Raw genomic sequence first — 60,948 nt, forward strand, 5'->3', positions numbered from 1 at the left:
CTGCTCTGTTTTGCTTGGATTAGCAACGAATATCGAGCATATAGCTTCAATTGCGGCCAAGAGAGAAAGTGGTCCGAGCTGCAAACAGGCCACACAACTTCCAACGCAATCACAATTTGCAAAAGAGAAAAGAAGGAGGGGAGAAGAAAGGGGTCGTTGTTACCAAGAGAGAAAATTTGGACCGCTCAGGATAATTAGGTGGGAATTTAATGGTGGGCCAAATTTGCAATGTAACCAAGCCAGTGGACCCAGTTTTGACACGTCATTTTTTCATCTTGTCATCCACTAGTGACTGTTTTTTTTTATGTGGTGTAAAGGATGTACAGTGAGTTTTTTTTCTTTTCAAGACTAGAGCTAACTATGCTGTCTTTGTCTTTAACTGTTGCCAGGGAGAGTGGAGCTATCCGAAAACTAGCACACTAATCAAAGCCATATGACCGGCTCAAAGTAAAGTCTGTGTGGAGCGAACAGATGCTAAGTGTCCCTCAGCTTAGCTTCAAGTCTAGCACTCCCCCCTCTCACACACACATACACAGTGTTTCCACTTTGATCAGGGAGTAGCTCATGAATCAGCTTTAGGTTCAGTTTGTTATTTCATTAAACCGGTGGTGCAGATTCTCTTTTCTAATAAGACCATGAGGCTGTGGGATCAAATAACTGAATAAGACAAATGTCACAAGTAAGATGCAGCGTTTCAGACTGCCTCAGTAGCAATTACTGCCTCTAAAAGTCTAGGCTCACACAGATCTCCACATGAAACCCTGAACAGGTGATAGAAATAAAGCAAAGAACTGGAGGATATTTCTCAGACTAAACTCTCCTTCTCTGTCTGGTACAAAGACAGAAAGAGAAAGCGGCGGGCATTCCTTTCTCAATTTCCCCAAATAAACAGTGTGCAGATGAAAAGTGGGAACATAAACAGGCCGGAGAACCTCGGATGTGCTCCCCTAACTCTGAAAATGTGCCTCTCGAGTCTGAAACAATATTTAGTGAGAGAGAGAGCTGACTCGACACGAAGTGAGTCAGCCAGCAGCACTGGGAACACAGCACAGATGGTAGTGGAAGGTTTTGTCTTTCTGTCTTTTATCACATTAATTTCTGCATAGTTTGTTTTATCTCCTTTAGGACTACCAAGAGTCCAACATATCAACAAATATACTCAGTTTAGACACATGTGACAAAGAAAAGCAGCAAATACTCACGTTTTAGAAGATTAATCATGAATGTTTGGCCAATATTTAAAGAATAGCTGCCAATTAATGTTCTTTTAATCGAGCTTTTAGGGACTAGTAACCCACCATTGGATGCAAACATTTTTCCAATAGGGGGTAACGGAATCGCCACCGTTACAGACTTCATTTAAGGTACCACCAATGATGGGCCAATCAATATTAAATACAGTTTTATTGTTAATGTTATAATGAAATTCAGTGTTTCCGCTATCAGTTACCAGCATGCATGAACTCAGGGTGGGCTGCCAATTCTACCATGTTGTTTGGTTTGGTTTATGGAACAAATCCAAAAACCTGAGAAACTAAATTTTGAATATGTCTGCCCCCACCATATGCAAACTACAAATGTATGAAACAGACTATAGTATCTGGAATGAGAGGATATGTTAATTCTACCAAAAGAATAAACAAAACAGAATGATGCACAACGATTAAGAATGCAACTATGATAGAAATAAACCTGCAGATTTCTGCAAAATCGGCTGATCAAATTACTAATTTCTGCTGTTCATTGAGGAGCCACATATTTGCCTCATGTGTACACACACACACAAGTCCCACATACAATCACTTCATCAGAGAGTTAAGTCAGAGAAAATGCAAGTTAGCTTTAACTTTATGGAGGTATAATTCATCAAATCCCTCTAAAATGATACATTCATTATAGATTAAGGTCTAGAGTTTTGTTGCAGAATTACTGCACTTGTTTTCCATCAATCAGAAGACCGCTCTTCACTTATGTACCTGATGTCGGCCACATCATCCCTTCACCGGTTTCTACACACACACGCACACGCACGCACACACACTGACTGCCTTGTCATCAGCCAATGAGGAGATTCCAGCCATAACTAATAGCTCTTGAGGAGAAGAGCCAATCCAAACATAGATTTTAGGAAGAATACCATAAAATTACAATAGGGCAACTTTAGGTCCATATATGCATACCATGACCTTTTAGTACCAGAATTAAAAAGCTAAAAGACCAAACAAGAGCGACGTTCAAAGTCTGCAGAAATATTTTAGTAAATTAGTATTTGGAGTTGAGAGCAGCGTCCTGCCAGCATTATGTCATGACCGTTTCCCTCCAGAGTTGTGCATGAAAACGCAGAGAGTGAGGCCGGGCTCGCTGACCTACCTTCCCCGTGTCCCCTTGCAGAAGTTTCCGCTGTGAGTCTGTCCTCTGTCCTCCGCAGCGGAGCGGAGAGGAGAGGAGGCGGCGCCGGCGGGTGTCTGAGGAGACTCAACTTCTTCCACTTCCAGCACCAGCACCAAAGAGCCACAGTTTGATGTCGACTCACCCACACTCAGATTATTAAACTTCCGGTTACAGTTTAACAAAATAAATGTCGCATCTCTAAAAGGTTTTTGGGTCAAATAAAGAGTTGCATTGAGGGTATTTGATCAGATTGTATCGTAAAATAACTTTATTATAAACTGCAACATCCCTGATTGTCAATGTGTGTTTTGCTGCTCTTTCCATTTCTCATATTAGGCTACAAATATTACATTTATTTACTTATTTATAGAACATGGGTGTATCACTGATGCACAAAAACACTGACCTGTGTTACATGTTACATTTTTAAATAGCCACATATCTTCTCACCTATAATATCAATTAACAAACTGTGATTCTTCGGTTTTATTGTCATTTGTTTGTTTATTTCACCGGCTGCACCATACATCATATATAATTTCTTCTTGCACATGCAAGTGCCCACTCACATGATGAGCCCAGGTGGGAGTCAATGAAGACACAGAATATCTGCAATACTGACCACAGTAATTGCAACAATGAGATGTTACCTAAATGTTTTTAATAAAGGAGGATTCGCATGCTTTGTCCTTTCAAGTGACATTACTTTTCTTAAACAATATTTAGTTGTTTCTTTTTTTGAAGTACTATGTGAGGGAATGACATACTCTGATGAACTTTTTAAAATAAAATGAAAAGTAAAAAAGAGAAATTTAAGTTTAGTTAATTCCATAGTTAATGCTAAAGGTTATCATAATAACAGTATGTCATTATTCAATTATATTATTTCTACCTTTATTATTAGCCATACATCCATTGTATAATCAAAAATATTGATGGCACCAACTCAAACCACATGTATGTTTGCCAAATTCTTTCAAGGGAATCATTTAAAAAAATATATTTTGCTTTCTTGATTGAAAGTAAAAGTAAAAAACAGAGACGTACAATCAAAGTGCTCAATTTCTTTTGTCAAAACATACAAATGGTTCCTACTCTTATTTTTAAGTCATAACTTTTTGATAAGTTAGCAGGGAAACAGTTTAGCAGAGACATTAACTGACAGTATTTGTATCATTAAGATCACTGTCTGGCTGAAACTCACCACTGAAACGTCAGTAAAAGTTGCTTCTTTTATTTTGAAGGCCCACATTTTGCTGTCCGGTTTGCTCTATCTGCTGTTGTCTGACTTGATTCACAGGGATCCTGCTGATTGGCTGCATGATCTGCGACTCCGAGGAAGCAGCTGTGAGGTGGGGGTTTTGTGAGGTATTGGGGGGGAGTTACTATAGTATCTCTGTTATTTGTACCGTGGTTATTGCACAGGTGTTGTGTGTGCATGTGTAATGGCTATTCTGTAATAAAAAGTGCAACACCCAAACATAGAAATGAGGTCAGATAGAAGTTTTTTAATGTCACTGTGTACCACAAACTCACAGTAAGTTAAGTGTAAAAACAACATGTGTGTTTCATGCTGTTAGGTAGCGTTTGTTACCTTTGGACAGAACCATGCTAACTGTTGTTTCCACTGTGCATGCTAAGATAAGCTAACCATAAGCCAAAGCTTCATATGTACAGGAATAGTTTGAAATTATGGGAAATACACATATTTACTTTCTGGCAAACAGTTAGAAGAGGAGCAAATACCACTCTCAGCCATCGTCATCTAACTCAGCAAGAAAGTGAATAAATATAAAATATCGTATATATAAATACATTTTCCAAAATATTAAACTATTCCTAAGAGCTCAAAAGTAGACCTTGATAGGTGACAAACTGAATTCAGAATCCTGTATGCATTTATGGATTTGTGTGTGTGTGTGTGTGTGTGTGTGTATGTGTGTGTGTGTGTGTGTGTGTGTGTGTGTGTGTGTGTGTGTGTGTGTGTGTGTCTATGTGCTGTCTCTAACCCCCACTTGTTCACAGCACCTTACTCTGCTGTCAGATCAACAGATATATCTTTGTCTCTGAAGCTACAACATCGCACTTCTTAGCGGTAAAGCAGTGAAACGTATCGTAAGTAGGTTTTATTCTTACTGTATATCTAATTTAACAGCATACATGCTTTGTATTTGTAGATTATGTTAAAACTGGGCCTGAGGATACATTGTATTGAAGTAATGCAATACATCAAGAAAAAACATACATTACAGTTTGAAATCTAATTTGTTAATCATATATTTTTCTCTCTTAAATGCCACATGAAAGTTTAATAGCAGCTGTTGGCAGTGTTCAAAGTGTGTTTTGACATTTTTTATATCATTTGTCCTTACAGAAAACGTGCAGTAATTGAATTCAAATTGAATCTGTAAACCTACAATAATCTATAATATTTATAATCTTGTTTATTTTATGAATTAGCAAAACATCTCCAGATTGGTGTTTTTGTATTTCCACAGCTGTGGCTGAGCAAAGAAGTGTGTGTGCTCCACAGTCGGGTTGAGGCGTTGTTGCTTTGGCTTACAAAAGTAGAGATTACATGTGCAAAAATATAAATAGCTGCTTTCTTTGTTCCTTGGAATAGAAAACCAAAAATGGTTAAAGAGCTCTGTGTGTGTGTCTTTTATCGCTTGTTACTTTTCTTAAAATTACTGGATGTATTTTTGGTTCTGGACTGAAGCATATCTGCAAAATGTTCCAGCCGCAGTCTGACGATATCGGTCTGGACGGCAGAAAGAGGGTTTTATGTACTACAGAGTGTGCTTGTTAATTCACAGTGTAAGTGTGAGAGTGTTCACAGACAATGCAAACATTACATTTAGTTTAAGATCAAACCACAATTAACACAAAAAGCCAATTTTATTAAAAGAAATGAAGCAACTGTTGAGGTGCTTGTGTTATTTTTGTCTGTAAAATAAATTATTTAGACATTACATTTTTTGGGAGTAAAATTAAACTTTTTTTGAGTGCAGATTCAAATCTCAACAGGCTCAATACATTTTGGATCTGAATCATGACAAAGGAACATATCTGTTTATTTGTATGTCATTTGTTTCCGTTGATACAGGAAGTGCTTCAGTTTGGGGAATTGCGGCCTCTGATCTGCATCTACCTACATCTTTAGTTGTTTAGTCATCACTAAAACAAAGGGCAGTTTGGGTGGAAATAATTTAATGCATTAGGGTTTATAGGACACATTATCTGTTGGTGGATGCCTACACACTCTCAAATGCTGATGTACGTATACAGAATGCTTTGAGTTACATAACAACGAGCTGACTTCCCGATAGCAACACCAAAATAATCATGACCTAAAATAACTTAAATGGCTGAATAGTTATCACTGGAATGCTCTTGTAATCTACAGAATAACAGCTTTTAGTAGTTAAAGAAGCAAATTAAATCACTGACCTCAAGGTGGTATTTACATGTATGATTCATGAGAGTAAAAAAGTTTAAATGTCTCTGCGTGAATGAGTCTCAACGCTGTTGGGGGGGCTTTGCTTTTTGTGCTTTTACTCTTTTCAAACAGACATCGAGAGGTCACTATTTACCTGACCCCTACTTGATCCTGTCAGCCTGACGTTAACGTTAGCATGCTGCTGAAGTCTTGGCATTTTTTAGATGTTTGGGTGTCAGGTTATAGTGACTAGGCAGCGTCATTGACAACATATTCTCTGTAGTATTTCTAATTTGACAGGGTTATTGATCACCATGAATTATATTTGTGTACTTCTACAATTACATGAGTATTGCACATGTTGTTTTATTTCAACAATACTTTTGGTTTTGAATTTAACACCATGTAATACAGCCTTTTACATTCATATAATATATAACACAACATAAAATTGACAAAGTGAGAAAGAAAACTCAAATCAAGAATGCTCCTCCTGTTTTAATAAATCTATAAAAATTGAGTATATTATTGCGATAGTTGCAAAATATAACAAGTACTTAGAAGAAAGATTTAAATACATTCGGCTAGTTTACATCTTATAAAGTAGGCTTTTGATGTAAACAGTCACAGGCTCAGTTAATAAGATACAGCTCAGCACTGGGTTCAGAGCCGTCTCGTGTTATCTTTCTCCACTTTTTGCTTGTGTGGTTCATAATACACAAGTCAAGTAGAATAACCATAAAAAACATCATTTAAAAACAACAGCAGCAGCTGACCAAAGGCTCCTGTAGAAGTCGGAATTTTCTTGTTGGACAACTGTCAATGTTTTGGTTGGTTTGGTCGTGTCGTAATTTACAAGCAGTGTGAGTAATATCTTGTCATGGCGTGTTCGGTTTGTTGGTTTGTAATAACATTCACTTTCTCTTTTAGCTTAAGTACGTTCGAGAAATATTACAGTGATGAATTTAGAAATTGTATCACTACTATCTTTCTTGCTCATTGTTTACTGGGAATTTAAATTATGGAAAGATTATTTATTTCTCTATATAGTATATTTGCTGAAATATACAGAAAATCCATTTTGTACATGTTGTTGGCGATTAATTGTTTAGGTTATAATCGGACAATAGTTAAAAAGGCAAATCACAGTTTCCCAGAGGTCAAGCTAAAGTCTTCACATTGATTGTTTTGATCAACCAACAGTCTAACACTGAATGATATTTAACTTATAATCATATAAAGAAAAAGGAAAGAATAAAGTCTCACATTTCTGAAGTTGGATAGAGCAAATGGTTTGCTCTATAATTGACTTAAACGTTTAATACATTATCATATAGTTGATTTTAAATTAAGTTGTCTAATCAACTAAACAGTAAATATATTGAAAGTGCAGTACAATCTGACCTTAACATAACATGATGACAAGAACCCAACATTTAGTCTCACCTAAACTGAACTATATTGATATATCCTAAAGGAACACCACACTAATAGGCGTAGGTGTAGATGGAGTTTATAAATATGTGATATCACAGCTTTTCTGTAGATGTGTGGGAAACCCTTGTGTCCACATCGTCAGCTCTGGAGGTCTTTGTTGTGGTGAGTCTTGTGTCTTGTGGCAACTTTTTGTTTCTGCTCAGTTGTCCACTGTGAATGAGGCCAAGAAACACAGGTTTGTAGCCAGGAAGTTGAGGTTTTCACTCACTTGCTTTTTTTCTTTCTACGATTTTACATTGTGTTACAATGTGAGGTGTTAAATTATAAAGTTATTGGCTCTCAAAAAAATGTTCAAGTTCCATTGAATGTGTGAGTGTGAGCTTTTCCATTTTTATATATGACTTAAACGATAAATCAATTTTCAAAATAGTTTATCTTAAACCAAGTTAAGTTAAATTATCAATACATTTTCTGTACATATTAAAATAAATCACTAATCATTTCAGCACATCACAGAATATCTTGAAACTTTAACTTCAATTAAGTAAAAAAATACCCATCAACACACTTTCCATTCACACCAAGAGCGGAAACTGATGGAGATTGTAAAAGTTAAGTCAAACGCAAAGTAAAAATTGTAATAATTGGTAGAAATGGTTTTAGCTTGAACCTTTTCCTCTTATTTCTTTGTAGTGTTATTATTATAAAATCTCAATCCTTATGACAAGCACTTCTACCAAATCAGATTATCTCCTTTTCTGCTTGTTGTGAGCTGACGTATTATTGTCAACTTTTCTTTGAACTCCAACAGGCATTTTCCGCCTGCTATCACAAAACCGCTCGACACTGCAGTCAAAACCTGCTTCATTCGAATCTTCTCTTTATGTCTTCACATAACACCTTTACTGAAGCCTGATATCAGATTCCAAACATACACATAACATTGTAGCAGTTTTAAAGATCTAGTGAGGTAAATTTCCCTCATACATTTTCCTCCCATAAAGGAAAACATACAAATTTGAGACTTTTAAGCAGAACGAATGATCTCGAACCAAAAAGCACCTGTTCAACAGAAGAACAAGATGTGGGAGAAAGGAGGCTGTGAGGGCGGACTGTAACTTCCTGTTGTGGCTTTTGTCACCAGTTTGTTAGTCTGTGAGCTTCATGCAGTTTCAACGTGTGGGTGCTTCTTGCTAAATATCCTGTCTGTGTCGAGCTGACAGTCCTGAAGAAACAAACTCTTGGTGTAATGTAGAAGAGAAGAAGAGGTGAGGTTTCAGGATGATATTTTCGTTGCTTTTTTGGAAAAACATATTGAATGTTGTCCATTTTCAAACTGTATTTCCACAGCTGTTTTGTAATTTGGTAGATGAGAAATTTGTGATTCTTGAGCAGACAGTGGGGAGGTAGGGGCTGAAATGTCAGAGGTCACACACTGTGAGTGTACTGCTCTCCCATTGGCTTCTGAACCAGAATATTCCTGAAAACCTTCAGCCTTTTTTTTTTTTTATGGAAATGTTTCATAAATGCTTTCCCTTTCTCTCTCTCTAGGTCATTTCCACCATCCAGAACCCCAAGCCAAAGTCCAGCTCATCGCTCCCAGGTCTCACCATGTCCATCGACCCGGCAGCCGAGCTGCCGTTCTACTACGGCAGCATCAGTCGCTCAGATGCCGAGCAGCACCTGAAGCTGGCCGGGATGGCCGAGGGGATGTTCTTGCTGCGACAGTGTCTCCGCAGTCTTGGAGGCTACGTCCTGTCTATTGTGTGGAACCTGGAGTTTCACCATTACCCTGTGGACAAGCAGCTTAATGGGACTTATTGCTTCACAGGGGGGAAGCCTCACTGTGGGCCTGCAGAGCTCTGTGAGTTTTACAGCAAAGACCCTGACGGGCTGGTGTGCACCCTGAGGAAACCCTGCCTGCGCTCCCCCGATACACCGATACGCCCTGGCGTGTTCGACAGCCTGAGAGAAAACATGCTGAGGGAGTACGTGAAGCAGACCTGGAACCTGGAGGTGAGGCTGGTGTTGAGTACTTCATTTTTAAAAGTAAATGAGTTTCTCGAGAGCTGCATTTAGTAATTTAGTATGTCCACTCCTCTTCATTACAGAGGGAAACATTTTACTTTTTACTCCACTTTATTCATTTGACAGGTTTAGTTTCTGTACAGATTAAGATTTTACATTAAACTCACAATAAGATATTAAAAACTCACATTGATAAAAACAATCATTCATTGTCATATTTCAGATGTCTATGAGTTGTTAGCTGTTTCACCAAAGAGACATTTCCCTTCTTAAATTCTCACAAAGTTTCTTTTTGAACAATACAAAATAATGTTTGAGACCCAAAATGGTCAAATTATCCAATATTTACAAAAAACAAAGATTAGAGAAACGTTGAAAAAGGCCTGACATAACGTGCCATCACCAAGGACCCTTGCAGTTACAGTCTCCTCTTTAACAGAATCTCCAGGGGATTTTGGAAATTGCACCTTTTCATTTGTTTTGTGTTTGTTTGTTATAGAGTTTGAGGTATGGCCCTCTGAAGCCCGACTTCAATCCAAAATCCTGTAGTTTTATGATTTTATGAGACCAGTAGCCTTTTATCACAGGTGGGCTTCTGATAAACAGCCAAACTGGCTCCAGATGCCTGTGGACTCCCACCAGGGACCAAAAGAAGCCAGACAAATCATAGCACCTCTTAGCACTGGTGGAACTGGTGGATTTACTCAAATTAGGTACTGTAGTACAATTGTGAGGTAACATTTTCTGTTTCTACTTCTACTCCACTACATTTCAAAATAACTTCTTTTTACTTCACTATATTTATTTCACCAATAGAGGTAGATTTTAATTTACAAGTTCTAGCAAATTAGCACATCATACATAAAAACATATTAAAACTTTTATTAAATACCATGCACTACTGAAGTTAAATCAATGGTTTCCATGTGTTGTTGTGTCACATTTGGATGTCCTCCATTTTCCCTCAGAATTTCTAAAGTGATTTTAATTAAAGAACTCAGATTTATTTTGTGATTTAATTGGACGATGACTAACTCCTAGGTTGGGAACCACTGGACTAAACTACTTGACAGCATATTGAAATGAGTTAACCCTTCATCAACCAACAACATTGGTTGCATTGATGCAACAGTATTAGTGATCTAATATGTAAAATGTATTTATCAAAATATATCACAGGGGCCATTTCTCTGCATATATTGAAGTACATTTTGCTAGTAAAACTTTTACATTTAAAATGTGCACCTCTTTAAAAATATATATATATATTAAAATATATTGCTGCAGGTTATCAGGTGTCCAAAGGGAAAAACTTACAGACATTGCTGAATGAAATTCTGTATTTAGGGATACCATTAGGGATACCTTGCATAGTAACTCTAAATCAATGTGTGAATTCTGCATGTGTGTTTCTTTGTCTTGGCTGTGTTTTTCTGCTCAGGGAGAATCGATGGAGCAGGCCATCATCAGTCAAGCTCCTCAGCTGGAGAAACTGATCGCCACCACAGCCCACGAGAAGATGCCCTGGTACCACGGTAAAGTCTCCAGGCAGGAAGGTGAGAGGCGGCTTTACTCTGGAGCACAACCGGACGGCAAGTTTCTGTAAGTTGCTCAAGGTGATGTTTTTGCATCTCTTTTCTTTCTTTTTTTATCAACCAAAGGTCTCCATGCGGTTTTTAAGCAACACTGTTTTTTTGTTTCTCAGAGTGAGAGACAGAGAGGAGTCGGGTACGTTTGCTCTTTCCATGGTGTACGGGAAAACAGTGTACCACTACCAGATCCTCCAAGACAAATCAGGGAAGTACTCCATGCCAGAGGGAACAAAGTTTGACACAATCTGGCAGGTTGGCCCTCCCATATGCTCTTCTCTTCTTTCATTATCTAGTGATTATGTTGAAGCTGATGGCCTTTTTATTTTTACTGAAATTAAATGTTATCTTAATCTCTCAAGCTGGTTGAGTACCTGAAGATGAAAGCTGATGGCCTGGTGGCTAATCTCGGGGAGGCGTGCATTAACGGAAAAGCTGCTTCAAGTAAGTAATTTATTTCCTTTTCTCAGTCATATCAACATTGATCATCAACAAGCTCACTGAATTTCCAGTTCATGTTTCTAGGTTATTTGTAACATTTAACCTTGATGATCTTTACACCTACTACTAAAGTTCTTGATATAAATCTATTTTACAATCTTTCAGAGACACCCAGTCTTCCTACAACAGTGAGTACCGACAACATCCTGCACTGTTTGAATCGGCATAGTTTTATACATTTATATTTGAATTTATATATTTTATATATTGAATGTAACTCTTTCAGAGGCGGCCCGCTACAAATGGATACACACCGCCACCTCAAGGTCAGTCATCTGAAGTACAACCAGTTTATACCACACATAGTTAGTTGCTCTGTTATATGCACATGCAGCAAAATAACTTTTGTTTGAGCAGCTTTTAATAGTATAAAAAGTATATGAACCAACACCACATACCACAGAAGTTAAAGACTAAGCTAGTTTGAAATGCCTGTCCCTGTCTGGGCCTTTAAATACATAAAACTGAATAAGGAAGTACAAATAAAACAGCACAAAACCCAAACAATTACAATTGGAAGTAACAATACAACCGTGTATACATACTCCATGATAAGTAAAAGTCCTGCATTCAAAATCTTATTAAAGGAGTATTATCAGCCAAAAGTACTTAGATTACTCATTATGCAGGTAAAATGGCATATGCAAGTGTTTTTCTAATTATTAAGTATCATAATATTATTGTTAGGTTATTATTTGGCATTAAGGCATTTTCACCCGATGTGATTTGCTCTCTCACAGCCCCGAAGGCGGCCAACACCATGCCTGCAGACCGCGACGTCCTGCCGATGGACTGTGGTGGATTCAACCCGTACCACAACCCGAATGAAGTGAAGAGGTTTAACATCAAGAGGAGTCAGCTGCTGATCGATGAAGTTGAGCTTGGCTCTGGGAACTTTGGCTGCGTCAAGAAAGGAGTCCTCAAGACTGATTTGTGAGGGCTAAAACATTATTAAACAAAAACTTTGTAATGAAAGTTTCACTGCTGAACCCTCAAGATGTGGTTTTGCAAGCACATGTACTGTATATACTATCTTTAAAGGTCAGAAGTTCATCCAAAATGTTTTGTTTGTGTTCTCTCAGGGGCCAGTTGGATGTGGCCATTAAAGTGCTGAAGAGTGACAACGAGAAGCTGGTGAGGGAGGAGATGATGAGGGAGGCAGAGATCATGCACCAGCTGAACAACCCCTTCATCGTCCGCATGCTGGGTCTGTGCAACGCTGAGAATCTGATGCTGGTCATGGAGATGGCCTCCGCTGGACCTCTTAACAAGTTCCTCTCCACCAATAGGTGAGTTAAGCATATGTAACGACTCTGAAGAAATGATCATGAGCAGACTTGGTACAGTTGTTTCTCTTACTTAATATCACACTTAGAAAGGAAAATACAAATCACAGTTTGTTCCCACAGGGTGTTTACCTCTTTAAATGTAGAGGTGTTTACTTATGACCCCTTTGCGGTTATTACTTAATGATATGAGGAGTCAAAAGAGTGATTTTTCATTCTCAGATTTATGCAGGACCCTAAGGAACAAATTACATTTCTAAAAGAAAAAACATTTTCTTCTTAATTTTTTGATTTTTGTGACCATCAATGTTTTTGTTCCCACAGGGACACTGTAACCGTGGAGATCATTGTCAACCTGATGCACCAGGTGTCGATGGGAATGAAGTATCTGGAGGAGAAGAACTTTGTGCACAGAGACTTAGCAGCTCGTAACGTCCTGCTGGTCAACCAACAGTTCGCCAAAATCAGTGACTTTGGGCTTTCCAAGGCCATCGGAGCAGATGACAACTATTACAAGGTGCACACAGCGTCAGATTATTTCACTGCAAGTCCAAATGACACATGTAGAACCACTAAAGGATGGAGCTGAGGGATTGTCAGTGTTGCAGCTAACAGAAAACAGATAGCGTTTCTTAAATTGATTGCTTTTCTAGGAATTACTGAGCTCCCCCTACACACTAACTAACCCAAAGTTACGACTCTGTAGAAACTAAAGTAATCACTCAATTGATTTCTTTTTCACTTGGTTACTGACCTACATCTGGAGGAGTATAGGGATCAGAAAGTCCCAGGAATCCCTGACTCCAAGGAAATAATATACAACTGAACACTTTGCTGTATAATTCAGCAAGACTTTTATTGTTTGGGAAATAGTTGCCCTACTACACAGATTTATTTTTCTTGGCAACCCCATTATCCACTTCCACCAATCGTACACTTACACATGTAATAATAATAATTATATTTATTTATATAGCACTTATAGAAACCAGTGTTACGAAGTGCTTTACAAAAAACACAACACTAAAAAGCGCATTAATGTTCGAATAACGATGATTACACTGCACTTTATTTTCAACATCTTGCTTTCAAGAACAAAGCACAGCGTAAATCAATAGTTAAGAATAAAAAATAAACCAAAATGAAAAGAGAAATTCTAAGAAAGAAACATGTGACATGTATGAACTAACATCAATATTATAAATATAAATAAATATTATATATTATATAAAAATGATAGGCCTGTTCCCAAGTGTTTAGGCAGTGTTGCCGTGTACTGACTTACTTATCGTTTAACTTATTTATAAAGTTGTTAATACAATTAGGCATGCTAATTGGCTTCTTCTGGCATTTTTTCAAAAAGTAAGATTAGCTTACATACAGTGTTTTTTATATGTATTGCTAATTTCTCCTGTTTGGAGATTACATTTGTATTTAATATGTAATAAAATGAAGGTAAACTAAACATCACCTCATTTTCTTTAATGTGGAGAAATGTTGCATAAAAAATTGGAAATGATCAAATCTTGCAGCACCCTTTACCATCCATCCATCTTAAAGCACCCAAGAGCCCTTTCCCCTTTAATTACAGTTTGTTGGCTCTGGTTATCAATGATGCAGGCTGCCTTTCATTGACATGCTGCTTATTGTCATACATGTTGTGTTGTACAGGCTCGTACTGCTGGTAAATGGCCTCTGAAGTGGTACGCTCCAGAATGTATAAATTTCCACAAATTCTCCAGTAAAAGTGACGTGTGGAGTTTTGGTATCACCATGTGGGAGGCCTTTTCCTACGGAGGGAAACCTTATAAGGTACCATGTGCAGAGCACCATCAAAGACAGCTATCAGTTGTACATATAAACTTGAATTACAACTCTTTTTGTTTCATAATTTTGTCTAGAAAATGAAAGGACCAGAGGTGATGCGCTTCCTTGACAGTGGGAAACGCATGGATTGTCCAACAGCATGTCCAGAGCGACTGTATACAGTGATGAAAGAATGCTGGATATACAAGTAAGAAAATAAGTCTGACTCTTGGGCATCTTAGTTAGTTAAGCTTTATTTAATCATGTAGTCTCACACAAACAATATTTAACCCTTGTGCATCACAATGTGTGCAGTGTCAGATTTAAAAACAAAACAGAAAAATAACTCCCACGCGCTACCTTAGACGACAAAAATGTCCCATTCCTAAAACTGCTATAAAAATACTATACTGTATATTAAGATTATTTTCCACTTTTCAATGTTTTAACCAACATCGTATTATTGTATTATTTTCTGTATGCTAAATGCTAGGGGGATTTTTCTTTTTCCACAGTCAGGGATATGTCAATGATTAGCAAAAATATTTATTTTGATGCAATGCATCCAACACTTCAGTACTCAATAACACAGCAGCATCAACCCTAGTGGAAACCAGGAAAGAAGCATGTATTTGGCCCATCGAGCAAACATGAGAAAATGGCACAATCTAGTGGAAAATAGTAAAAACTACGATTTTGAAGCAAGGGCTCTAGATTGAAAGCCTGATATAATAGAAGGCATGATTTTATGCTGTAATAGTCGTGGGATTAGAAATTGTGTGTCAATGAGTTTCAATTGGGACATTTCTGTCTGGATTTTGGCTACACAGTTCTTCCGAAATAATTTTTTTTTTTTTAAAAGCCAAAAATGTCCCTAGTGATGCACAAGGGTTAAGAAAATATTAGTCAACGGTATCAGAAGGGTTGGGGAAGATTTTTAAAGTGTACAGCACAATGTTGCTTTTTATCAAGCGAGTTAACAGTGTCATCCACAACAGAAGGACAATACTTTCCTCAGTCAGAAATAAAAACAATGCACCATATAATGTGTTGTATTTGAGATTATGTCAGTGTTGCACAGCAACGTGACCTCTTATAATCTTGTGGCGTTGCCTTCCTTTATTCACAACCTATCAAACGTCTGTTTCGGGCCCTCCTCTCTCACAGGCATGAGGAGCGACCTGACTTCAAGAAGGTTGAGGAGTCCATGAGGTCTTGCCACTATTCCATATCGAACAAGGCCAAGCCTGAGGGAGCTACAGCCACTACCGAGCCTATCAAGTAGACAGAAACAAGGCACATTCTGTCCCCGTGCTGCACAAAGCATCCTTTCAACTGGCCATTAAACATCCGAAACAAAGAGCTTTTTATGAATGGTGCACACTGACCAGCTTCAGCTACAGTACCGATATAGATAAACAGGCCTCAGTGACAATAAATGTGCATTGTAAATTGGACTTCAGTATGTCGTCCATGTAAGGAGGATTTGTGTCTCTCTGTCTCTCTGTCATGATTTGAATGTTAAGTATGACATCTTTGCATTGATGAACAAACTCATTTTATATTCTGGTATTTTGGAGTATAGTGGGGTATATAATACATGTACAATTGTTTTTTATGTCAAATAACGTGAAAGAAACTGCTAGAACTGTACACTTTAATATTATTCTTTTAACATTCCTGTAAAGTCAGTGAATAAAGGTCAGATTTTGGTTTACTTCAACCCAAGGTTTATCTGTAACATGCAGGTTTTAAGTGGTTTATAATCCCATAGGCCTACTACAAGCACTATTTTTATATTACTTTTCTAATATTTCTTATTTTACTTATTTTTAATTGTGTCTACGATATTATCATTGACCATTTGATTATTATTTTTAATGGCCAACATGTTTCAACATATGGAAAAAACTCATGGCAGATTTTGTGTAGCCTTACCTAAAATACTCTCCCCCAAAAAAAAGGCATTAGAGAAAAGATTAGCAGAGTTTGCAGAGTTGTATGGAGAAATATAGCCATTTCATGATGTTTTTGTATAGTAGCCTACTAAGTAAATAAATAATCAGTATAAATAAAAGGAGCATTAGCATTATGTGTGGGAATGCATATTAATCTTGAATAATTTAAGGACTTTAAAGCAGATATTTTATGTATTTTCCTCTAAATATTTAAAACATGATGTATTGTGGTTTATTATGACTGTGTTAGCTGTCCCCTGAGCTGCCAGGCAACAACTGAAGGGCACACGACACCGGAAGTTGATGGATTAGTCTTCAAAATAATGGCGTAGTTTTCACAGAGAACATCAGGCCTAGACATTGCATGTTGCATTCACGGGCAGTGGTGGAATGAGATCCCAGCCCTACATTTACAATAAACTTGAGTAAAAAGTAAAAAAATATGAGCAATAAAATGTTCTCAAATAGCCTAATTAATATATAAGTAAGTAAGTCAAAGGTATTGTGTTAAAACATCCTAAATGCCTTTCATTTTGGGAAATTAAATAATAAAATGACTAAAAACCCAAATTATTTTTTAAAGAAAAGTCTCAATCAATGGATGCCAATGATGTTATACTATGAAAAAAAACCCACAAAGTTCAGCAGACTGAATTTATAAATTTATAAAAGTCAATCATCATCCTATTCAGATTCATGTCTGTTATGCTGTCCTTATTTCATTATGATGCCTAAATGTTTTCTGTTTCGTCTTAATGTCATATGTTGTAAGTGTTAATTTCTACAATAAAGAGATTTAAAAATATTACATTGGTCAAAGAGGTACATTATATTGAAGGTCCTGACCGGAAGTTACCACCAACGGCTTTAGCTCGACACTGGTGTGGTGTACTTTTCGTTTCCCAGGGAGGAGTCAGACGTTAGTTTCTTTATTAAAGTGTCATGTTTATTGAATTAACAGTAATTATACATCATGTATCACGTATCCATAATGTAGTCTGTGAATGGTGTAGATGTAAAGCTATTGGTCAGATAATTTTCGATTTTTAAAAAAAGATCGTAGAAGAAGTAAACTGAACGGAACAGGAAGGCGGAACAAGTAAGTTCGTGAAAGTGTCTTTCAACTGTGCGATTTCGTCACCGTTTGATCGTCCGTCTGAGATAATGAATGTTTTCACATGGTTTCTTTTTAAGATGTGATGTTAATGTAGTATAAATAATTTCGGTTTGTCCTGTCTTGTTTGTGCTTTTAGCTGTTTTAGGAAGCAACAAGTCCGACCGAGTTAGCTTGGCGCGTCACGAATAAACTTCGTACAGTCGTCATGTGCCCTGCTGTTTAATCTCTAGGCTTTTATCCCTTAAAGTGTGCTTAAAAACGGTATGAAGTCCGCTTTATTGTGACGAGGAGGGCGCCGATATCTAGATAGAGGTAATTAATGATCATTAATGCTCTGTTATATTGGTGACAGACGGTTTAACTTGGTTTTATTGTCATTCCGCAGATTCTTGTTTTTTCACGGCGGAATTAGTGCCTGAAATAGGAAATGACTCATGTTCACTTTAGGGCGATGTTTCATCCTTAATGCAAGCTGCTGTCACTGTTGAGACTTGTCGTTTACCTGAGATGTTGAGGCAAAAGTTTATTTCAGGTTGCCACTAATGCATTTGTCCTCATCACTTTCTCACCATTTAATCCATGATGAAAGAATTATAATAAAATAAAATGTCCGGCATTTAGTGATAATCATTAGCGCTCACATTTATTTAGGTTCTTGTACCATAAAGGTATGGTTTCATCTTGACATGACCGCCATCTTTTATGCCACCTCTCAAGATAATTATGATTGATATTTTACTAAGAATTTATGTGAAGGGGTTTATACTTTGCTACATATCTGCAAGCAACTTTAGGCCCAAGACAATGCTAAAACTGGGACACAGATGCCATTGTTGTGTTAAGCCAGCTCTGACGTATTATATGTTTAATAAGCGCGAGATTGTAATAGAGCTGAAAAGATTACTTGATTAATTGATTACTAGATCTACAGAAGTATTTTTTTATAATCTATTATTCATTTAAGTCTTTTTTAAAGCTTGAATGCCAAACATTACCTAGTTCAGTCTTCTTAATTGTGAGGATTTGCTGCTTTTGTTTATGCCTTGGACTTTGTGATGGACAGTTGTCTCTATTTCCTGACATTTGAAAGACCAAATAATTAAATAATTGTTAGTTGCAGCCATAGATTGTAATAGCTTTGTAATATATTAGGAATAAGTGGCACCCTAAAACAGGCTTGACAGAAAGTATGCACTTAAGAGAACTGTACATCTATTAATCAAACTGTGTCCCTTTCTTTCTCTCCCCTCCTTTAATCATACGCAGGATCACGAGTCGAAACAAATACCAAAAGACAGTCCAAAACACAAACTCTGCACTGGTTGTTTACACAACCTTTTGACTGCCGCCATTCAAATAATAAATAATTCACCAGAAGCATTCAAACAATTCTCCTGGCGCCACCACATGCAACCATGTCCATGGCCCTGAAACAAGTCTTCAACAAAGACAGGACATTCCGGCCCAAGCGCAAGTTTGAGCCCGGGACGCAGCGCTTCGACCTGCACAAGAAGGCCCAGGCGTCTCTTAACGCTGGGCTGGACCTGAAGATGGCCGTGCAGCTGCCCCACGGTGAAGACCTCAACGATTGGGTGGCCGTCCACGTGGTCGACTTTTTCAACCGCATCAACCTCATCTACGGTACCATCAGCGACTCCTGCACCGATCAAACCTGCCCCGTCATGTCTGGTGGGCCCAGGTACGAATACCGCTGGCAGGACGAGCACAAGTACAAGAGGCCAACGGCACTGTCGGCCCCCAAATACATGAGTCTGCTCATGGATTGGATTGAGGTACAAATCAACAATGAGAACATCTTCCCCACCAATGTCGGTAAGTATTGAGATTAGTTATAGATGGTGTGTTGAGACTTTGGTTCCTTAAACTTAACAACTAGAATTAGGTCAAAGACTTTTTGGTTTTGTGTGTCTTCTGAAGGAGAGAAACGGTATCTTAGCTGTCAACATCCAAGAAATCCTCCTGATAGGGATCTTAGGAGGTTGGTTTAAATCCCTGAGTCAGGTAGTGAGCTCTGCTTGTGTGCAAACCAAGCCACCATCCATTCATAGACATGATGTTCACAGACTCTCAATGTCACAAGTAGGGCTATTACTGTCATTGTCAATTACTATGAACTATTTCAATAATTATCTGGTCCATAAAACTTCACAAAAACATTATTAGTGCCCATCCCAAATAACAATAGCTCAAAATTATTTACAACAGTCAAACTCCCAGTGGTGTTCAATAAGTAATGATTCAGATTCTCACAGTTGAGATGCTGTTACCCAGTGGTTCCAAACCTCGGTGCCGGAACCCCCCCAATGTGTCGCAAGATAAATTTGAGGCTCCACAAGATGATTACCAGAAGATGAAAATGGAAAAGAACATATTTATGCTACATATGCAACAGATGACAAGGGGTGACAAGTAAAGTTTATTTTGTGTTAAAGAGGGGTCATGAACTGGTAACGTACAAATATTATACCGTGTTTCCAATGCATGGTACGGCTCTGCTCGACTCGACTGCAGGTACTACCCCTGCTGTGACATTCGCTAAATCCTTTCATCTGCAACCAAACAGAGGAACGTCTTCGTCAATTGTACAGCGTAATTTGCGGAATGCCATTTAAAAAATAAGTACAATAAAAATACAAATCTAGGCCGCTTGAATAGAAAATTGCAATTGCTAGTATTGATGCCAGTTTGCCTATTTAAAAATGGCAGGTTTGTGCAGGACGTCCCGTGTTGTACAACTGACAATTCTCTATGACCAATCAGTGGTCTGCAGTGTTTAATTTCCACCTTCTAGTATCCGGGCTCAGCTCACTTGGAACCTTGACCGAGTTGTACCAAAAATAAAGTACCATGTACTATCTACAACTTTTACAAATTCGTTGCGATATCATGCAGTGGAAATGCAGCATTTGGTATTAAATCACTTAAATGATTCATCTTTCTTTTAATGGACAAATCATGTCAGCACTAGTCACACAAAACACCCCAAAAAAACACTTAAATGATTAACGTTTAATGAATGCAATGAAAAGTTCAAATGAGATACAGATAAAATTCTACAGAGTAAAGGAATTTGAAATCTGAAGCTACAGTTTTTAGATAACCAAAATATGTTTTAGATTAAATCTGCGAGGCCACCTTTATTAGATTACCTACTGTGTTGCACATTGCAAACACTACCAGTTAATCTTCTGCTGCTGTGGCATTCTCGGTGTCTTATTATCTCAGTCTGTAGCTGTGTGCATGCTCTTTGCTGTGGCTCAACATCTGACTAACTACAGAAACATCCAAGCAATGGATTTAAAAATAGGTCACACAATTTACATTAGGCTATAATTAGAAACGACCTCTGACACGTGTGTCCTCTGGAACAGATTCCTGAAATATTATTGAGTTAGTCAAAGCAGAAGGACATACTAAATTAATTACTTGGTGAGATCAGAGGCTTATCCCTTTGACCAAGTCCTGTTGGTTTTCCATTCATGTATGAAGTGATACTGGTTGGGTCCTTTCGCATGCTGGTATCCACCCTGAGGGCACAATAATGTTTTGCCTTCATCATGACTCGGGACACACACGTCTTTGATGAAAATGTTGTTTTTTCTCTATCAGTCAGACACAGGTAGCAGTTGTGCAAAGAAACACATTGAAATGTTCATCTCAGTTCAAATATTATGTAACCATTGCAAAAAATACATCAGTAATTAAAATGTGTTGCTTTCTGTGAAGCAAATAGCAAAAGGTCATCCTGGATTGACCGCAGTGTTGTCCCGTCTCCATCTGTTTGACCCGCAGGTACTCCCTTCCCTAAAACCTTCATGCAGGTGGCTAAGAAGATTTTGTCTCGTCTGTTCCGGGTGTTTGTCCACGTGTACATCCATCACTTTGACCGCGTGAGCCAGATGGGGGCCGAGGCTCACGTCAATACCTGCTATAAGCATTTCTATTACTTTGTCACTGAGTTCAACCTCACGGACCACAAAGAGCTGGAGCCTCTGGTGAGTCAAAGAGGGGGATACGATCAAATATGGAGCTGAATGCAAAAATAAATTAGATATTGTTTTAAAATAATGGAATTTCAAACGCTCAACCATAAAATAGTTAAAGCAACATGTTTCTGAAAACAGTAATAGGAATCACTTGTATCTTTGTTTTTATTTTTTATAATTGCAACCAAGATAAGATACTGTACTTAGAGGTACATTTAAGAGTTGATAAATAAACTTGTCAGCACCCCCTGGTAGACAAACTATGTAATTGGGGCACCGTTTCTAAATCATCTTATTACTTATCTGCCGACATACAATAGACGGCAATAATGATGTATTCCTGATAAGCTAATATAGTCAGTCAATCGTAAAGTAGTGGGTTTCCTGTATTTAGTGATTTTTAGTTAAAAGAGTATACTCGTGGGGAATTACAGCATGAGATCATTTCCTCTTGCGATAATTTTAAGACTTAACTAATCAAAGCAAACACTGTACTTGTAGATCGGTAGGACTAAAACATTTTAGCAATTTTCGAACGTCAATCATTTACGAAACAGGATGCATTTGAGATCTGTAAGCAGCAAGACTTGCAAAAATCACAAATGGGACCCTACAACATTTTTGTTTTCAGGATCTAGAAATCATTATTTTACATAAAATGATTTTGAAAGACATTAATCAGTCAGGTAATGCACTGTGTGTGCTGATTGTTAGTTGATTGTTAATAACCACTCCACCCTCTGTGGGAGACTATAAGTTCTGTGTGTGTTTGCCATGTCTCATGCTGTAACAAAGGACTGTGTGACCAAACGTTTAGACAATAAGCTGGATGTTTGCGATGGAGATTAGTAGGGCTGCACCAAATAGTTTGAAGCTTCATTCATAACGTTGACATTCAAATTCTACATCAACATTCGAATGCTGCACAGCATTATTATTTTTTTATGTCATTCATTCTGTTTAAGCCCGCCATTAGTGCATATTTGCAGTCTTCCAACTCTGTGTCCTGTGTGCCTTGTGTCTGCAGAAAGAGATGACCTCTCGGATGTGTCACTGAGGGGACACAACTGACCGGTTGACACACACCGGACGAACACATCCGTCCATCTAGAAGACTGCAGAACTAAAAGAAGAAACAAATTTAAAAAAGAGTCTATTTTTATATTTAAGTACTGTAATCTATTTTAGCCACATACTGTAGGTTTAAACCTTGTCAGATGAGGAGTTTTGTTCCTTTTTAAAAACGTTTTCACACATTTTATCAGCGCACAGTATTAAGAAGTGTATGTTTGTGTTGATGTTTTTCTATTTTATTTGAATCTCAATCATTCCAGGATGCTTTTGTCTTTCTGTCTGTTTAAAATGATCTAAAATTAGTATGATTTCTTACTGTACATCTGTAAAATCACTATGTTTTATCAAAATGATTCTCTACTCTGTTATAAATTGAATTTGGTAATCAGTATTTAAATGAACACTGACTGGGTATCCTTTTGGAAGCATATAGTACTGGGCTACGGCCATTTTATGTCAGTTTTACCTCTCACATCTGAATCAATGCAGTAATTTAGTATGTTTTCAGGCCGAGAGTATTCTGTACAAATGTTACAATGAGAAAATACATTTTTTTTCTGTTTCTGAGAGTATTTCTTTTATATGTTGAAAACCTTTCAGGCATTTAAATACATTTGGGGCTTGGTAAGGTTTATATAAAAGTTATACACACATTTATAAATGAACCAATAATGCAGTAATGCACTGCTGGTGACTCAGGCATTATCAAGTCTGTGTCATTGCACGCCTCGGGTCACCAGGCTTGTTCTCAGATGTCCAACCTGCAGGGATGTTTGTTGCAGATACTCTTGGCAGCTGAAAGTCACACGAGACTCGAACCTCAAATGCCATAACCCTGCTGACTAAATGTAAAACTGTCCACTGGGTGGCATCAGACACCAGAACCTGTTAGGAGTCAGAAAATAACTAATCCTACAGTTTAATGTTGTAGGCTTTATGCCTCTTCATGACAATAACTGGCCCCAGTTATTGTCATGAAGAGGGGAAGTGGGTCCTTTCTAGACCTGATTCGATTAAGATGGTTATGTAAGAAACAGGCCAGATTGTCCTGTGATGAATACACAGAGTTTTTGTTTTGAATGAGCTGGTCGGCAAAAGTCATGAATAGGCTTGAAAACAACAGCGTTGGTCCGGTTTAGAAGCAGTTATCAGTCATAATGGTTTGGATTATGTAAACAGTGAGATGCAATCTTGCACACAGGAAACACCCATATGTAAACACAAGTACTAGATATAATTACAAACGCCTAAAACTTGTGATATTGTAAAACATAAGGAAGTAAAATACAAACAAATGCAGTGGAGTAAAAAATAAAATAATTCCCTCTCAAAATGTAGTGGAGTCGAATTATAAAGTGGCAATAAATGGAAGTAGTCAAGTAAATTTCCTCAAAATTGTTTCTTTAGTACAGCACTTGAGCAAATATACTTTGTTACATTCACCACTGTCTATCCGTATATTCACAGCTGAAATATATTATTTTTACTTTTCCTCCTTCATTCAAGATTTATTATTCAAAATAAATCTTAATAAACCAACATGATGTAACTATCTGCTCAATACCATCAACCACTGAAATGACCTCATTGCCTGCAGAAACCTGATCCTCACAGGATTGTCCCGCCTCTCGGCGGAGTCACTTCCTCCTGAACTCACTACTGTACTCTGGCCGCATGTGTTACGTCTGTACCCGCCTTTTGCTCTTCGCTCCCTCTGCCGTGTTTTTCTCGTCTGGAATGTACCAGACTGCCTCTGACGGGGTTGAAGAGATGAAGGAAAGAAGCCAAGAATAAAGGGGATGGATTTCCGGCTGCAGCCAATCAGACAGGAGCTTATCCAGTTCTGTGAGGGTTTACACAGCAGTGTGTGCCCTGTTGTTTTGATGCGATGGTGTGATTACACGAGGTGAAACGGGTTTGGAAGATAATGTGACTCGGCAAATGTTGGAATTGCACACACCCTAACGGTTTTGTGGCTTGTGAGTCTGTCTCCTAGCGCAGAGCTGTAGCTAGTATAGGGATGAAAAGTGTTCATGAAACACAAGCTATTTGATGGTGTCACCTGATGTCTGACGTTTAACAGGCCAAACGATAAATTGAGAAAATAAACTTCTAATTAATAAACACTGAAAATAATTGTTGGTTGCAGTCCTAATTGTCACAATGCTCCACTATAAGACAATACAACCAATGTGTAGCATTTTCTTTTTCTAATGCCTCATGTTTACATAAAAAATCACAACATGTCCATGTCTCTGTTGTCTTACACCATTGCACCAGTGATGATTAATTACATGTAAACCTTAAACTTTTTAATTTGTGAAACAAACACTAGAACCCAGCCCAAAAGATTCTTGGCAATTACTAAACATTTCAGTTGTGTGCTGACTAGTAACAGACTGTAGTTGTTGTATTACCCAATCTGCAAGTGCAAAAAAAAAGGAAAAGAATACAACAGGTTTTCCTGGAACACAGTTGGAACAAAACAAATGCTGTTGCCAAATCCTTATTAACACTTTATGTGTTAAAGGAGTTTGGCTGAATATTGGATTCATGTCAGTGCTTCAGTATGTCGTCTTTCTGCTGTAATACTTAAGGCATATAAGTTTTACCAGAGGTTATGTTTCAGTCTTTTCCAAACCGGAGGCTACTTGTTTCTACGAAGTTTGCTCTGGGAAGGTTTCTTAGAAAGGGTGCGATCAGCACCTCCTACTAGAGAAAAGTATGCAACTTATTGCAACCGTCATGCACTGTAGGAGAGGGCTGGCAGCTTCTAGCACATACTTTATCATCAACTGTTTTATTCGGACATGCCAGGCATGTGCTAATATGAATACATTTAGGACACACAGTTAAGACAACATTCTTCACATACACTTACACATGTAGCATGTAGTACTGTTTATAATAGATAGTACAGGAATATTTTTGCAACAAATCCTGCTGCTTCAGACTAAAGTTCATTTCAACACATCAATAAAAAGGACGTCTAGCCATTAACAAAGTGTTAGTGTAGCTTTTTACTATGTCATGGTCATATAGCTGTAGGCATTGACTATTATATGAGGATAGCAGCATTTAGGGGTTATAATTAATAACAACGTTTTCTACTTCTTACTAAGTTGCTTTAAGGTTTCTGACAGCATCACATAACATTCTGTTGCGCTCCATTAAAACTACATAATGAGTAAATATTCAAACCCATGACTCCATATTTGTTATGGCTGCACCGTTGCATCAAATGTAAATATTGTAATTGGTATCAGGAACATTTGGGATCTCAACTTGAGTTTTAAATGAAGTTGTATGAACTTTAACAATGTTTGGCTGCACTGTATGCATTTGTGCTGACTGGCCCACAGTGGTTTGCATGTTGAAACATTTGCAGAGCATTTCTTTCAAAATGTGTTCAATTTCAGTGCAGCTCACTGTAGTGGAAAATGATACACTAACTACACTTACTGGCCACTTCATTAGGTACACCTGTACAGTATTTAGCAATTGCAGCTCTGCCAAAATACTACCTTTACAAAGTTTATAATGTTCAGTTGTTGTTGATATTGTCAGAAATGTGTAAATTCAACTATATGTTTTTTATTGAGGTCATAGTTAAAAGTGGTGTCGTACTGGATTATATTTATTGAAGGTGTTTCTAATTTTTGTCCTCCCTATTTACAAACACGAGGGGGGCAGACTATTAAAAACTGAATATGATGCAGTATAGTGCAACACCACCACTGTTTCACCAATGCTTAAACTATTAAATTAACAATTTTATGACAGTGTCAACTAAAACCCAGAACATTACAGGCATGATAAAAGTAAACTGTATGGCAGAGCAGTTGTATTGGATTGCAACAGATTGTACAGTGAACCTAATAAAGTGTCCACTGAGTCTATATAACAATGTCGTTTAATAAACACAGTGGAAATTATGCAGATGCACACATCCAGTGAGACACAATACTTGAACTGCAGTGTCCTCATGGACAACAACAGAGACACAACTCTATCATATTTCACATTGTAACCTCTGGATAAAAACAGCCCCCTGCTCCTGAGTATCTCCTGATGAGTGCTATTCACATCAGAAATGAGGAAGTTGCCACCTGAAGTTATTTATGATGGCCCATCCCTCTTCCTTTTGACCTGCAGTGACACAGACCCGCCCCCTTATACTTTGATGTGTGATCTTGTTTTCCTGCTAAATCTGCGACTACACCATGTGCTTCTAGCTAGGGATAGTCAGCCAACATCTTGCGTAATGTTTGCTACCATTGGGCTTATGTTTGAGGGGTAGAAGTTGAAAGGAGGAGGAGAGGCAGAAAGCCTCCAGTCACAAGACAGATGACTCCTAAAAACAACCCGTACATGGTTTTAACTTGAACACCTTTGACAAACAAGATATGGATGCTCTACAGAGCAGATCTGTGGGCAACGGATTATATGTAGTGTTAACAGTTTAAACATTACAAATCAAAGAGGATGTACTGTACAGTTTGCCAACAAAGCACTTGGTACAATAAAGCATTACCACTTCTTGGCATTTATTGCAACATTCTTTTTTTTATTATTGGATCTGGACGTTATTAATAAAAGAATAATATTAATATGAGCTAACAAAGGGGTTTTCATCACTCTAATGTGCCTCTGTCAAAATAACATTTCCTTTCATCTCTGGAAATACTGTATGGACTTGTCATGTCTGTGGCAATACTGCTTTGGCATCTCACAATTAGCACATAGGGTTTTTTGCATCATCAGAGTTTTTGAATTTCTTTCATTATCACAAATGTGAGACAGCATCTCCACCCTCGTCTGAACAGCCTCCTCATTAGGCTTCAAAACGTACCGTGTCTGCCTTGTCACATGTCACAAAAGGTGTGGTGGGGGGGCTGCAACTGGCCATTGTGCTCACCTTCCCTGTCAATTACTAAAGCTACAATCTAAATAATTGCTGTGCATTGTATGAATCATTTTGAGCACATTTCCAATTTAAGTAATTTAAGTGCATTTACTCAAATACCGTACACAGTTTTGAGGTACTTCGGTGTTATGCTACTTTATAGTTCCACTGCATTCAGAGGGAAACTCCACTACTAGTAGTTACTGGCTACTTAGTTTCAAGTTCAAGTTTCAAGTTTTATTTGTCATATGCAAGTTAACACAGGGTCAACAGTACAATGAAATGTGTGCGAGAGAGACAGCATGTCAGCTCAGTAAAATCAGCTAAATTCAATTATATATATATATATATATATATATATATATATATATATATATATATATATGAAATATTTAAAAATAAGTACTATACAATTGAGTTAAACAATAATAAAATAATAAAAACGTATGTACATATATGAAGAGAACAAATATAAGAAGTAAAATATATATATATATATATATATATATATATATACTATACTATATAACATACAAAACATATGATCATCTTATAACATATGTTTTGTTATGGATCAAACTACCCAACAGTATATAAAATAGTACAAATGTGGCTTTACTTCAAGTAGTCACACCAAATATATTGCATATACAGTGATCAACAATAACAATCCAGTATTACAATATAATAACTTACAGGAGTCTGCCTGCATTATGAGTACCTTTGCTTTTAATTCTGGTACAGATCGTTGCTCATACTTCTTTACTTGTATTTCAGTAACTTTTTGAGTGCAGGACTTTTTCTAAACACCTGGAAACTTCCTCTTGGATGCACGTGAGTGTGTTTGTGTATGTGACAATGAAAGACCACAACAGCTGAAGTCATGCCACTGCCCCAGTCTGAGTGACTCAGATGGGGGATTTCTTTGAACACCCATCTGGTCATGGCCATTCATCACTGGGTGTGAGAATAAAGTTTAAGGTGCTGTAAATGTAAAAAGTTCCATTCTAAGACACATAAAGAGAGAGACATACTCATCAAACCTTTTTTTATTGTGCCTAGAATTTTTTTAAGAAATCAAGACTTCTTCGCTTGTTTATCTTGAATCGACTTGTTCTTGTATTTACTTTCATTTATAAGTAGACTCAGTACTTTGACATACTGTTATTTTATTTTTATTTTTATTTTTATTTTTATTATTATTATTATTATTATTATTATTATTATTATTATTATTATTATTATTATTATTATTATTATTATTATTATTATTATTATTATTATGTTAATTGTATCCATATGCCTTGAGCAGTGAAAGCAACAGGAAGTTATAATGATTTGAACGCCGTCATAATGCAAACTTGTCTACATGTTGCACTATTCCCGTCCCTCTCCACCTCCATTGAGATGTCTTTCTTCAGCTCAGCCATAGATGCTGACTGTGAGGATGGTTGCTGTTGATGTGCACGTACTTGCCGTTTAGTTCCTCCATACATCCCATGGTGGGGCCTCTAGAACAAAACACAGCTCACTGGCTGGGTACCATTTCGTGTGTGTTACCACTTTTGTTACCAAACGTTTCCTGAAATGTGTTCAAATGTTCACCTCGATATTAAACTATTACAATGAAGAATCTTATTCAGTTATTTCTTATTTCATGTCTCCTGCACCACGCTAAGCAGCGATTTAACGCTTATTCTTTCCTCGAGAAGTGGTAAAGTTGTTGCAGCGAGACGAAATGGTACCAAGCCGTCATGTTCGTTTCTAGAAGACACGTCATCCCGTCTGTTGATGCAGCACTGAGGAGGGAGGAGACAAGGAGGAGTCAGCAGGGAGGTTATAAAAACACCTACGCTGTTGCTCTTTCGCCACCTTCCACGCACTCACTATCAGGCGACACCCCCTCCTCTGCGGCTTTTGAAGCAGTGGGTCAAACAACGACGCTAACACTGGAGCTGTAAAATTAACTACGGGGTAAGTAAAAAAAAGCAGCTTAGGATAGCAGTTATTCTGCCATTTTGGTTAGAAAATTTCAAAATCAACCGTTATTCGACCTTACGGTCTTAACGGTCGCTAACCGTTGTTGTCTGACGTAAAGGGTAAATATGTCATAACCGTAATGTGTTAGCTAAACGGCTGTTAGCCTCCCTGCGGCTTTTGAAGCGGCCTTTACAGTCCCAGTTTAACTGATAACTGTGTGGCGTTCCTACATATATGCTCATCTTACCAACACCTAGTATTGTAACGAGTTTCGTCTTAACTTGGCTTTTTTAATGTCTGTAACCAAGCTAACAGCTAAGCTAACGTTAACTGTTAGACGTGGGTGGCGCTGCAGTTACTGTTTTTATAAACGTGTGAATAATTGTCAAAACATTGGTGATTGTACATGTGATTTGATTTGTTGTGGTAATATGGGTTGTAACGCTGCGGTGTGTTTTGTATTGTCCACAGGACTCCCGTTTAAAGCGCCGCAGCAAGCTGACCAGCTAGCGCAGTGTGATCACTTGCGACTCTCTCTGAAGCGACTTTCTGTTTCGGAGAAGTGCAAATTGATATCCCCAAAAAACCACCACTGCCGCTGCCACACATCCACCAAAAATCCTCCTAAATCGAAGCAATAATGGTGCAAAATAAGATCGCCGAAGTCACTGGATTCCACCGCTCTTTCAAGGTGAGTTTGAGATTTGTTTGGGGGAAAATGCATGTCTGCTATCATCATGCTTTTTGGATGGTCTCTATAATCAGAGCACATTAGTCAGCATGTCTGAGAGGACCTCACCTCGCTATATATAAACACATCTGTTGCTCTCCCACGTCTTATGGCTAACAAACTATGAGGCCTGGTAGCGCGTGTATGTTCAGGTAATCAAAGTGTGACTTGAGTGCAGCTAAGGGTTGAAAAGCGTGCACGAAATATGTCTCATAAAAAACATGTATATATATTTATAGAGCAATATTTATGTTTGTATTGTGTCAGGATGGACTGCTGTAGATCTTTGAATACTTGGTGGTGGTGGTGGTGCATCAAATATTCTGGTTGCTTTAAAAATGTCCACCCATCAGCTGTTTTCCTGTTTTGAGTCTAGTTCAGTTTATGGTTTCATGACAGGAAGATAAGGGTCTTAATTATGACTAACTATTATTCCTCTCAACTAAAGGGCTCATTGATAAGATTACATAGCATAACAAGCTCTTTTTATTGTTCTCTAGGGCCAAAATCCCTTTGAATCTGACGACTTCACTAAAAATGGATCCCATCTTATTGATTCGTCTTTTAATTTTGATTCCTCCCCAAGACATGGTGAGTATTATGTGATTCTCCAAGTTGGCATACATGTTCTGTTCCTCTACTGTACTCAACAAAAACACTCTGATTGACCTTACATTTGTTCTATTCTTTTCTACTTTCTTGGAGTTTGTTTACGTTGTTTCTTCGCTAGCACATGATAATGTAGGCACTCATATTTTTGACAGACATAACTTCCAGCCAGCCTATTGACATCCCCGATGCCAAGAAGAGAAACAAGAAGAAAAAGCGTTGCCGTGCAACTGACAGTTTCTCTGGACGATTCGAGGGTAAAAGCCTTTATTTCCAGTATCATTATGTTGCTGTTACTTTGCATAAACATTGTATGGTGCGTTTAGATTATGTTCCTCAATAAAATGTTGTGTTTTCTTAACATGTGAAACTCTGCTACAGATGTCTACAGACTGCACGAAGAGCTACTAGGAGAGGGTGCTTATGCAAGAGTGCAAACGTGCTTCAACCTCATCACCAACAAAGAGTATGCCGTCAAGGTAAGAAAGCAGACATTCTCACACACCATGGATAACTATAATTTATTTGAAACTAGCATAATGCTTCTTGGTTTTCTGCAAGTCGGTGCTCCTGTCTCACGAGTCTGTGAATGTTGTTGTTGCCACATGACACTTGCCTGTTTGTGTGGGGCACCATGGCTAGTGATCAATCTAGAGAAGTTGCATTCTAGGACAGCACTCTGTTACGTCGTCATTAACTTTGAGATGTGAAATGAGTAATGAAATGCCATTGCACACGAAGGATGCCTATGCGGTTGAAGAGTAAAATGTATGAAAAATGGGATGCGTGTCATGTTTCCTCCTTTTCACTGGTCTTTCTTTAGAAATCTTGTTGAGGGAAGTTCTGACCCTGGGGCAGGATACTTGTTTTCCTTTTTCTTTTGCAGGCTCTCATCTGTGTTGTGCTGCTGCTGCAATTTTTTTTTCTCTCTTGTTGCCGTTAGACACATCCCCTCACTGTTTTTTTACAGATGGTCAGCCTATCACAAAGCTGGGCGGGGAATATCCACCCCTTTTCTTTACTCCTATTGCCTACAGAGGTCGCTCGTTTTGAGAACACTGTGTACTGGTAACTGTGCCAAAACAAAACCCACAGAGAAAGGAGGGGTGCTGGGTGAGGGTTGTGACCCAGGGTGTTTACACTGCTTTGTTCTCCTTTTTCCAAATGGGGTGCGGGTTTGTGAATGCATGTCTTGACTTCCCCCTTTCTCTTTAAAAAAAATGATTTTCTTTGCTGAACTGTTGAAAAGTAGAACTAGGGCTTGTTTTTCTTTTTTGTAAATTCTTGACCACTAATCACATTAAGACACTACACAAACACAGGTTGCGTTTTAACTTCTAATTTTCATTGCAATTAAATTCAAATTAAGTTATTGTGGACAGTTTAAGGCTGGTTCCCCAAGGAACAAGTGTCCATATCATACCAGTTAATATTTTAGAGGAATCTGAGGACCGTTCTGTCATGTGACCATGATCTGTTAGTGTTGTTTACCCCGGGATGGTTTGGTAGATCCCTGGGGACTTTGCTGTTCTGAGGGAGGAGGCACGAGGGTTGAAGGTCATTTAGGAGTCAGGAGGGGGCTCCTGCCAGATGTCCTGTCTCACCCCAGTCTGGAGGGGGAGGGGAGAGTTGCATGTGTGGGCTCCTTGTGTTGCAATTGCAACAAAAGCCTCGGAGCACCAAGTGTGAGCAGAGGGCTGTGCAGTGCATGCATATCTAAAGCCCTGTTTCTCTTACAAATCCTTCTCTTTTAAAAGGGTATTATTTCCAAATCCTAGGTTGATGATTGAACATGCATCGTGACTTAGTGGGGCCTTGTTTTGCAGCAGAATGTTGTGATTTTGATAAACAACCATAAACCTAGTACTTCTCTAATAACTGTCCACCTACTTATTATGTTGATGATGCATTAGTCAGCTATGTTTTAATTTTTTGACTGAGTCATTATCACGGTGTGAGGCTTGTGAAGTGATCGAGAGAAAGTGAGCTGATTGGGGGCTGTTTGTGCTGCTGACTCAGACTGGAACAGTACAGAGGCTTTGGACTGCTCTCAGGCCTCTCGTCTGTCTATTAATCCTGGACACGCACTGCAACTCTGGCTCCACTGGGCTTCAATAGCTGCTGTAATCCAGCTACCAGGAAGAGAAACATGCACAGCCTCCCAAGCACACAATAACCAACCAGGGCAGGAAAATTCAGGCCTTTCGCTTTAGTGTCAGCAGTCTCTCTTGGCAGGGCATCGTGCAGCTGGTGGTGGCCCCTAGGTGGTTTAGTTCCAGGCTGCACAAAGCTATATTTAGCGAGCATTTTTGGTTTATCGTAAACAGTTTTGGATTTACCCATGGAGTGTTTCAAAGAACACACATGGCTCCTTAAGAGTGCTTAAGATTTAAATATGGGTCACACATGTGCTAAATATAGAGATGCTGTGACTTCTTATATTCTCATTCAGTTGTCTCTGCTATGGCAGGCAGCACTGAAAGTAGTTTAAACTATCTTTACAACTGTGTCACAGGTTAGGATAAAGTTAAGAAAGCTAGAAAATGCTGGACTGTAAGAAGAAAAAAAATGCTATACAGTAAACACAACCACGGGTGTGGTTTTGTGGTCCAGAGTGAGGGGACGTCCTTCACCCGAACATTAACTCTCAGAGGTCGGGCACTGTTTTTATTGAGCAATCGGAGCACTTTTTTTTACGACTTTCCTCCAGCCTACTGCTGTGGAAAACATGGAAGTCAGACTTAATTGTTCAGTGGCATATTTTTAGATAATGTGGCTGAACTATGTTTTTATTCCAGATCATTGAGAAAAGACCGGGTCACAGCCGCAGCCGTGTCTTCCGCGAGGTTGAGATGCTCTATCAGTGCCAGGGCCACAGGTAATGTCCTTTTTTTGTCATGACCAACTCAAGTAATGCCATCTGATGAATGTACCACTGACTGACCCACTTTGAGCTGAATTATTCTGTTGAAGCCACTCAGTCCTTACTCCAGACTGCAGAAATCACCTTAAATGCTCATAGTGCTTTTTCTCTCTTCTGTAGTAACATCCTGGAGCTGGTGGAGTTCTTCGAAGAGGAAGATAAATTCTACCTGGTGTTTGAAAAGCTTAGAGGAGGTTAGTGAATTATAGCTGCTGCAGGAGGCCTGCATCTAATCTATATTTATTTTTAAACATGCTTGTCTAGTCTGTAACCAGTGGTTTGTCGGTGTCTGGGAAAACATTATTTCTATACTTCTTACTTGTAAATGGAGCTGCAATACTCACATTTTTGCCTCCTAATAGGTTCGATCTTGGCACACATTCACAAGAGACGACACTTCAGTGAACAGGAAGCCAGTGTTGTGGTGCAGGACATCGCAAGCGCTCTAGATTTCCTGCATAACAAGGGTAAGTCCACTTGTTCAAAATGTCAAACAATGTTATTACTCTTATGATCACCAAAAGGCCCAACAATCATGACATTGGTTTTAGTGTCAGTTACAGAACATATTCGCATTAATCTCTTTCAAATTGGCCGTGGAACCCTATTTGTTGGCATTGGATATAATTGCTTGCTTATTGTTTTTAAAATATGTAAAAAATAAATTTTACTTGACTCATGGCGGGTGGATCTTAAAAATGGAAAATACTGACTGCTTCTTTTTCTAGGAATGGCACATAGAGACCTAAAACCTGAAAACATTCTCTGCAAGAGTGCAGACAAGGTGAGTTTACCACAAACGTGTTTTTAGCCCAATTAGTTGAAAGGGCAACTACTTTGATAACTAAGTTTGATATGGTGCTCTAAAACAATAATGATATGAGCCCTGGCAATGATTAATGATGGTGGAAATCTGTCCCCACAATTGGATATTCCATACAAAGTTTTGTACACTTTTATGATTTTTTAAAAATTTATCAAAATGTAGATGAATTTGAAGGATTCTGAACTTTTATCTCTGTCAGATTTCCCCGGTCAAGATCTGTGACTTCGACTTGGGCAGTGGTATCAAGCTGAACAGCGACAGCTCACCCATCTCCACCCCTGAGCTCCTCACTCCTGTAAGTTCTCCTGCATATTGTGCTCTGTTTGTTTGCCAAACTGTTAAGACCAGTACACTTTTATAAATGTGACTGGGACAGTGCTATTGAGTGGAAATGCATGCCAGCAATGTAAGAGTATAGCTATTGAGAGTAGGATGGGATCAATCTGTATAATGGTCTTGGTCACATTTCCCTATAAAGTAGTTTGTGACCTTGTTGTGGGTAGAGATTCCTGTAAAACAATGCCTTTATCACGTCAAACTGGCTGGTTGCCTATAGGTAGTGTGCAAACACGTGACAAAACTGTGTGACTTATGCGTGCGACTCCATTTTGGATGAATAACAAATCAACAATGGCGTCTAAAGCGAACAACAACTCCGACTTCTTCAACGTATTTTGACTCTCTGGAGTCCTCTGCAAAGGAAAGATTCAGAGGAAAAAGTCCAAATTTGCGGCCGTGACCCGTACACGCTAAGCCATCGGATTATATTGAGGATTTAGATTCATTACCGCCGATTGACTATCCGGATATTGTGAACTACCTTGTGCTACAAACGTCGTGGGCAACCAACGCACAAATGAAGGCATACAAGAGCTTAGATGCTTATAATGTCTTTGTTTCTGGCTGGGTTGGTAGTCTTCTTACCAAACCACTGAAAGATGACAGGGTGCTCGTCCATGCCCGTGTAAATCACTCAAAGAGCTCGAGATACACCGCTCAAGCCGTGGTTTGTGAGTGAGAAGAGTGGCGATGTTATCCTCGCACAATGTGATTGTATGGCTGGGTTAAGCGAAGCATGTTCTCACATTGGTGCTTTGCTTTCCGCAAGTGAAGTAGTCTCAAGAATAAGCAAAACCTGCACAGAAGAAAAGAGCAAATGGCTGCTATCATAAAGCTTTGCCGCTTCTCCTAGTGACGAGAAGTAAGGTCTTACAGTGTTCGGGTATATCATAAGCACAAATGTTTAACGTAAACATTGAAAACATAGCTTTAGCATGAGCTCTTACCAGATATAAAGTGGACGCCACACACACGGGTGAATTGTGCTTCTTCTTCTTCTGTTAAATCCTCACGAGTTATGTTGCTAAACCACAGCTTACGTTTGGTAGACAGCAATTCATCCCTCTCTTGTGGATCATTGTTTTTGACAATTTTAGGAAATCTAAGGAATCATTTCTCTGGGTCACGAGTAGCGTTATGACCACAATTATACACTGCGCACAAGATTGGCATTTTCTTATCAATCTTAGACATTTAAATACAAAGAAAATTACGAAGCATTGCAGCAACTCACACGTGAACTAGCGCTGTCTTGGTTGTGTATATCATCCAACATGGTTGACTTGCAGGTTTGGAAATAAGCGTGACATCACATGCACACGATCTATAGGGCAATGGTGTTAGCTGCAGGGCAGCTCACTGATTGGGAGAGAGAAAATGTTGTGTTGTGAGGTAAAGGCAGTTCAGTGTTGGGCAGTTTAAAAAAAAAATGACACTAATTGCTTCCTGAATGTCCCAATCTGGCAGCTTTTACCCTTCCCTAACATGCTGAAGAATCGGCAACACTTGGATAGATATCCCTCAGTTTAACGTCAATGTCCTGTTATCAGTTGCAAATATTGAGGCCTATGAGTTTAGGGGTTATGATTGTTTAACTCTCTGCTGTTGTCACAACACAAAGCAAGTCCTGAACACTGCCTTGAAAACCACTTGCTGTCTCAGAGGAATGGTAAAGTTAAACTGGCAAGCTTGTCAACACATGCTGTCTGGTTGGGGGGGTTGGATAGATGGACCAAAGCAGGTGAAGGATGGCGGTTTAGCCTGCAGGAAGGGAGGGTGGGGGGGTCACTGGTAACTTCACTGGTAACTTCATCTTCCTTTAACAGAACTAATGGATGGAGCCCATCCCTGAACTATTTTCAAAAAGGCCTCTTATAGTCTACATGGACTTCAGATGTTTGGCCTGAATGATCAAGTGAACCTTTGGTGCAGTAGAATGTACCTGTTTATTTGATATTTATTTTTTATCCCTACGTTTTGTTGTACATAACCACAAGACTTAATCTAATGCAAAGATTACAGTGGAAAAATAGTGTGCCCGAGAGCAGGACACAATGCGCTAGCCTTGAATGATGTGTATGAAGTTACAATGTAACCAAAACACTCCAACTCTTGCTCATTTCCCTTTTCTCTGTTATATGAGAGGGAAAACATCCACCCTCCTTTCTTTCTGCTTAGTCTCCGCCCAGTGGCCCCAACCACGCTTGTGCTTGTCTGCGCTTTCTTTATGTTGATTATACAAAGGCTGTGCATAAGGCTTGTTCTAGAAATGTTAGTCTTTCTCCCTATACCTAGCAACTGAGATATGATTGGCTAGACCAGTGGGTGGGGGAGGGTAACTGGGAGGGACAAATACCAGTCTGCTCATGCGCTCTGTCTTGTTTTCTTTGCCTTGATCACAGGAACAATGTTATCTGATTTTCATCTCACTTTTGGCCCATTCACCCCCATATCCCTCATACCCACATTCCAACAGTTGCTGTTACACAATATAACGTGCTTTTGCATTTATTGCTTATGTTCCTGATCCAACTGAATGGGTTTAATCAACGTTATCTCAGGGCTATTTAAAGATGTACGTTTACTGTGCATGTGTGCTCTCATACAATGGAGAACACAGGGAAGAGCAATGGGACCTTTTCTAGGAAAAAGCTTATTTTAGTTTCCTAAGAGCTCTGCACAAGTGACTGCCTGGCTGTTTGCTTGCCGTAAAATAAATCCGTTTGAATGTCAACGCTCTTGTGCAGCAGTTGGGAACTTCAAAATGAAGTACTAAAAAGATGCAGCTTAGACGGTAAAAGAAAATCAAGGAACTGCCTTTTATTAACTGTTCTTCGCAGATGCATGATGACAGAACCGGTCTCCTTCCTATGAGCGTCTTCAGATAATCCCAAAGTTTACAAACGACAGAAGTGTGTCATCAGTGGTGTCAGGAAAGCCCCATGGTTGCAATACTAACAAATCATGTGGTTACGGCAGCTGATGAGCACGTACATCTGCAGAGGATGTGACTGCAAGTTCTCAAGGTGTCTGCTGCTGCAGCACAGGAAGAACAAATATGAGATGTTATGTTATTTCACTGCCCCCTTTCAGCTCTTATCACTGGCAGTCCTAGACTGGCTATCTTTTCCCTGACTTGATTAGCGATGTATTTGGGTGGCTTTAAAGCAAGATTAGCCTCGATAGCTGTTTTTTGATAGTACACCTATCTCATAACCTTTCAGTTTTGGGGCACCTTGGTAGGCAAAAATATCCTTTTCTGTTATTTCTGCAGCAGCTGAATCCTGAGGGCTTGTGTGTCGAGGCAGTTGCCCCAGACATGATTATGTTGGTGCAAACATGGGGGTTGGGGTATTCTCTCCGACAGAAGCAGCTTTGTCTGAGACGAGATTCCTGTGCAGCAAATTTCATTACATAAGGGTGCAGCAGGGTGGAGGAGGTGTTGGGAGACAGCTGGGATATGGTACTGGGACACAATGGATGCCTGCTCAATGTAAACATGCTTGCCCACAGAGGAAAAGTAGGATATAGGCCAGACGGTTTTGCAAAGATGCAGGCCTTGGTCTGGACAATGCTATTACTTACGTTTGTAGCTGATCAGGCAAGGGATGGATTTAACGGGTATTCTCAGAGCAGATTCTCGGAATTTACCATTAGTTGTCTATATTTAGGACGTCTCTAGAAATCTCAAAGAATCCAAACTGTTGACATGAAACATCTTAAATTACTTTAAAAGTCCTTGTTTAAGTTGATGGAAGGCGGCAACAATTAAATATTTGTCCTGCTGCACTAGCGACCTGCTGCTCTTTTCCTTTCCTAAAGTATTAAAACGGCATTTGGTGTTTGTTTCCAAGTTGTGTAACATACAAGGGATCAGTCTCTGGCTTCTGCAGGACAACCAATCCTCTTTTCCCTGCTCAGTGTTTGGCCTAATTTCTTTCTGAGCTACATAACAAGGTACTGTCAGCGCTGAGCCAACCCTTGCCCTCAGGCCTGTTCTGCCTGGCTTGTGTACAGCTGTATGGTCAAAGCAGCGAGTCACTGCATCATGACCTGCTTCATTATAGTCCTGCCTATCTTTACCCTTGATATGTAATTGTACACAATATCCCTACTTAGATGTCCTCAACACATTGAGAAAAGCTGTATAGGCCATTTTAAATGAACCAATCACTGCACATAAGCATGTGACTGTCAGGCTGCCCCACTCCCACCGCACAGCCTAAGAGTAGGCCCCAAGCTTTGACACTTGCAGACACAAGGTATCAGCTTAACGAAGGAATGTAAGCAGCAGCCAAGAGGCTTGTTTCTCTCTCTCGACTCTTTTCCTGCTATAGTTATTGCTTTGTTATTTCTTGGGCTAACAAACTTGTGTTTTTGTTTTCACAGTGTGGCTCGGCAGAGTACATGGCACCTGAGGTGGTTGAGGCCTTCAGCGAGGAGGCCACAATTTACGACAAGCGCTGTGACCTGTGGAGCCTTGGAGTCATCCTCTACATCATGCTGAGCGGCTACCCACCATTTGTAGGCCGCTGTGGTGGTGGCTGTGGCTGGGAATTAGGGGAACCCTGCCACACCTGCCAGGTAAGAATTTAGTAAGACACATTGTGCAGGACATTAGTGCATTCTAAACGATGCATGTTCTCCATTGCGGTCAAAGTAACTGATGGTACATGTTGTTTTTAATATCCATTTTTAGAACACTCTGTTTGAGAGTATCCAGGAAGGAAAATACGAGTTTCCAGAAAAAGACTGGGCTCACATCTCCTCAAGTGCCAAAGACCTAATATCCAAACTTCTGGTTCGGGATGCCAAAAATCGCCTGAGTGCCAGCCAGGTGCTGCAGCACCGCTGGGTGCAGGGGGTAAGTCTAAAACTATTAAGCCTCTTCTGCATTTCTTTGACATGCATTCTTTGCTTCGGGTTAGTGACTTATCGTTTTGTTTAATTCAGGGTGCATCGGACACTTTATCAACATCCATCCTGCATCAAAGGTGAGAATATGTTAGTTACAGCTACAGCAGACTATATTCCTTCATGAACACTTCCGACAAAAAATATTTGCACCTTGTATTAAATTTGTTCTGATCTTTTCCCTTTTAGAACCAGCAATGCCAGGGATCTGACATTCTTTGCCGACAAGGCTATGGCTGTGAACAGGCAGCTTGCTGAACAGGATGACATGGAAGACCAGCAGCAGCAGGAGGTCCCGTTTGTTATTACCGCTACTGGCGCTTCTGTTCGCCTCTCTCTTTCTTCCAACTCCAAGCTGGCCAGGCGCAGGCAGCAAAACAGCCAGCCCAAGGGAGGGCCCGTCTCTGCTGCAGAGCTTTGCCAGCTCCTGGCCCCTCTCGTTATCGTGGGAGACTGTGCCTGAACTTTGTCAACCGTGAACGTCGACCTTCCGTAAAGATTAAAGTCCAGATCGAAGACTACCCTGAGACACTCTTGCTCCTCAATACTGGCCCCCCTCTCTGACTCTAGCTGGCCTTGGTTCTTCTGCCATTCAGGCTTTCTTGCCTCGCTGTAAAGGGAGATGCTGCTTGCAGCCCTTCCTCTAAATGCCTTCTGCCCTTCTGCAGCACTTCTGAAGCACATCAGCCCAGGGCCTGCAGATAACAAACGCACAAACACACACTCATATGTGCATGTTAATGTTGGGGAGGAGGGTCAGTTAATGATTTGGGAAAGGGAAGTATTTCCTAAGCCATGTTTTATTTTTCTTCATAAAACTCAGTTCAGAAGAAAGCAGAACACTTATCTTCGAAACACAAAGCTCAGACACCAAAGGACAACCTGTTGTGCTGCTCCCACATTACAACTGGATCCACTGTGAATTAATTTATCTGGAATGTTCTTTGCCTGTATGTTTATGCATGAATGGCCCATCAGCAGATACGTACAAGCTTATGCAATATGCCAAGATGAAGGCTGTTCCTGTCTCGAAGGGATTCATTATAAAAGGGGTTGGAAGGGCTGTAAGCCAATGCTGTCCGTGCCTGGTGCGGTCCATTAATATGGCTGGGGACTTCAAAGATTATTTTTGTCTCCATTTAAGATAAATTCCTCAACACTGAGCCTCCTCTATAAATGTCTGAGATAAAACATGCACTCATCTAGATTGGTGGCCATGCACTTAATGCTCCCAGAGCAAAGAATGTTCATCTGTACCCAGCTGGCCACAACTTGTTCTTGCACCGATTCATACAGTTTATAACGTATATGCCAAATTATTAGTGGCCACATCATTCAGTGTTTTATATGAGACCATCAGGCGAGTCTAATAGTATTTGAATTCAACTATTGTACTTGGTTTATGATACATGGCCGCCCCAAAATGACACTTCTGAGCTAGCTCTTAAGTATATCTGGTATGTTGGTACAAGCTAAAATGGCTAAGCAAGTGAAACTGGGTCAGTGTTACTTTCGTTGTAAAGAATTAATGACATGTCCCCTTGCCACAACCAGAACTTGTAATTTTCTTTTTTGTAATTTTTGTTTTTCAAAATCGATGAATTGGATTTAACCTTGAATATTTTGACAGTAAAGGTTACAAGCACATTTTTGCCAATGTGACCCGAGTGTCATTTATTTGTTTATTGAATACATCATTGTCTTTTTGTTTAAGGCACCCTTTCAAAAATAAGCTCATAAATTCTCATTAGAAGAAACGTAAAAAAAAAAAAGGAAACATTCCACTAAAGGAAAAACAAAGTCTTCCGGACGTGTAGCTGTGTTAAGTTTACTTTAATTTTCATGTTCGAAAACTCCATGTCATTGTGCCACTGATTTTTATTTTTCCCATTTTAATTTTTTTTGAATGGCTGTTGAGCTTTTATTTTCTATGATTTTTCATGCAGGTTCAGGTGAAACACCGGATGTTTTCCTTGTTTTGTGTTTTCAAAAGTTCTGAGTCTGTGGTGTATGAGGTGAGATGGGGAAAGTGTTTGTTTAGTTGATCTGGAGCGTTCATGCCCAGTAAAGGAGTTTTTATTTTGTTTAAGAGTTAGCAATAATTTTTTTTTTTTATATTCCAATTAAGTTTAAGTTCATTCTGAAACTGATAGGTAATGGCCTGGTGATGAGGTCTCGCAACACTGTAACCATTTCACCAAAGAGGGTTCAAGTCTTGATTGAACATGTGACCATTACCTAGAAGTGGGGACTTCTGATTTCCCATGTCCTGTTGCCAGCACTGCAGGAATGGTACTCTGGAAATGGCTCTCTTGGTGTCATTTTTGCTGATAATAGGACACTGTAATAGTTCTAAAATACCTTTCTACAGATGCATTGTTATGGGTTTTATGTCTTATAATAAGACTACTTGAATTTGTGTATGCAACTGTTTCTTCTCCATTTGGGAAAGGATTTTGCTAATCGGTAATCTCAAAGCATTAAGACGATGATCAAGGATATCTTGGGGTTACTTAATACAGTTCAGTATTCTGCCTTTTTCTCTTGAGCATCAGACGAGTTTGTCCCTACTTTTTGAGAGGGTTGGTGACTCAAACGCACAGATTTTGGCCATACTCTAATCTCCTGAATGATATACGAGTTTCCTGGTCATGACCATTTCTACTTTTGTCAAATGGCAGTAGCTTGCCTTTTATTGGGGTGGCTAATGGGGCAAAATTATATCCCTAAACCTCGCAATTTTTATATTGTAAGTCATTTTGAAGTAAGGAAGTATTCAAATGGACAGTCCATCAACCTCCCCACTATTTGAATGTAGCCCACAGGCAAAAGCATTTACAATCCAGCATCATTGATCAAATGTTTTATAAATTGTTCTTTTCATGGACATTGTGTGGGGGTTATTCTATCGACATTGATTCAGTACTCAATTTTGTTTAACGAGAAGAAGTAAATGCATTCTTTTTAATGACAAAACATTGATTTAAAATAAGCACTTTACTGTACCATGTGGATGATTGCAGCTCACACAAGGCAACATTTATGACGGTTGCTGCAGAATTTTGTATTTTTCAAAAAAAAAAATTGCAATAAAACGCTTTAAACTAAACTACTCTGTTTACTGTATGGTCTTTATTTAAGGCTAAAGTGAAAACAATTGTACCTTCCCGGTTAGGAGCTCTTTGCTGTATCACTAGTTTCATATTAACTAGCAGTCTTATCTTCTGGCCAAGGTTGAGACGGTTCCATCCGATTCTGTGCTGTAAAAGCTCTAATCAGCAACACTCCCTGATATCTGAGCCAACAACTGTCACATGTCCTTGGCTGTTCGGAAATGAGTTCCTCTTGCTGTGTGGGGGGGGGGGGAATGATCCTGATCTGACAACTGACGCAACCTGCTGCAAGAGCTGCATCTCCTGTGTGCCACCTCATGATCTGCCTGGAAATACACATTTACTTCTGCTGAATTGGCTAAATGTGTCGTTTCAACACTGCTGCAAGTCAGGATTTGTCCTTCTGCGGTTAAGATCAGCTGTATTAAATATCGGTGGAGACATTTCTGGTATTACTTCAAGGATTATGGGTTTAAGTGATAAAGCATAAACAGATATACCATGAGTAGAGTAATCGGCACCAATAAAGGGCTTTATATCCCTTAATTGGGGATTATTATTGGTTGTCACTTATTTGATTCATAGTCATCTTTTACCCTTTCAAATGTAAAAAAAAAATGCCCATCCCATGTTCTGAGAGCCCAAGGTGATGTCATCTAAGTCTGTCAGTCAAATACTCACTTAAAATTATATGAAATCAGAAGCAGCACATCCTCATGTGTAGCTGGAACCAGGTAATATTTGGCATTGGTTTGATTAAGCGAGTTGAACACTTAAAATAGTTTCAGCTCCACAATGTATTATTTACCATAGTGACCACATTTATTTTAAGTGTCATTAGGATTTCTCCATTCAACTTAAATTTTTATTTGCACTTAAATCAGATTAAAAAGCAACATCCATTTCAACATTGCAAACGTCATGAGGCAGGAGGAAATTAAATGATGCAACAACAAAGTGTTTTCTGTACAACCTCCAGAGAACATGTGTGATAAACGACTTGAGGCGTTGTCTCCCTCTAGTGGAGGCTTCTCATAGCTGCATCACACTGCCAGGATTATACTGAGTATTCTCTTGGTATTTAGGCATGATTAACAATTTTATAAAGATGTAGATTATATCCTTGCCCAATAAGTAGAAAGACATTTTCCACGCACTTCCACGCACACGCACACACGATGCTTTTGTCCAAAGCGACTTACAAAAAGTGCAAACAATCATGAGGCTACAATGTAATGAAGCAATGCAGTTACCTGCTTTTCCTTTTTATCTCACAAAAGTCCTGCGTGATAAAAAGAGTAAAGTATTCATGCCCTAAGATTTCTTACAATAAACACTAAATTATAAACTTCACTTTAGGGAAGAAACTTGCAACTGGACTTGGTCACAGCAGACAGACTTGTTCCAGCAGGAAAAGCACAGGTGTCATTAATTACATTAACGATGGCTTTGTTATATTCAAGTGGGCCAGCCTGCACAGGGAGTCTGAATCCGAAGCATAATTAATTTGATCATTTACACCTGTGCTTTACCTACTGTGTGACATGACAACGCTGTAATGTTTTTTAATTAAAGCGACCCTGGGGGCTTATGATTACTTTGTTTGTTTTTCACTAAAAATAATGTGTGTCATATCTGTGATGCAATACAAATATATTTTTCCTAACTAAATGTACAGTAAAGTGATTCCAGTATGTTTCAGTGCCATTTTAAGAGTTTCAAGAATATTTTGATGATTATCGAGATAATATTTTGTGAATTGCAATTATTTTTGCTAGGATGATTGTGCCTAAATACCAGTGTTTTCTGTTTTCTTATTATTATTTTCAAACTTTGTAGCTTCTTTTACATTTGAGCCTAAGACTTCTAACTGTAAAAACATTCAGCTAATTGAGCAGGTCTAATCTTTCTTCTAAACACATGTAGTTTTATAGTAGGTTACTTCCTACCAATACAACTGTAATATTAGAAGTATTGATTCTCTATTGCAGAAAAGGAAAGGAACCAATGTACAAGCAGGTAGCATGAAATTCAGTTTTAATGTAATAATAGCAGTGAAAAAAGCAGATGACCAAAACATATAAACCTACATTAGAAGTTTATAAAAGGATAGTTATGAGTGCAACAACTTTAGAAATGTCTTGTTTTTATGCAATTTAACAGAGTTGAAGGCAAACCCCCTTCAGTACTTTAACTATCCAAGTAACTGATACCCTGTTACAAAATAAAACATCGCTGAGGCTGAAGGAGAATGTGAAAATAAAAGTGCACTGGCTGAAAGAGTGGCAATTATTACGTAACTGATTACCTGCCCGGCGCACCTGAGAGACATGACTGGGGTGTGATTGGATCACCTGATCTGTCTGTAGGGCACAAAAAGCATGAGCTTGTGTTAGTCTGAAGTTTGAGAGTCGAGCTGAAGGTAGGTATCATGGAGCATTATAGGAAGCATTTGTAAAGTTTAAAACATTTTTTAAGTATGTGTCAGGCTATCTCTGATTTTAATAACAAGGAACAAAGATGGTAAGTCTTTGGTTGAATGAATAAATACTTAAACATGAACTATACAACAAAATGTATTTAGTTTTCACCTTTCCTATTAAGGTAACTGCCCTTCAGTAAATGTATGTGTTTTAAAAGATGTACTTATTTCAAGTTAAAGCATTAAAAATATCCTACTAGCTAATGTGTTAATTTATCATTTTTAACATGTGCTCAGGTAACTGTAATGTTAGATATAATTGGTCTATTTAACATTTTTAAAGGAGTGTGATGTTATGGGAATTGCATTTATTTTGAGCTGTATTAAGTTTTATAGTTTCAGCAAAATAATAAGAGTGGTGATATTTTTGGCAATAATATGCAACTAGTTGGCCTAAAAGATCAGAAGTATGCTATTGCTTTTTAAATAGACCTGTTTTTTATGCTGAAATGTACGTTGTTTTTTTTTTACCAACATTTATCAAGACTTTCATTGTATGTCATATTGTTTTGCAGGTTTTCAAGACATGGCTATCAGCATTGGCTGACAGTTGCTTGCATGGCTACATGTACTTATAAATTGACATAGTTGCTGTATTATGCTAATGTTTCTCTGCATGGTGTCTGCACGGTCTTGAGTTATGTTTCTTTATGGTGTCTTGTAGTTTAACTTTTAACCATCACCTCACTGATTTTAAAAACATCTGCAAATAACTGCAGTTGAGGGAAAAAACAGCTAACTAGGCTAACACTGGCATATTTACTACATAAATGCTAACTATGTGTTCTTTATAAATGAATAAATTAAATGACACTTTATGTTGACAGTTACAATAAGTGTCCCAGTATACCCAATATCAGAACTTCCCCTCAGCCATCATTAATGTTATTAAATACACGTGTGCTTTTCTTGTTATTTGCTGTGAAAAAGGTCTGTCAGAAATGGCAAGTATGTACTGGTCTTTATCATCCTTCCAGGCCACTTGACCTGTGGACTTCAAGACCCTCACTAGCTTCATGTGAAATAAAATGTTAAACTACCTGTCTCGCTTATTTTTGCAAAGCTGACTGAGCCAGTTTCACAATAAGCGCACACATTGGTGTTTCTACTAAATGCTAATGAACACAAAGCTAATGGTAAACAGGAGGCCATTAAGGCAAATGACTAAAGTTGAAAGGAGATAATATTAAGGAACTCATTAACTGAAGACTACTATCTCACGTTAAGAGCAAATGTTTTAGCTTTGAAAGTAGAAATATTACATGTTCTGGCTAACTGTTGTGATTACACGGAAAAAGTTCTAGCGTTATTAACCGTTTACCATCTGTGACGTCAAAGAGCGCGACACTTGTGAATTAACGCGATATTTCATCCCCCCCCGACAAATCCAACATGGCGCCGTAGGGACGTTGTTATTGTTCCGTCGCTTCTTCAACCTCTCGCAGTACGACGAACTACGCAGATAAACGGCCGAGCGTGTTCGTGCGGTTATGATAGGAACGTCTCGAGATAATGCTAAGATCTACCGGCTTCTTCCGAGGGCTTGACTGCCCATTTTACACGGAATACAGCGAGGGAAAAGGCAGCAGAAATGGGTGTAACAGACCGTACTGTCACTTCAGGCACAGCCAGCAGAGACGGGCGTCCTACGGAGCTCCAGCAGATGTTAAAAAGCAAAGAGACCTCCACTCCGCACATAAAGGTGCTGAATATTATTTTACTAAATCCAGAATTGACTTGAATACTTTAACGTCTTCGCTCGCGGAGTCGGCAGCGAGGACGACGTGTGTGGACTGGACCACAAGTGTTGAAAATATGTCGCTACTAATAATGGTGAAAAGTGGATTTCTGTGCAACTAACCACATTTAATTGCACCTTACAAAATATATCGCCCCCTGTTGCTGTAAACTGATGTAAGAAGTACAAGATAAAGTGTATGAAGCCCACACAAGGAAGTGTCAAGGAAACAAAAGATAAACAATACCATTGGTGGTATGTAACTAAGTTAATTTCCTCAATTGTACTTAGTACAATTGTGAGGTACTTGCACTTTGCTTTGAGTATTTCCATTGTATCTAACTTGATACTTGTGTCTGATGGCTTTAATTACCTTTCTGGTTAGTTTTTCATCCCCTAAATGTCCAGTAAGAAGCCATGTATCTTTAAATTGTTATTTTTCTGATAAACTGAAGGATGAAGTGTACCTTTTGATGGGTTGAGAAAATTCTCCTTAAGCTAAATAAACTATTTAAAAGTAGAACTTTTATTTTTTTGACCCCAACAAACAATACTATCTGATAAAATTAAGCCATAGACCATCCAAGCGTGTTATAGTTGCATATGTTGTCATGTATGTGTTTTAACATCGAATGGCAAAGTTTAATGTTCACCTCAAGTGATGACAACTGTAGGGATACACCGTTCAAAAGTTTTTATCTTCTGGTACTGATTATAACAGTCAGCTACCTCCCTGCATAGAATCGTTTGGATAAATAAGACAATACAGTATTATGCTTCATTGATTACAATTGAGTGAGTTGCCTTATGTCACTGAATGAATGTAATTTAAGCAGAAACACAATTCAATTGACAAAGGAACTGTTGTAATGTGCTTAATAAGGTCAATATCAGGCCAGACCAAATCAGTTCATCCCTAGTTAAAATCTCCCAAACAGCTAGTGAGTGGACCTTTTTATTATTTCATTGGTCAAATGTATTAAGCCTGTTTGTCTTGCATCCTTGCAGAACAAGGTTATGATCCCTTCAACCCAGAAGTGGTGAGGCCCCAGGAGCAGCAGAATGGAAAGCAGGCTGCTTCAGGAGACCTTAGTGGTGCAGCTGGATCTGGTCAACAAGGCCATCGAGGAGGTCCGCAGCGAGGTGGAGAGGGAGAAAAGGAAGCTCTCTCGCATTGGGGATGAACCGTACGAGCCCAGCGGGAGTAAAAAGTTGTCTTCGTCTGTTGCTGTTAAAAGTAAAACACCACCTTCACACATGGCTTATGACCCTGGGAGTTACCAGATGTCATCAGGAGGTTATAATCCTACCCCTGGCTGCAGCAAGTATACCTTGGATTCAGACAACCAGGGGAACAATAGTAACTCCATGGAATATGTTCCTACTTCAGTGAGAAAGCCTCGATCTCGGACACACACACACCAACTCCCCTCTCCTCCCTCCAGTCCAAAGTACTCAAACAGCACATCGTCCTCTAAGTGTAAATACACTGTGGACAATTCAAAACCATCAACAGATATGGAGTATGACCCGATGTCCAATTACTCGGCAGGAATCGCAGCAAAAAGTAGGAGGCAGCGGGGTGCACAAGCTGTAAAGACGGAGCGGGGAAGGACACACAAACTATCAGATATATCAGACGAGGAGTATGTCGTAGCTGTTAAAAAGCCACGGCAGCAGAGTATAGACTCAAAAAAGTACACTTTCTCTGAATCTGATGAGGAGAGCTCTGGAACAGAGTATCGACCCACCTCGCTTAGCAATCTCCAGCAGAGAAAAAGCAACAGCGGGTCACTTTGGGATGCTGTGGGGAAGGAGAGAAAAGAGAGAACAGAAAGTTTGCTAAATGCACTGACACAGAGGAACAAAGAGGACATGGCAGGGGACTCAGACGTCCAGGAAGATATTAAACAAAAGGACAGTTTAGAGAAAAAGAAGGTGACTAGTCGAAGTAGTCACGAGAAAAGTGGCAAATCTGAGAAAGTGAATACATTTGTTAAGGAGTCTAACAAAACAACTAGTAGTAAGAGTAGTAGCAGCAGCAGTAAAGACAAAGGGTCCATAAAGAACTCAAACCAGGACTCTGCAAAGAAGGAGAACAAGAGTCATGGAAAAAGAGACGATATGAAAAACACGGTAAAGATTAAGATATCTGATAAAGTTCAGATGGAAGGCAGAGACGAAAAGAGAAGTGATGGTAAGATCAAAGTTGCGGAAAAAGTAAAAACGGACTCAAGCAAACGAGAAAAAGATACCGAAAATGGTGCAAGGGAAAGCAAGAAACCCAAAATATCAGAGAAGGAAAAGGAACACAGCAAGTATAAGGACCGCCAACACAAAAATGGTAAGCTTGATAGCAGTAAAAAAGAAAAGGATGCAAAGAAAATTAGTAAAAGCAGTTCTATTGGCGGAAACCGTAGTAACAGTAAAGGGACTTCTGCAGTGAACAGTAAAGATGAGGTGAAGCAAAGCATCGGCTCATCAAATGGGAAAAGACTTAAGGAAAAACGGCGAAGTCTGAGTCTTAGCCACGCTGATCTGTTCGGAGATGAGAGCCCAGAGGAGGTCAAAACAATTATGGTGGATGATGATGATGACGACGATGAAGAACCCGAAGAAGTGCTGGTGAGAAAATCTGCTGATGCTTTAAAGAGGGGACGTCTGAACAAGAGAAAAGCGTCAGAGCGGACTCCGTCTTCCTCTGACGATGAGGGTGACTGTGTTATGGAGGGCAGCGGAGCAGGTGTCGATGATGTTGGAATCGACTTCTCTACTTTCCAGGACGATCTGGACTTTGACTCAGATCCCATGGAGGAGTGTTTGCGGATCTTCAATGAATCCAAGGATGTGAAGACGGAAGACAAGGGGAGGCAGGCTAAACAGGTATTTCTTACTCGCTATTCTGTTGCACTTTATTTGGCTTTTTCATTTCACAAAAATATTTTTATTATTCGAGTCATATTTTGCAAATGCCAGTTAAATATGCTATGATGTGCCCTCTCAGCCCTCTAGGGATTCGGAGGAGGAGAGAAGCACAGAGAGCACTTTAACCTCTCTCTTTCCCGGTCAAAAGAAGAGAGTCTCCCATTTTGTTGCCAAAGGAAGTGTAAGTTTGTGACTTTGACTTCACCCTGTCTTTCTCCGTTATACAATGCTGTCACAAGGCTAGTTTAAGTCAGGCAGGAGGGTTGAACGCTTGGACTGTACCAAACATTTTAAAGCTTCATTCATAACGTTGAGATTCAACTTGCTATTATTAATAACTTACAGAAACATTGCGTGCAATAGTCCACCTTCTCTTTCCCTCTCTGTCTGTCTCTTTCTCTCAAACACACGCTCACAGCGCTCTGTCCTCATCTCTGTAAGTGTCTCAGTCCTCAGCACAAAAGTAAAAATGTATTGAAAAAAGGTAAATGTAATTGTTTCCGACATTCATAACATGTTTTTATCTCACAAAATATTCTTTATTTCCATGAAGTCAGGCGTTATTGTTCATGTCAGGGATAGAGTTAGAAGGCATGTCATGCTATGTCATTTGGGTGTTGTGTAAGTATGTCAAAAAGGGTCCCCAAGTCTTGTAGAATTTTTTTCAGGGCCGCCGACTGAGAAGCGTATTGTCCAAGTTATGGCAGAACATTATGTCTCAGAGCCAAAGCGGTTACTTTTTAAATAAAATGTGCTTCTGTTTTTATCAGAGTGACGCACCTTCTCCGACTGTTCGGCCGTACAGAAGACTCTCAGCCCAGGAGGTTTGCTACCAGCGTATGCAGATGGCGCAGCAGCAAGCTGCTCAGCTCTCTGCTTCAGTCAAAGCTGCCTCAAAGAGGTCCAGCCCCGGCTTTTCTGGAGAGAAAAAGAGAATAGCGCACCGTCCCGGTCCACAGACAACATCCTCCAAAACAAGTATGAGTGCCTCCACTTTTCTATATTGTAGCAGGATTTATTTAAATTTTATTTACCACTTCTTTCCACTGATCATTTCTTAATGGAACTATTTCCACGGGTTGAGTAGAAAGTCACATGTGTGTGTCTGACCAGGTCCTGCAGATGTTAAACCAGCTGCCAGTCGAGTGCTATCCCCCAGCCAGACCCATCAGACTGTCAAGCCCCAAACCATCGCTGGCATCTTGCCCAAGACCGTGTCCACTGCCACGCAGAAGAGAGTGGCACACATGCCCACCATGAAGGTATTCACAGGCTGCTAAAGCTGCTGGTTGTTTTTATTTGATCTTTGTTTTGTGTTTTTGCGTCACAGCTGCCTCTCTGAAATGTTATCTTAATCTGTAAGATGTGATTTACTTGTCAATATTATCTTTCTGTTTTGACTTTTTCAGAGCAGTTCAATGAAGCGCCCCATCATCCCTATTGAGTTTGGGGCCAAAGTTCCCAACAACGTCCGCCAGCGCTACCTCAACACTTTCATAGATGAATGTGTCAAATTTTGCCCATCAAAGGACGTTGCCTTCCAGATGGTATGAATAACTGTTAATATTCTGTCCCACCACACCCTAGCTTATAAACCATGTCTAGTTTTGAAAAGGTCTCGGTAAGGAACGCTGCAGGCTCTTATCACACACTGACTTTAATGCAGAGGAGATTTAATTAGGGCTTCAGTTGAACAAGTTGTGGTTTTGACAGTGACAAAGTTTTGACCGTTTCAGGCCCTTGACGAGGAGAAGCTGGTGTATGATCGCAGCAGCAGCAAGAACATCTACCTCAACGTAGCTGTCAACACTCTGACGAAGCTCCGCAGCAAGATCAGCTCTTGTCCATCGCCTGTCACCAGTATGCCACCTCAGACCCTGTGCAGTATAACATACAGTCGTCACTCATATTCAACATGTACATGATGTTTATGTTTAGTTACATCAACAAAAAACCAACACGCTAAACTACGGATTGTATCAAATGTTCAAAATACAGTGCATTGCGATAATTATGATGCACAATAACACATCTGTTTATGCCCTTACATGTGCATATATGAGCGGTTAAAATGGTTTCAAACACTTGAAAAGAACTGTAATGGATGTAACTGGAGCTCATTTACATTGCAGTCGTAACTTTGTGTTTTCTGCGTGTTGTTCTGCAGAGGACCCGGGGTTAGTTGTCACCAGGAGGGTTCTGTCCCACGAGGAACTTCTCGGAGGTCGTCATGCTGCTACAACCAGCTTCACTATCAACAGGATGGGTAAACAGCAGGAAGAGAAACTCATCGGTAAGTTAGATTCTTCTTCTTTGTTAGTCAAGATGACAAGAAGAATCATGTTGTCAGTGTTTTCCTCCACCTCTAGAATATGTAGAGTTTAGAACAAGTTCTTTCATGTCATTATGTTTCCTTCAGTCTTCTGATCCCATCCCTGACAACATAGAAATGCTGATTATATCTCTTGATAAAATCAAAATGAGAAAGAGAAAAATGAGAACAAACTGAAAGAATCTTTGTTGTTTGTGACATGTCGAGACAATTAACAGTGAAACTGTTCAAATAACCACGTGAGAACCTCCAGGGTCTGTTTACAGAAAACTCCCTGCCCCATGACCATGTGGGAGGGAATATGTTTACAAGACTGTACCAGTAAAAACCTAAAACAAACACCTTGTGCCTTTCTCAAGGTAATTCACAAAATTCACAAAATACTCAGTTACAAGACAAAACAATACTTAAAAGCAGGGCACAGAAGAGGTCCACACGGCTCCAAATAAAACGTTTCTTTCTCTTTTTCTCTTTTAAAGGCAACATTTTGATTTACAAGATCTTCCTCAGGCAAGTGTGAAATAAAGAAAAGGGTATTTCTTGTAGAGGCAGTAATAAAAACCAAATCTCGATCACCTGCTGGTCATCAAACGGCAGGTAAAAACAAAACGCCACAAGATGGCGATCACAGTACTCCAGAAAAATATATATAATATATATATATATATATATATATATATATATATATATATATATATATATATATGTATGTGTTGCACATTTATTACTGTATGCTGAAGGACCTCTGTTGGTTGGTTGCGTTGAACCTAACCTATTTTATTAACTGTTTTATACCGCCATTGACCGTTGACTCCTCAATTCTCTTAACCGGCCCCTATCAGTAGCAAAAGGCATTTCCTGCACTCAACTAAGCTAAAAAGGAGCCTTACCCAGTCTGTTGCAGGCCACATTTTGGCAAAAACTGACATCGAAAAGTGTGTTCTGATTTCTAACTGGAGCATCTGCAGATTAATTCCATCCCTCTACAAGAAATGCCTGTTTTCTCCTTTCACACTTGCCTGAGGAAGACATTGTAGTGTGAAGTGTTGCCTTGAATAGAGCCCAGGAGTGTGCCGTTCTCCTTTTGGCGCCTTGCAATTCACATTTTAATATCGCTATAATTGAAAACTAGAGCTGAAACTATTAGTCGATTGGTCAACTGAAAATGAATCCGTAACGTCTTTGATATTCAATTATTATTTTAAACAGATGATTCAAGAGAACAAAATAACAGATTAATGGATAATAGAAATATTTGTTTATTGCAGCCCCATTGAAAACATTTGGGTAAAACAATATAAGTAACTTTAAATGTCAATATCTTTAACAACTAAAAGTAATTTAAAGTATTTATAGATTAAATACTTGCAGCCCTAGATTATTGTAATGTAAACACAACCTTATGTCAGTGTGTAACCGTAGCATGGCGTGCTGCAGGGGAAGAGCAGCAGGGTGATTTGATGGTTTTAGAAAACAGTCCGTAACTCTTACGCCAAATGTTCAATGCCCCCAACATTTATCAGGTCATGTTAAAGGTGTCTTGCAACATATGCATGTCAAAAGTACTTGTTCTGTTTTACAAATGCCACCACCACTTCCTGATCTTCTGTTTGCGTTTCTTCACATTGTCAGTGTAGGTTTGAATACATCATTGTAGAAAGACAACATTACTTGAACGTGTTGCTGTGTCTCACTGTAGGAGCCACACTGTACAGGAAGCTGACTGCGTACCTGATGACGGAGGAGCAGCTTCAGGAGCACGGATACCCGAGAACAAACCCCGAGGCTGCCGGCAAAGCCATCATGTACAACCTCCCAGAGAAAAAGGCCATCACAGACCGTGAGTAACGACATGAGCCCACAGCTCTCACACATAATGACTAGAGATGCGTCTGTCGGAGGCGCCCAGGTGGCATCCTTACTAGATGCCCGAACCACCTCAACTGGCTCCTTTCAACGCAATGTTTTATTATAAACGTACAATTGAATTTCAATTTTCCGTGAAAGAAAAGTTACAAAAAGGTTTGTATATGTTGCACAAGTATCGCTTTTAGAAAGAAAGAAAATTGGAATCTCAATGGGTGCATTCTCTACTAATGACCAATACTAAATTATATTAACACGTGTTCTTGCAACTAAATGTACACTCTGTAATGTGTTTTCAGCATTCAACAAGGTATGCTGTCGATGTGGAGCGGAGTATAAGATCAATGCCAATGGCAACTGTGTACGGAAAGAAGAATGTAGCTTTCACTGGGGACGATTACGCAGACATAAAGGTACGTTTGTTTGTTTATTTAGTGTAAATCGGTAATCAATATTATGAATTCACAATTTGGTCTTTTTTAAATCTTATAGTTCATACTGTCAAATGTTCTATTTCTATTTATCTCTGTCGGTCCGACTCGTTCCTTCCTGTCTTCTCTGTCAGTCTCTGGAGGCTGGGAGACCAACTACAGCTGCTGCGCTGCGACTGTTGGCGCTCCAGGTTGCCAAGTTTGCAAGGTATCGTTCTTTTCAAGCCAACAGCTATAAGTTTACCTCCTTTGCATGTTAAGAAGTCAGATACACTGTATGGGCTGTCATGGCATAGTTGGCTAATGTACTGTAGGTATACAATGGGGCTTTTTTAAAACTACTTTAAAACATGAAATTGAACAATGTAATGTAAGACAAGCTAATAACAACATAACACAATGAAGAAGGAAGCTGAAAAAACAACGTTTAAAGTAACTTAAATTACAGAACTATAGCTTTACAGTAAAGACCAGTTTAGTGAGTCCCATAATGTTTGTTTCTTGTTCATCTCTGCGGCTGTAGCTAGTCGTTAATAAATAATAAAAATAACCTCTTAGTATCCGTCAGTAAGATCAAAAATATGAAAAATCTTGTGATAAGTTTCCACCATTTGTTACAATATCAGAATTCAGTGTTTTGTGTTCCTTTCAATGCTTTTTACTGAAGACAAATGGACATATTACTGAGCCTTCAAGCAATAAAGCATTTCCAGGATATTTATAATAAACTTATACTTGTTTTGAAGTAATTTTCTGCATGTTTTTAAAAAACATCCCCAGACTTAAGACATTTCATATTCCCACAGCAACATGTTCAGGACGGGCGTAAAGAGACATTTGATGGCTACGTCACAACGTTTAGTAAAGCTCTACCACCAGACGGCAATGGAGGAGTGTTTGCTTTGGACTGTGAGATGGTGAGTCAGACGCACTGTGTTTAACCTACTGAAGAGCTGTTACTTGAATGCACCACTGGTGTGAATTTGATTTAAGAATTGATTTATTATAGGACGGTGTAATATGAATGAGACTACGAGAGACATTCAATGCTCGACCTTTTTTTAAAGCATTAGTAAAAATGTATAATGGATCACATTACATTACAGGTCATTTAGCAGACGCTCTTATCCAGAGTGACTTACATTGAACTAAGTACAGGGACAGTCTCCCTGGAGCAACTCAGGGTTAAGTACCTTGCTCAGAGGTACACTGGTGGCCGACTGGTTTTGAACTCCCGACCTTCTAGTGTTTTGTTTGGAAGGCGTACCACCAGACCACTAGGCATCGCCACTTTTCCTCACAACTTTTATTATATTTTGTATTATGCAAACTCACATGAGCTTGTTTTTATCTCTCCTCTGAAACAGTGTTACACAAGGCAGGGCCTGGAGCTGACGAGGGTGACGGTCATCGACTCTGAGATGAAAGTCATCTACGATACATTTGTCAAACCTGAAAGCAAAGTGGTCGATTACAACACGCGGTGAGTTTGTCTCCCGCAACTCGACACTGTGTGCGTCGTGTCTGCTTTTGAATTAAACTGGTGATGAAAGTAATCGTCAGTTGTACTCCCGTCCTAAATGTGTCTTTGAAACAGTCCCAGCTTATATTTATGCATCTAATTCACAGATTTTCAGGTGTAACGGAGGAGGACTTGGAGAACGCCACCATCACTCTGAGAGATGTCCAGGCCGTGCTGCTCAGTATGTTCGGTGCTGAATCCATCCTCATAGGACACAGTCTGGAGAGCGACCTGCTCGCTCTGAAGGTATCGTGGCTCTTTAATAATCTGCATTAAGACCTTTTAATTAAAAGATTCATTCAAAGGTAACTTTTCCCACAATGCTGTTATGTTTTGCCGTTACTGCTTTGGCGAAGTGTTCCACCATCAGTCAGTTTGCACCACACCTTTATTTTTACTTCACTTCACAAAAAAATCATTAATTGTTTTATGTATTTAGTACGAGCGTGATTCATACATAAGCATTAATTAGGAAAATATTTGTAGTGTAAAAATATAAAAGGTGCAACACAGAGGAAGGTTTTTATAGTCCAACTAACATTTACTGTTAGCCCAAAAAACATTTCCCAGAGGAATCGATCATTACGTTACAAACTTACCTAATTGACAAACATGATTGTGCTGCATGGAGTTATCTGTCAACGACGTTACATTTCGAAGATGAAAAGTTTTGCAGGGTTGTTTAAGTACAATCAGGAGGTAACTCTAGAACATTCTTGCTTTAAAGGCTTGCTTTGTTTATTGTCCTTGTTTCCAGGCTGAGACACTTTGTACTTTTGAGTCTGGGCTGAAAAATAACAAAAGAAACTCTTGATCTAACGCTCTCTTTCTGTCTCTCTTGCCTCCAGCTGATCCACAGTACAGTTGTAGACACGGCCATTGTGTTCCCTCACCGCATCGGCTTGCCCTACAAACGTGCCTTGAGGAACCTCATGGCCGACCACCTCAAACGCATCATCCAGGACAACGGTGGGAAAACCACACAGAACCTTTTACAAGCGTGTCATAAACATGTATTAGTATCCATGTGTTTCATATTATTACATTATTAATGCTCACGGGTTAATTTGCATCTGAGCATTAAACAAGTAGAAGTTGTTTTGACTAGTGAAGCTTCGAGGCGAAACTAATGTGTATTGAAATCATTTTATGACATTTCAGGTAATCTCAGCCAATTGAATGTCCCAATACTGTGTAGAAATGTGTTTTTTGTTGTTGTTTTGTGTGGATAAATGTCTTGCAGCAATCATCCCCATCACATGCATCATACATAATTCCCTGTCTCATAAACATGGCCCCTGAGCAGCATAATTACATAATCTCCATCCGTAACTGACTTGTGTCAAAATCCATACAAACAACAAAAGATGAACTGATGGATCAGTCAGCATCAGTAAATATTTCACAAACACAATCATAGCTGCCAAGTTAACATAAACTATATTTTTAAAAGATTACAGTCAAGTTTATTTGTATAGCCCAATGTTTTAATGGGCTCCAGAGGCAGCTGCAGTTCCCTGCTGAGGCCAAGCTCGATTCAGAAGTCGGGAAAAACTCCTCCAAAAACCTTCGAACAAAACAAAACATCTTTAAGAAACCTTAGAGGATATTCATGGAGAGATTCCTTTTATCATTTGAATTTGTAAAGGGGCTGTAGATGGGAAAATGGCAATGGGAAGTTGTAGTAGAAAATACAGCACAGTTGCAAGTCAATAAAAGTATTCTAGTAAATCCTGTATAAATGTGTCCAATAAGATAACTCCACTGCCTGTATGTTATTAGTTTGTCTGCTGATATTAATGCAGAGTAGTCCATTAAAACGTGACTGCACTGCATCCTTCTCACCAGCAGGTGTCCCTCATGTGTCAACAGAGTGTTAAAACTCAGTTAGTTGAAACGCCTCAAAGCTTTAGAAATGTCTTGTTTCTCTGTCACTACTTATGATGAGTGCCTCCCCAGATACTAAGGTCTGTTTAGTGAAAACAGGATCAGAGTCAAGATTCCTAAAGAAGCAGCAGCAGTCAGTTTGACAAACAGCATTGCCATTACTTCCTCATCGATTCCTCTTTCTTATCCTTAAACCTTAGCAGGGCCATAAGTTAGCTATATCCTTAGGGTCTTTCGGTCCACCACTTTGATCCAATCATGAAACATCTTAACAACTACTGGATGGATTACCGTCACATTTTGTACAGACATTCATGGTTCTCAGATGATGTTCCCAATGACTTTGGTGGTCCCATCAGCTGAACTTTGTTTTTAGTTCTAATTATTAGATGTTGGCATGCTAACACGCAAAAGTACAGCTTCAGTACAGCTTCAGTACAGCTTCAGTTAACTGTATTAATCTAATGGAAACTGTTATGTTACTGTTGCCTTTCACATGTTCGACAATGCAGTTTTCAGCTACACAAAATAATCATTCTTTTCATGTGTTTCCAGTGGAGGGCCACGACTCGAGCGAAGACGCGTCTGCCTGCTTGGAGCTGATGATGTGGAAGATCAAGGAGGATGCCAAGGTCAAAAGATGACCTTTGACCCCTCTGCTCCACTTTCCTCAGTTCAACTTCCTGCCTTCACGTTGGTGTCAGGGAGACAGAGAAGTTCAGGAGGCCTGCACACGCTCTCAGAGAGTTAAGGTCACAGTGTCGGGGGGAGGGATGCTTCAGCACAGTTGGAAGTTTGTTGTTGCTGCCCGCTGTGCTGAATAAGAGAACTGCCAGTCCCTTCAAAGCAATAGGAGCCCAAATTAACAGTGTTTATTTGCTTATTGGTATTTCAGTTCTAAATATAGTTAATTAAAATGTATTTCTGTTTATTTTGAGCAGTGTCTCTTTTAAGGCCTCAAACAATTCATGAATAAAACCCTTTCTATAGAAGAACAACTTTAAATGCCGGGGCAGTGTCCGCTGAACAATGATGAATAATATGATATTATGCCAGGCTGTGTCTTCAGCCTAAATTGCACTATAGAAATGCTCTTGTTGTATAGGGCCCAAGTCTATGAGTACCTCATCTGTGTTATAAAAGCATTCACTTCTCATGAATAACACGTTACCTGTTCTTAGTTACACTTAAGTGCATTCATGTCTTAGTCTGTCAAACAATGCTATGTAAATGCTCTTGTTTTTTCACATTGCACCTCGTTTTTCTTGTCATTGATGTTCTGTTTATCAAGTTAATTTTGTCTCAAACTATTCCTATAATACTTGATCATATAAAAGACCCTCAGCAGAAAAGTCTCTGCTTACTACCTATTTGATATAGTCGTTGGAATATATCACTGTATTTTATAGCTCAGACAAAATAATGATACTATATCCACATGTCATGTGCACTGCATGAAACAAAGCCACAGGAATCATTGTGATGGCAGGTATGACTTGGTATTCCTCCATAAAGACAGAAATTAGGTTCAGTATTGTTGAATTCGGCCTGGGTTAATAACTACAGACAATTATAATTTAGTGAGTACCAGCTAACCTGTGCTGTTTTATGTTGAAAAATGACTGAAAAAATACTAGTGTGCTGTAAATACGCTACGTTTTCTTTTGTATTTGTTCATTTTTTGTTGTCTATCTTTTTCTATTAAAAGATAATAGTTAAAAGAAAATGTTGCTTTGTCTTTAAATCTCAACAGTAAGTAGATTTACTCGAGTACTGTACAAGTTTGAGATATTTGTACTTGAGTAGTTCCATTTTATGCTGCTTCATGCTTCCACTCAACTACATTTCAGAAGCAAACGTTTTACAGCATTGCATTTATCTGACAGTTTTAGTTACTGTTATTTGGCTGAGTAAGATTTTACATACAAAGCATGTTCTCACTTTATCAGTTAGAGATTAAATTACCTTCTGCCTTTTATTACTTAAAAGTCATCTTATGAGTTGTTCAAATGTAAAACTAACTAATGTAACTAAACTTAAAGGCTGCTAAACTCAAGAAAGCAAGTTCAACAAACTTAAAATGTTGTAGAAGAACTTACAGCAGCTCATTTTGAAGTTCAGAGAAATGTGAAGTTCCCAGTGTTTTTAGTTACAAACCTTAATTGTAGTTTTTTTATTTATTATTATGAAAAGAAACAACCATAACTTATCTTAACACATATATAAGACAGAAAGGTGCCATGTCCTTTCAATAATGTATGTTTTCTTCAAACAACAAAAAAGACTGAGAGGTTAAACTCTCAAACAATGCATGCTGGGAAGTCCGCTAATATGCTGATCATGTTTCTTGAGTAAATTCACTTGTTTGAACTTGAGCTGTTTTAACTTTTAAATGCACTGTAAGGCGCCTCTAAATAAAATGTATTATTATTATTTATTATTATTATTGAGTTAAAAGACTTCAAATCAGAACTAACATTTATAAGTAACTACGTGATCTAAAATGAACTTGAAATGACTCAAACTGACTTAATAATGATACTTAATGTACATTTTGCTGATGATACTTTTGTTTCAGAACTTTTACTTGTTGTGGAGTATTTTTACAAAGTTTTATTGCTACTTTTTATTCAGTAAAAGAACTGAATACTTCCTCCACCTCTGCTGCACAAATAGTTTTTGACAGTGTGACAGCTTTTTCTCAGTACAGTGCCGGGCCTCTTGCAGTCTATATGTCCCTTTTAACAGCAGGTGCAGTGGCTGTAATTCTCCTTTCTTCAGCAGATGTGTAA

At 39.0% G+C, this 60,948-nt stretch overlaps 5 protein-coding genes across 9 annotated transcripts in view; 4 read left to right on the top strand and 1 right to left on the bottom strand.

Annotated features, from left to right (window-relative positions):
- adamts10 (ADAM metallopeptidase with thrombospondin type 1 motif, 10) overlaps window positions 1–2,502 on the bottom strand; it is a 45,566-nt gene extending 43,064 nt beyond the window's left edge. For both annotated transcript variants that reach the window (XM_029430193.1, XM_029430192.1), the window contains exon 1: window positions 2,371–2,502. The gene's annotated coding sequence lies outside the window, so the exon portion shown is untranslated. The remainder of the gene's footprint in view (window positions 1–2,370) is intronic.
- A 1,928-nt stretch (window positions 2,503–4,430) lies between these two features.
- Window positions 4,431–17,162, top strand: zap70 (zeta chain of T cell receptor associated protein kinase 70). 3 transcript variants are annotated; one of them, XM_029429305.1, is made up of 13 exons: window positions 4,431–4,506; window positions 8,819–9,283; window positions 10,737–10,897; window positions 11,001–11,139; window positions 11,247–11,328; window positions 11,491–11,513; window positions 11,612–11,651; window positions 12,126–12,318; window positions 12,468–12,674; window positions 12,996–13,188; window positions 14,343–14,483; window positions 14,573–14,685; window positions 15,645–17,162. In XM_029429305.1, the coding sequence occupies exons 2-13, from the start codon at window positions 8,879–8,881 to the stop codon at window positions 15,760–15,762; spliced, it is 1,815 nt and encodes a 604-aa protein (XP_029285165.1). In that variant the 5' UTR covers window positions 4,431–4,506; window positions 8,819–8,878; the 3' UTR covers window positions 15,763–17,162. The 3 variants fall into 3 exon arrangements, with proteins under 3 accessions (XP_029285165.1, XP_029285166.1, XP_029285167.1); XM_029429306.1 differs by lacking the exon at window positions 4,431–4,506 and adding an exon at window positions 8,447–8,535; XM_029429307.1 differs by lacking the exons at window positions 4,431–4,506; window positions 8,819–9,283 and having other exon boundaries at window positions 10,886–10,911.
- A 132-nt stretch (window positions 17,163–17,294) lies between these two features.
- On the top strand, window positions 17,295–23,195 carry mob3a (MOB kinase activator 3A). Of its 2 annotated transcripts, none has more exons than XM_029429308.1 (4): window positions 17,295–17,534; window positions 18,819–19,385; window positions 21,366–21,568; window positions 22,587–23,195. In XM_029429308.1, the coding sequence occupies exons 2-4, from the start codon at window positions 18,968–18,970 to the stop codon at window positions 22,614–22,616; spliced, it is 651 nt and encodes a 216-aa protein (XP_029285168.1). In that variant the 5' UTR covers window positions 17,295–17,534; window positions 18,819–18,967; the 3' UTR covers window positions 22,617–23,195. The 2 variants fall into 2 exon arrangements, with proteins under 2 accessions (XP_029285168.1, XP_029285169.1); XM_029429309.1 differs by lacking the exon at window positions 17,295–17,534 and adding an exon at window positions 17,634–17,864.
- A 6,216-nt stretch (window positions 23,196–29,411) lies between these two features.
- On the top strand, window positions 29,412–42,969 carry mknk2b (MAPK interacting serine/threonine kinase 2b). The gene is made up of 14 exons (XM_029429022.1): window positions 29,412–29,513; window positions 29,991–30,210; window positions 30,750–30,840; window positions 31,014–31,115; window positions 31,240–31,337; window positions 33,657–33,736; window positions 33,902–33,975; window positions 34,144–34,248; window positions 34,510–34,565; window positions 34,807–34,902; window positions 39,336–39,530; window positions 39,646–39,810; window positions 39,900–39,940; window positions 40,050–42,969. Exons 2-14 carry the CDS (start codon window positions 30,160–30,162, stop codon window positions 40,321–40,323), a joined length of 1,428 nt encoding a protein of 475 aa, XP_029284882.1. The 5' UTR covers window positions 29,412–29,513; window positions 29,991–30,159; the 3' UTR covers window positions 40,324–42,969.
- Window positions 42,970–46,845: 3,876 nt separating this feature from the next.
- rexo1 (REX1, RNA exonuclease 1 homolog) lies at window positions 46,846–59,882 on the top strand. The gene is given in 17 exon segments (XM_029430170.1): window positions 46,846–47,157; window positions 48,202–48,283; window positions 48,285–50,076; window positions 50,198–50,299; window positions 50,889–51,096; window positions 51,232–51,380; window positions 51,528–51,665; window positions 51,855–51,978; window positions 52,286–52,411; window positions 54,150–54,290; window positions 54,616–54,729; window positions 54,882–54,955; window positions 55,554–55,664; window positions 56,115–56,230; window positions 56,377–56,515; window positions 57,118–57,238; window positions 58,712–59,882. Coding segments are annotated over 17 exon segments (3,816 nt in total). The 5' UTR covers window positions 46,846–46,967; the 3' UTR covers window positions 58,801–59,882.
- Window positions 59,883–60,948: the final 1,066 nt, after the last annotated feature.

The sequence above is a fragment of the Cottoperca gobio genome, chromosome 4 (genome assembly GCF_900634415.1).
Source record: "Cottoperca gobio chromosome 4, fCotGob3.1, whole genome shotgun sequence".
In the NCBI taxonomy this organism is placed as follows: Eukaryota; Metazoa; Chordata; class Actinopteri; order Perciformes; family Bovichtidae; genus Cottoperca; species Cottoperca gobio.

Coding starts and splice junctions, on each gene's coding strand:
- mob3a (XM_029429308.1), top strand. CDS start 18,968: ATGTCCATGGCCCTGAAACAAGTCTTCAACAAAGACAGGACATTCCGG. Junction 19,386..21,365: donor CATCTTCCCCACCAATGTCG/GTAAGTATTGAG, acceptor TTTGACCCGCAG/GTACTCCCTTCCCTAAAACC. Junction 21,569..22,586: donor ACAAAGAGCTGGAGCCTCTG/GTGAGTCAAAGA, acceptor TTGTGTCTGCAG/AAAGAGATGACCTCTCGGAT.
- zap70 (XM_029429305.1), top strand. CDS start 8,879: ATGTCCATCGACCCGGCAGCCGAGCTGCCGTTCTACTACGGCAGCATC. Junction 12,319..12,467: donor GGAGTCCTCAAGACTGATTT/GTGAGGGCTAAA, acceptor GTGTTCTCTCAG/GGGCCAGTTGGATGTGGCCA. Junction 13,189..14,342: donor CAGATGACAACTATTACAAG/GTGCACACAGCG, acceptor TGTGTTGTACAG/GCTCGTACTGCTGGTAAATG.
- mknk2b (XM_029429022.1), top strand. CDS start 30,160: ATGGTGCAAAATAAGATCGCCGAAGTCACTGGATTCCACCGCTCTTTC. Junction 34,249..34,509: donor AGATTTCCTGCATAACAAGG/GTAAGTCCACTT, acceptor TTCTTTTTCTAG/GAATGGCACATAGAGACCTA. Junction 39,941..40,049: donor ACATCCATCCTGCATCAAAG/GTGAGAATATGT, acceptor TTTCCCTTTTAG/AACCAGCAATGCCAGGGATC.